The following is a 72,089-nucleotide window of genomic DNA, read 5'->3' as shown; positions in this document are numbered from 1 at the left end:
AGTGCCTAAGACACCAGATGAAGCCAAAAGGGAAGATGGAACCTGGACAATTAATCTTGGTCTGGGTAGTGAAAAATGGTGACGTAGACTCACTGGAGTCAGAAGAGGCAACCCCTTAAGATCAGCTTCTTTCCTCTGTAGGGAGTTACTAATAATTGTTGGCTTGTTTTTTGTTTGTTTTGAATTAACGTAAGATAAAGGATCATTCTGAAATTTCTAATTAGCCTGTGCTTACCTACCTTAACAAATCCATATTTGTAACTTAATCCCTTCCAATTATGTAGCAATTTGTTCTTCTCAAACTTTCATGGACTCTCTCATCTGTTCTGGCAATGGAGATAGATAGGATTGTTTGCCGCATTACCATGTAACAACACATCCCTTCCTTGCTCTAGGTCATCCAACCAATCAGTAGTAGAGTCCTACCTTTCAACCCCAGATCTAGGGGCTTCTCAGCAACAGTGCCTGAAATAATAAATGACTTATGAAAAGAAAGACTGAACAGTGTTGGCTCAATTATTCTATCTGGCTTCAGGAACATAGAGTCCACACACAAAACAGTGTAGAGATTCCAGAGCAACATGAGGGGAATAGAGGAAAGTCACAAAGACCAGAACTTAAAAATTAGTTACTTACTAACTGCAAGTTACCTAATGCTTTTAAGTCTCAGTTTTCTCATGGGCAAATTGGGAGTAACAAAATATTCTCCAAAAAGAATTAAAAGTAGTAGAAAGAAAGCATTTTAGCAGTGTATCTGGTAGTCAGTATGTAGAAAACCAATAGTTGCTATCACCAATATGACCATTATTCTGTACCAATTTATACCCTTTGTTCCAAAGGATAAGACTGAAACTCTTTCAGCAAATCTACAGAAAGCTTTGCCCTATATACACTTTAAAAGGTTTCAAAATATCAGAAGCTCACTTTGGGCTGCACAGTGATGCATCTGTGCCCTACGAGCACCCAGTAACTGGTTGGAATAATGTCCTAATGCCTCCATGAACTATTTTATTAATTTCCCTCTGTTTATCAAGACAGAAAGGATACAAATCAATGATCACCAGCAATTGTTTTCCCATGCTTAGGATATGATTCAATGGTCTGCAATGTTGAAAAAGGGATAATAAAGGGGAGAAAAGTGATAAAACAGATGTTGAATAAAAGATACAATTTCCCATTGAATAAAGTAGAAGTTGTGCCCAAGAGAATTAGCTATACAATACATTCTTCTCTCAAGGGTTAAAGAGGCATTCTGTTCCTGCTCACTTGCCCCCTGGAAAAAAAGAAAAACAAAAACAATCCCCTTAGGGAGTCATGAATTATTCTGTTTATTACCCTAGTCTATAATGTACTCTATATGTTTTCTCAAGCATGTAGACTTTAAGGTTAAAATTCAGTGCATTTCTTAATGCATATTTCCATGAAGGCATCTAACAAGCAGCATCACACCTTTTATGAACTTTGATGACAACTTTAGCAAGCTGGCTTGCCTTTGTGTTCAAAGAACCAAGAGTGAACTGTAATATCATCATGCAAATCTTTCTGTTGCTGTTGTTTCAAGGAAAAGTACCAAGTGCTCTTTTCATGTAGCTTTTTGCTAGAGACCTTCTATAGTCTAGAAACCAGAAGAGCAACACAGGGTTTGTCAACATTTCCTTCCTGGAGGTAAAAAACAAATAAAATCAAAGAGGAATGGAGGGATGAGTAGGTAAACCAAAGACCCAAAATAGCACTGTGTTATTCAAATGATCTGAAAAATTCTAAATTGAAAAAGAAGTGTAAATGCCACCCATGTGACCCAGAACCTAAAGAAGACACAGAACAATTTATTAGGTTGGTGCAAAAGTAATTGCAGTTTTTGTCATTACTTTTAATTTTTTTACTTTTGCACCAACCCAATATTTACCATTGGATTTCTGCTTAATATTTATAAGAAGATTTTAAACAGTTCCCTAATTACTCATCTATCCCCCAAAATACAAAGATGCTCCACCACCTAAGGTTATTGGGTTTTATTTTTAGGATTCTGCAGAAAAGGGTGTTAGGATATTGTTGGTAGAAAAGAGAACTATAAATGATTATTAGGAGAGAGAAAAAATTGGTAAGAAGAACCTTCACAAAACATTTTGTAAGAAGAACACAGTGCTATTTTGGGACTTTGGTTTTATTTTTGCCCACTCATCCTTCCACTCCCTTATCTACCTCGTACCAATTCTAAGTTAAGCTCTTTGTTGCCAGGAGTTAACATTCTGAAGTGCTTAGATTTCAATCACGTATTTTAAAAGTAATTTAAATTAAGCTATAGTTATCATCTATTTATCAAATATTTTGAGCTAACATCTGAGCATGTGGTAGGATTTTACTTCCAGGCACCCTTGTGTGATTTGGAGGTAGTGACTAGTTCTGACCAACAACTTCTAAGCAGAAGTGACGTATATCATTTCTGAGTTATGCATTTAATTAATGGAGTCAGGTGGTCCAGAGATTTTATTTTCTTTCTGCTATGATAACTGGCAATACCCCAGATGATTGCTCTGTCATCCTAGATCCAGAAATGAGGACAACAATGACAAGGAGCATCCTGCTAACTAGTGATGAGCATGTGGCATATGAGAGAAATAAAACTTTGTTGGTTTAGGCCACTGAAGTTTGGGGTTTTTGTTACAGCAGCATAGCCTAACCCAACCTGGTTAATACACTACTTTTTGTAACTATACAAGCTCTAACTCACTGAGGTAACTTTCCTCATTCATGGGCTTTTCACTCTTATACTCTCTCTCTTCCCTACTATTAATTCAGCCCCAGCATTAATTCAATTTAAAAGTCTTCCCTCCTGTTCTGTGGTTAACAAATTTGTTGTTGACAGAACACAATAATTTATGGCTAGTATCTTAATTTATTTATTGAGTACTTTATTAACCTATACTCTTTGCAGCCTGTGCATTTTTAATGGGTTTAGAGTAGGATTATTCATTTATCTGTGTGTATGAAATGGGGCCTTCATAATTCACCTGTGGCATTACCAGACATTAATTATCAGGATCAAGGTCTCACTAATTGTGAGACCACTAATTGTGAAAATAAAATACATTCTCTTGTACCTCTCAAAATCCCTTGCCATTTCTAATAGCAGTGGTAGCACATTTTATTAAATTTAGATTACTGAGTTTGAATCTAATTTAGATCACTAATTTGGCTAACATTTTACTGGTATTATAAGCATGGTATAGGAAAGAGAAATGTGATTATGGCTAAATAAATATTTTATTCCTCTCATCAATGAAATAATTTACTCAGTGTTCTAGAAAATTCCTTTAAAGCCTATTTAAAGCTCTTCCTGGATTATGTATATATCAGATTTCCTTGATTAAAAACAACAGAGTCCAGGTCTGGATAACAAGCAAAAATGGATGCTATTGTAATGACATGAAAAACTCACAGGATCTAAAAGAAGGCTGAGTAACACAGCTAAAAACATACAGAAATCAAGCAGTTCTAGAGGATCTTGGGGAAAAAAAATGGCTAGGCAGCCTCAGGAGGCACTTCTGCTGAAATGAAGGCATTTCCAGGATGTGTTGGGCATTTAGCTATTCTCTTCAAGTTTTAAAGTCCAAAGAGAAAATCTGGTTGCTAAGCTTAAGTCACATGTTCATACCAGGTTCATACCAGGTGGTAGAAGGAAGAATCTGAGGGAAAGAAACTCCAGAGTTTCCTTCAGCCTGCCAAGTGAAAGAGCAGGACCATCAATTTAGTAGCCTAACAAAACCACACTCAACAGAAGAAAACTTATTCCCAAAAGAAAATTAAAGTGCTCTTAACAGGGAAAGTGACTGCTGAGTAGTTAGCTAATAAAGAAACACCGAGTATCTATTATAATCTACATAAAAACTAAAGATGTCCATTAATTAACATTTGTTCCAAGGATTTTGTAGTCTATTTCATCCTGTAATGTATCAGTCTAAATCCAGTCAGTAAAAAGAAGTTATTCTGGGTGTTTCAAGCAGAAAGGAATTTAATTCTGAGAAACAGAGGCTTACTAAACCATGGGCACATAGAAAATCAGTACTGAATATGCAGGAAACTGCCAGCACAAATATCAGCAGCTTACAACACCAAAGTGGGTAATTTACAGGAGGACATCTGGAAGTCAATGGCAAAACCTCATGTCTGTCATCCGCCAAGGCCTGAGACCTACCTATTTCTGTCACAGGTGCAATGGTGGTTTCTGCATCTCTTCTGCCTTCCAAATTTCATACCTCCATTGATGAACTCTAACAGTGATTCTGAGAAAAGTAGTTCCCAGACTCTCATCCCCTGCAATTTAGGAAAGTGCACTAAATCAGGAAAGCAAAGCTGAGTTTCCAATGGACAATCCAACAAACTTAACAAATAATTATTTGATTTTTTTTTTCTTTCAGGAGCTGTCAGGTGCTGCAAAATAAATGTGAAATCGGGGATTAATTAATCTCACTCTTACTCTTCTAAGTAAGGCTACATAATTCAAGATTATTTTCTTCCATCTGTTTTTTTCTGTCATTCATTTAATAAATACTAGATATCTACCATGTGCCAGTCATTGAATTAATATAGGCATTGGTGATACAAGTCAAAAGGCATGACTCCTTTTTTTCAGTATCCTTACAGCGTAGACAAATGACAGAAGCAAATATAAATGTGTGTACAAGGTGCAATGAAAATGTAGGAAAAGAGGGGAGACTTTTCAGCGTAAATAAACTTTGAGCCAAAACTCGAAGGATGATTAGCCTATCTTTAGGCAGATAGCAGTGAAAAAGGAATTCCAGGCATTTCTCTTCTGTACAGGAGTTCTGACATCAGTATCTCGCTGTTTTGACTATTGTTATTTATATTTTAATATCTGGTAGGCAAGTTTTCCTTGATACTCTTCTTTTTCAAATGTTTCCTTATTTTTCCACTTTCATTTTTATAATACAAACACTGTAATTATTTCTATGACTTCCAAGAGGATTTTGATTAGGACTTGCTAATATATCTTATTAGACAGCAATTTATTCTCCAGGAACTCAAAAATTAAGCTATGAATTTAGCAGAACTATTAGATATCATCTAGCCAGCACTTATTTAATATATTTTATATATTTCCTTTTTGTTTTTTAAGCTTCATTTTTCATATGATTCTTTATTCCTGAATCGTGGTAAATTCACTATAATTTATTGGTTTGAAATATTCTGTATTGATTTTTTCTGGTACATACTGTGCTCTTTGGTATACTGACTTCAGTCTTCCTTTAGTTAAAGAAAGTTTTCTTCTACAATATCTTTAAATATGTTTTCTGTTCCATTTTTTCTGTCTCTTTAGGAATATCAGATATGTACATGTTGACTTTCCATTTATTATTTTCTCTGTAATTCATTTTCTACTTATTTCCTTTATAGCTAATTTTCTCAAGCCTATACATATTTTTACTCACTTTTTGGTCAATTTCATTCTACTTTATGTAGCATGTATTGTGATTTTCATTTCATAATTTTTTAATTTTTCTTTATGTTCTACTTTTATTATTTAGTTGTTTTTCTTTTTATCGCCTGTTGAAATGGCCCATGATCTTTTCTTGCAATCATTGTATCACTTCTCATAATTTACTTTTATAAAGAGATTATATTGTCTACAGTTTCTTTGAAATACAGAGAACTATTTCAAATCTTTATTTATTTTCTGTGAATGAATACTTATGTGGATATATACTCTTCATCTTCCTTTTGTGTTCCTTTTCTCATTTGCTTTTGCAAATTTTCACACATAGTTTCTATCTTTCTGCTTAGTTTTGAAGTCATTACCTACTTGAGAGTGTCACAGGATTGAATTGATGGAAGACACAGGACAAAACTAGAGAGTTCAGAATCCTCACTTAATGTTATGGTTGTATTACTGAGCTATTGCAGCATTAAAGCTCCTTAACAAGCTAACCCAAAACTCGGTAAGTTCGGTAAGTGTCTTACCGAACACTTGTTCATTAGTTTGTGGGTTGGCTAAGATAGCTCTGCTTTTACTAGGCTTGGATTAATGGTTCCCATAAGGCTAATGTCTTCTCCATCTCACTCTGGGGTCAGTTGAAAAGGAAGGAGATACCTGGGGTGTGCTCTTCTCATGCCAATCACAGGAACACAAAAGGGCTAGCCGAACTATGCAAGCATATCTCAAGACTGTCTGCATACCTGCTAACATCCCATTGGCCAAAGCAAGTCACAAAATCAAACCCAAATTCAAGGAATGGGAAGTAAACTGTGTCACTATTGATATGGTTTAGATGTTTTATCCTCTCCAAATCTCATGTTGAAATGTGATCTCCAATGTTGAAGGCGGGGCTTGTGGGAGGTATTTGGGTCATGGGGGCAGATCCTTCTTGAATGGCTTGGCACCATCCCCATGGTAAGGAGTGAGTTCTCACTCTGTGAGTTCATGTGAGATCTGGTTTCAAAGGGCCTGGCACCTCCCTTCTCTCTGTCTTACTCCCTCTCTTGCCATGTGATATGCCTGCTTCCTCTTCACCTTCCACCATGATTGTAAGCTTCCTAAGGACTCATTAGAAGGAGATACCAGCACCATGTTTCCTGTACAGTCTGCAGAACCCTAAGCCAAAAATAAACCTATTTTCTTTATAAATTACCTGCCTCAGATTTTTCTTTATAGCAATGCAAACGGACTAATGCAACCATTAAACATGAGTGTATAATTCCGTTAAAGGTGAAAGTACAGGCCAGGCATAGTGGCTCATGCCTGTAATCCCAGCACTTTGGGAGGCCAAGGCAGGCAGATTGCCTGAGGTCAGGAGTTGACCAGGCTGGCCAACATGATGAAACCCCATCTCTAATAAAAAATACAAAAATTATCTGGGCATGGTGGCACATGCCTGTAGTCCCAGCTACTTAGGAGGCTGAGGTAGGAGAATCACATGAACCTGGGAGGTGGAGGGTGCAGTGAGCCAAGATTATGCCACTGTACTCCAGCCTGAGTGACAGAACAAGACTCCATCTCAAAAATTAAAAATAAATAAAAATAAAAAAGTGAAGGTGAAAGTACAAAATACCATAGTTGCCTTTAACTAACCTGTGGTAAACTTTGTTGAAGAAATGTGTTATTTCTGCTGTCCTGGGGCCATTTCATTTCACTGTTTTGAGCTTCATAGTAAAACCATTAGATGACGATATCCCTGGGTTCTGACCAGGTAATTACTGTTTTCTTCTCTTATCTTCTCATTTTACCCTTCATCCTTCACATCTAACATTCTCTCTCTCAACAAACTGCATCATGGTAGACGGTAGAAAGAGCACGGTTTCCACTTGAAATCTACTTTCTCCACCTTTCAGTGATGTGAAATGAAGTCTTCCTAGGGACCTTTTCAACCTTTCCTTTGACCTGTCTTTGCCCCCAACAGTGCCATTGTTTATATCCATTAGACTTATGGGAATGAATCCTAACTATAGGATCTATATTTCCATGACCAGCAGGCTCCTATATCTCACATTTACCATGTGTACTTATTGCTTTGTCGCCTGGACTATATCATTTTTCTGGTTTCGTTGAATAAAGAGATTTTTGCTATATCTTTTCTCTTTTTTAAAAAAAAAGTTTTGTGGATTTTGAGGGTTAAAATGTTTTATTTTGCCATTTTAAATGAAAACCACAAGATTATATACTGAATGTACAATCAAATTAGAAACCCTGGGGTTTTTTTTGTGTCATGTCATCCGATACTATAGTTATACAGTTTTACTTCTAGACTTAAGAGCGTAATTCTAAATTTATCCCCGTTAAATAATGTCTTGTTAAATTCAGCCCTGTCTGAGATTTTGAAAGATCTTTTCCTGGCATCCAGTATATTTATCCAGCCCTTTCATCTTCACATCATTCATAAATTCAATCAGCTTACTGTTAATGTGCTCATCCAATCACTGCTAAAATTGTGAATGGGGTAGGGCTAAAGGCAGCCATTCCTTCCTCCCTCACAGTCTGTCACTCATTATAGTCCACTTAACCTACATTTATCCATCTTGTGTCCAGTGGAATTACACACTCATATACAAAAATATACATATTGTGTCCAAGATGGATAAATGTGGTAAATTTTTCCCAATGGTTACTGAAATTCAGATGCTTTATGTCTGCAGCATTCTTTGATCATCTAGGGTAGGAAGCTAATAGTTTTAGAAGATAATGAAGATGAAGATAAGGAAGAAGAAGATGAAGAGAATAAGAAGGACAAGGGGAGCAGGAAGAAGAAAGGAGGAGAACATAGGAATTTGGATAAAGACTAAATAAGAAAAATAGAGAATGGAGAAACTGATAATATAATGCAGCTGTAGAACAAAAGGGAACTGCAAAAATATGTGTTAATCCCATTTCCTACAATCAAAAAATTAAATACCTAAACCAGAGTTACCAAAACTATGTTCTGCAGATCAGAATATTTAGAAGTGTCATGCTATAGAATAGGTGTTTTAACTGCAGGACTTCTCAGTGCCTTTAACATGCTAATGTATACTGTTAATTCGCAAAATGGATATGGCATTCTGAATTGAACAGATGTATTTAATAAGTAACCCTTTTTACACAAACCATCTCTCAGGATCAGAGTTAAGGGCACTTCTGTGAAATGCTGGCATAAACCATCCATTTTATTGTTTGACCCACTATAGAGCACACGGAAATGATTGCCAAATTTAACTTGACTTTACAAACAGGAATTGCTTTCATTTGACTTTTGTCACTGGAAAAGAGGAAGGTAAAGTGCTCCTTTGTAATATTTAGCTCCCGAGAGTACAGTCAAAATGAAATTCAAATAGGAAACCAGACCTGAGTTAGAGAAAGTCAGTAGGAGAAAGAGGAAAAAGAATTAAAGGCATGTCAATGCTCTGCTACTTACTGACCATAGAACATTGTTCAAGCAAAGAATCTACCTCTTTCTGTTTCAATTTTCTCTCCTATAAAATGGGGATAATACTTATCCTGTCTACAGCACAGGGATGTTGTAGGTATCAAATGAGATAATGTCTACAAAAATATCTTGTAAATGTAAAGCACTTTACAGTTATAAATATGGATTAGTCATGAATGCTAACAACTGTAAGAAAATCTCAGTGGCCCAATTTATCAAACATCTACTTCATGCTTAAGTCACAGTCCTTTGCAGCAGGTCACTGAAACGTGTAGTTGTGTTGGTGTGCTGCACTTAGTCATTCAGTGTGCTGCTTCCATCCTGTGTGCTACTGTCTCCATCTGGTGACCTTCAATAGATTGTGGAACTGGAGAAGAGAATGGAGGAGTGCATAGACATTTTTTAATGAATCATCTCATCAGCCAGAACCCAATACCTGGGCCCAACATACCCACTGGGGCTAGCAAAGTAGGCAAGTTCCCAGGAAGAGAAGAGGAGCACATATATTGGCATTTTCTGACACAAGATATTGTTGGCAGTTGACTAAAAGTAGAAAGAAGGTTCTGTAGTGTGCCTTGAACCCTGGCAGCCCAGGGACTATTCTCTCTGAACCCATCTATGTCTATCATTTGACTTAACTAAGACCAACTAGTAGGAGGATTTTACATTTCAAATTGACAAAGTGTAATTTAAATCTATTCCCTCTAAATAAAAAGAATTTAAATACTGGAAAGTAGGCAAATGAAATGATCCTCATTAGAACTTTCTAATAATTAAGGAAAAGCTAATGCTCTCAGGAAAAAATCCCCTACCTTCCTCACAGCATGAGGTGAAGCATACCTTAAGGTACTATTTCGTTTATAGCGAAGCTAACTAAGAAGCCTATTAAATGTTTTTAATAACATTTTATCTTGTTATGGCATTAATAAATGTTCATTGTAGAAATGTTTAATATAGATAAGCCGCCATTACTCAACATTTTCCCTTAACTATTTCATATTATATGAAAGCTAAATCAAGGCCGCTTCTCCATTAAGAAAAATATGAATAAAAGGCACCTTTTCCTATCATTTACCTCTGCATAACTTAAATGTTTTCTCACTCTCTGGCAATTGTGAAGGAAGCCTATTCTCTACACGGCTCACTTCTACAGCAGTAATTCCACTTGGTCTATTGGTAATATAACACTGCATTAAAAAAACCATCTTAAAAAATAGCATCTTCAAGCAACAACAACCATTTCTTATTACTCACAATTGTGTGGATTGGGCAATTTTTCTGTTCCAGGTGGTGTGGGCTGTGGCTACAGTTTTATAGACTCAGGTGATCTGGATGGAGCATCTAAGTGGCTGAACTCACATGTTGGCACCTATTGTTGGACATCAGCTAGCTCAGTTTGGGCTCTTAATGGAGCCTCTTGATTCTCTTCCACAGAAGCCTCTCCACATGGTTTGAGCCTCTCACAGCGCAGAGGCTGAGCTCCAAGAGGGAGCTCTTTAAAGAGATGCAGGTGTGAGCTATAGATTTCTTAAGACCCACGCTCAGAAGTATCATTTTTGCCACATTCTTTTGATTAAAATAGATCACGCGTCAGCCTAGATTCAATGGAAGGAAAAATAGACAGTTGGCAATGTCACATCACCAAAGAACACAGATGGGATGACATTGCTGTAGTCATCTTTGTAAATTCACTTCACCATCTCAGTTTAGCAGGTATACCCTATAGTCAGTGCTTTTAAAGAACTCCCTCCCCACTTAGGCCTATGGCTACAAGCAACTATCAAAAATTACAGCTACCACCCCTTGTGCCAGAGACTTCCTGCAAGCCCTACATCCTACCTTCTATTTCAAGTCATCTCTCTCTTCAGCAAGGCTTTCCAGGCTGGTACCTAGATAATTCTTTTCCAGGTCCCTGTAATTAATTACTCATTATAGTAGCAGAGGCCATTTTAGCATATCTCCTCAAGAGGAGCTTGGAGACTGCAAACACAGTTGCAAAATCCAATAGTGTGTTGTTTGTACGTGGGCTGCAAGCTTATGTGGGTGATGGTAGGGGATGATACAGGTCACGAAGGAGTTAAAGTCACCCATGGTGCTGCCACTGTAGAACAATGTGTCAGGAAAAGTTGGAGGTGGAGGAAGGAAGCTTTTTCTCAAGGTACTGTATCTCCAAACGTGCAAACCTACACATATTCGCATATATATCCTCACAGAACCACACATTCACACTCATGAGCACATAACATTCACACAAATGTAAATACACATTCACACATACATTCACATAAACACACACTCATGAGCATATAACACACACTATCTGACACACTCACATACAAACACAGACCCACACATCCACACACTCACATAAACTCATGCCAGAAGTCCAATCTCTAGTCGCTCTGCAAATCTAGAAAGGAGCAAAGAGGTCAGTGATTTTGCTTGAACTCTTTCTCCAAAAGTGGTATATTTTCAACAATTTTCAGGTAATATGTGGCCATAGTGCTTACCGACTGTGATCCTGAGATGAAACAGTATGACAGAAACACAGTGAAGAGAATGTAAGCAGAGAAGGGCACTTTCTTTGTGCTTACTTCCACACCACCAAATAGGCACCCCCACCACATCCCCCAGTCCCACCTTCCTGCCGTTAGAACCTGGCTATGCTGCTGCTCAAAGCCCCACTTGTCTGGGGGTGGGTAGAGGCAGACCAGGGTTCCTGGAGACCATATCTGGTGGCAGCTTTCCCCACAGAGACATTGATCAACGATTACATCGAGCCCCACACGAGCCCCTGGGGACTGGATTCCAAGAAAAGATGCTGTAGCAGAGGGTTTTCCATTGTGTAGATGTCTATTGTGGGCTTCAGAAAGTGGAAGGAAGCCAATTCTGGGAAGTGTTTGCAGAGGTGAGAGGAAGAGGAGGTCAAGGTTACACCAGGGCAACAGGATGGAAAGGGAGTGGGAACTGATACCTTTTCTAAAAATTCGCCAGCCCCTACCATTTTTAATATTTCTTTAGTATTGTGAAAATAAAAGGGTCAAAGGGAGATAAAGGTGAGCTTTTATCCAATTGAAGATACATACTGTTTTTGTGCCTTTGCACATTCATTTCATTTTAGTGTCAAAGAGAAACCAGCAAGTCGAAATCCCATGAACACAGTTCATTTGTTTTATTGGGAAGGTTGAAGCAAAATCATTTGAAAAGACTACTACTTTATATCATGATGCATACGTCAACCTTTCAACTTCAAAAGTAGCCTCCAAAAAAAAAATCAAAGTTGATTTTTTTTTCTTTTTTGGCTAAGTGTACAATGACAAATGTACCAATTTTAGGCTCCAAAAGAAAACCTCAACCTCACACTGACTTCTCGTCATTGAAGGCTGGTAAATCAGAGACAAGGAAACTATGGGCAAAGAAAAGAAAGACAAGGAAACTGTACTGTCAAAAATCTGTTCAACCCAACAAATGTTTACTGAGTGTCTGTTATGCATCAGACACTATGCTGGATGCTGCAGATAATAAGGTGAATAGAAAAAGATCCCTGTCGTGACATGGTGTATAGCCTGGGAAGGCTGGCAGACAGGGAAAGATGATATTTTTTAATTGTCCAGGCATGCACAAGGTGCTATGAAACCTAGAGAAGGAGCACTGAACTCCACCCAGAGGAGATGGCATGAGAGCTGAGAGCTGCAGAATAAATAAAAATACTCAGGCAAATAAAGCAGCTGACAAGGGGACAATCCAGTGTCAGAATAGGCCAAGAGGCATGAAACAAGCAAAGTATGCACAGAACACAAACTCTAAACTATTCAAAGACTCCAGGATATTACATGTTAGTCAAGGAGCAGCAGGAGATGAAACTGGGGAGGTAGACAGGGAAGGAAAGACCTTGTGTGCTTGTAAGGAGCTTACACTTACCCGGAGGTGACAGAGAGGGGACTCAAGAGGTAAGATTTGCATTTTAAATAGTGTCCCTTGGTAGCAGGACAGAGAGGAGGAGGGTAAGACCTGAGGCAGGGGACCAGGTGGTAGGCTAGTGTGATAGTACCCGCAAGAGATGACAATGCCCAAGCAAGGGCAGTGTTTGCAGGGGTAGAGAAGAGGAAATGGATTCAGAAAATATTTAGGGTGAAAAATTGGCAGGATGTTTTTAATTAGGTGTGGGATGGGAAAAGAAAGAAAACAGTATCTCAGGGAGTTGTTGGAATTAATTTAGACAGGGCCATAGAAGGAGGAGCAAGACTTGGGGAAATTTGAAGAAGTTGGTTTGCAAAATATTGATGATAAGAAATCTGGGAGTTGCCAAGCAGACAAGCCCAAAGCTCAAAGTTCACAGCTGTGGAGTGAGGTCAGGAGGAGATAAAGGGTCTTAGGAATTAGAATTCCGGATGAACAAAAATTTCCCATGGTATAGGGTGAGAAAATCAGTGGGTGAGGCAGAAAACAGTATTTAAACCAGGAGCTTTGTTCAAGTAACACGGGTTACAATTGTGTGGTTGTTTTAGGATGTTGTCTATATTTAAAAACCTGGTACTGAACAGCTTGTGCTATTTATCGGGTAAAAGGAGAAAATTACATTCTAACCAGAGAAATTTTGGTGTCTCAGGTCAGACGGCAAATTCAATCTTACCATGCCTTTTCCTCCCAGTTGCCCTTCTCCCGTTCTCTGATCACCCTACAGATGATACAACAATGGCAGTTGAATTTTTTCGTTCTTTATGAAGCAATTACCATTGCCAGGCACTGGGGTGGGCTCTAAAGTTGCCAGATGAACAAAGGATGATCCCTGCCTGGGAGAACACTATGGTGTGGCCCAGCTTTCTCCTGTTGACTGTTGCTGTTCTGTCCCCTTGCTTACATGTTCCCTACAGCCGGGTTAGAAGTCCTTTATTTTCTTAACCCCTACAAACAAGTCATAATTTTGCCCAGCCTGCAGAATCAAGATGCCCTCTCATTTGGCTTCTTTATCCCAGATGTCTTGTGCTTTGTATTTGTGGCTTGGAAGTTTCTACAGGATGTTCAGAAGGGCCCTTTGAGAAGACTGTGGGGAGGTGAGACAGTGAGCTACAAGGCACTTTCTACTTAACGGCAGAACAAAGATATATTCTTAGCCCGCTCTTTAGCCTCTCTGTCTCCCTGCCTCAAAGCTGAGTTTTTATGGCTTCGTCTTCTCCTTTCTGCTCCCTCACCCTGCAAGTTACCCCTACCATCCCTTAAATGCAAAGGAGCTATAAAATTTCTATTTACATCCTATCTCGGACATCATTAGAGAGCATGGTAGCCCCCAAACTAGAAAGCTCTGTTCACCTTTATTCAGTCATTCAGCTAACACATACTGAGAGCCCACTATGTATCAGCATCTAGTTATATTGCAGGGGATATGGCAGTGAACAAGGCAGAAGGAAATTCCTGCCTTCATGGAGTTTATACTGTGGCAAACTCTAGTGCCAGCCCGGTAGAGTGACACTAATATAGGCACATACACTGGGACCCAATGGGACTCCAAGATCCACCTGCAACATTCACTTACTATCTACTCTGAGTGTGGTGACCTGTTGGCCATCATCCTGGCTCTCCCCATTCTTTCTAACACCAGACCTGACCTACAATCAGAGATAAGATTAGCCAAATGACCCATTGAACCACAAACAAGAAAGAAAAATATTTGTTGTTTAATCCACTGCGATTTCAAGGTTATTTTTAATACAACATCGTTGTAGCATAAGAAAACTGATACACAGTGTGAAGACACTTCATCATCAAAGGATTCTGGGGAGTATCTCATGAATATCAGTTTCCAGCATACATTCAAAGACAAAAGGCATTCACATTTTTGTTGACTTGCATGAGGCCCCCATGAGGGACATGCCAGAGCCTAGGGTCCTCCAGCTCTCTCATCCCATCACAGCCTTCATTCAGGTTTAATGAACTGCTCTTCTATTTGTCTAATGTCACTGTTTTCCCCAACTCGGCTATACAGTACCAGGACTGTCTAGAAAAACCCATTACCTCTATTAGTCTGCCAATAGCAAATCAGTAGAATTGCTTGTTCCTTAATTGATAGAATATACTCTCCTCCTCCTGATAGATTACCCTGGTCTAACAGCTCCAAGACCGATTCCCCAGTGTCCGACTACCATCCAATCCAGAGCTATTGGTTTATACTTTCAGTAATAAATCCTAACCTATCAATATATAATAGCTCTTCATCATCAACATCCACAGATTTTGTCTGGACTCAGAAGCAACCACCAGCCATTTTTTACATGCCTAAAATTAGCAGTGGCCAGATGATGTTTGTGTAGCTTAGCATAACACTCCTTCCCCATCCAATAATGATAACACTTTTTATATAAATTCAAGCTGATTTAATTCTCTTGTCAGAGTATGGGGACATAAATATATTTAGGCATGTGTAATAGTCTGTAAATCAAAATAGTTCAGCTGACCTGAGTACTGTGGTAAGAGAATCCCATTCTACCTCTCCAGGAGACTGACTATGGGCTGGTGCAAAAGAACTGTCTCAAACAGATCAGCAAAGATAGTTAGCTAGAAGAGGTCATGCACTTCATTTATTAAGGGTTTGTTGATCTAAGTAGATTTTGCAAGGTTATGATGATCTCAACTTGATCTAAGAGCAACCAGTCTTAGGCCAAAATGTACATTCTCAATGTTATCGTTAGTTAGGAAGAATAAGTTCTGGTGTTCTACTGCACCAGGGTGACTATAGTTAACAATAACAGACTGTATATTTCCAATAGCTGGAAGAGAGGATTTTGAATGTTCTCAACACAAAGAAATGATATATAGTTAAGGTGGTGGGTGTGCTAGTTACCCTGATTTGATCATTACAAAATGTATGCATGTATGAAAATACTACATTTTACCCCATAAATATATAAACTATTTGTCAATCAAAGATAAAATAAAACTTTTAAAAAGGTACAGACTTCTGATGTTTAACACCAAAGGGTACTAATGTACAGATAGCCTTTGGGGGAGGGGGAGAATTTACATTAAGGGTGAATGGCGGGGAGGAGGAACGAGCACAACCAAATTCACATTTCTTAAATGCCCCTAGCAGGCAAGTTCACCAGCCATGAGGAAAAGAGGGACAAGAATGTCCCCTTGCTTCTTATAAATTAAACATCACAAAAGAAAGCCGGTGAGAAGAAGGGAAGAAAAAGTGCCCTAAACAAGGTAATAAAACTATAAACTTAATGAGGGCCAGTTTACAGTTTTGCAGTCTCTCTACTTTATAACATGCCCTTATGAGCCAGCCTGTCAGGATAATGTAATTGAGAACTTGCTATAAAACATAAGTTTAATGGAGCCAGGGGCCAAAGAAAACACTGTGTCATTGTAATAAGCAGCCTGGTAAGTAAAATGATATCTTTTAAAGGTTTAAATAGAGTTGCTTTCAGAACTGGGCCAGTCTTCTTCTTCAAATATTGCTTCACTAATGATTTCTTCATTTCACTTACAAAATGCATCTCTGAGGAGATTTGTTACAAATGTGATCCCTGCCTGGGAAGTAAACTGCTCACCATACAGAAGGCTCCGGCATTTATTCTCCAGTTTTATATAACTTGGAGAATGATGTTAAAATTGGCAAATGCATCTGAGGCACACCAGGCAACAGGATTTTTTTTTTAATCCACTCATTGTCCGATGCAGTTCAACTTGAAAGAGATACAACAGAGAAAAGATTGATCCTTTGTGGCCTATTCTCTTTCCAGAAGGTAAAAGCAATTCTCATCAACAGAGCCCAGTGCTCCGTGGGGTCATCTCCATTCTGCTCTGGGGAATTCGTTGCTCATAAGGGCATGAATATTTTTTAAAAAATAAGAAAGAAAAGGAGAAAAATGAAAACTGATTCTGGGATCTGGAAGGCCCCACCTGTTCAAGGCCCGTCCCTGGTCTAAACCTAATACTTGCTGACTGACCTCTAAGATCCTTCTTTGGAGGAACTAAGAGATGAGCTTCCTCAATAATAACCTTTGAGACTGGTGCTTCTTAGGCCTTGAGGTTGGCATTTTAAACAACGCTCCAATCCACCCATTCTGCCCAATTCTACTTGCTCTTGTTTGCTGTTGTATGTGGAGGTGGGGGTCTGGTAAACTGCACAACTGGTTAGAGGAGCAGCCTAACCCCTGCTGAGAAGACTCTGGGAGGCAGAATGGTTCCCCTTAGAGCGGCTGGTGCTCTCTGCGTGATGCTGGGTGTCTCACATCACCTCTCTGGACCTCAGTTAAAGCACCTGTGAGAAACGGGGCTTGTAAAAGTGGTACCACAGGAGTGAATTGACCCTCCAGATCTCTGAGTCACTTCCAGTTTTAATAAACTATGACTAAATAGAATGACAAAATTATATGCCAGCGAAACCACTAAATGGCAGTATCTACCCTCCCTTTTCTTTCATCCTAGTAAAAACTCCTGAGTTTTGGAAGAGCACATAGCCGAACAGAATAAAGACTACATTTCCCAGTCTTTCTTGCAGTTAAGTGAGGGTATGTTACCAAGTTCTGACCAATGAAATAGATGCAGAGGTTTCATATGTCAACTTCCCCAGGAACCTTCCTTAAAAGGCAGTTCTCACATAATCTTTCCCACTTGATCTATCATGCTGCCTGAAAGATAGATGCAATAGCTAGAGCTCTTGCTACTATCTTGGACCATAAGGATGAGAGCTACACCTAGGGATAGTGGACCAAGGAGCTGAAAGAGTTCCTGTACCCTGAGTTCTTCATCTAGCTGAACCTCCATATCAGTCCTGGATTGCCCACTTACACTACTTTGAACAAGATAGTTTAGAAGTGAAGCATCTTATTTAAGTCATGTTATTTGGCCCTCTGTTACTTGAAGATTATGCATTATATGCAACATGTAACTATAACTAAATTATTCATTCCACAAATATTGACAATGCATATGTATAGTTGTCATTCAGCAAAGTGATCTTTTGAAAACACAAAACACATTCTATCACTTCATGCTTAAAAGCCTTCAGCAGCTCCCATTACCTATAAGGGATAAAATCCAAATACCTTCTATGCCCTCAAGGCCCTCCTTCACCAGGCCTCTGTCTGACCACATCCTGCACCTTTCTTCATCATGACCAGTGCTGCCCAAAGCAGACATGTCTTCTTTCCACTTCGGTGAACTGTCACGCTCATTCTGGCTTTGGGGCTTTTATAGTTGCTGTTTGCGCTTCCTGAAACACTCTTGCCCACTTCTTTCTTTGCATGGCTGATTTGCTCTAATCATTATTGCCCAAAGTTACCCCTCAGAGAAGTCTTTCTTCACCAACCTGTTTAAAGTAACTACAACACAGACGCGCGCGCACGCACACACACACACACACACACACGTATACCATACAAACTGATTTCCCATCAGTTTATCTTCTTCAAAACCCTGATATGATCTTATTCCTTTACCTAGTGTCTTCTCCCAGTGTAGTATAAAGCGCATGAGAACAAAGACCACGTTTTTCTTCACTGTTTCTGAGAGGCCAGAATGGCATCTGACAAATAAGTGAGCATTCAGTAAATATCGATTAAATGAACAAGTGGTTCAAAGCACTGTGCTCGAAATGGGGGAGGGAAGGATGGATAAAAAAGAAGTAAAAGAGTCCTTCTGGTCCAAACAAGAACACAGATATGGTTATACAGGTACACAAACTCTTGGATATAGATTACTTTGGAATTTAGAATTTTTCAAATTTTAGAAAGATAAATTAGTGCCTATACCACATATCATATAGCACCTTAAGTAGGGTTTGAGATAGTACCCCACAAGAAAGCATGTTAATATTTTTCCAGAAAACATGAAATATTCACACTAACTATTATAAAGACTGGAAATAGCCTTTTGCTAGTTCATGACAGGTTTAGCAGTCAAATGCAGGTCATAGCTTCCAGCCAACAAGTATAGAGAAAAAAAAGTTTTAATTTTCAGAGCTTTTTGAATTTCAGAATTGCAAATAAGGAACTTTGGACCTGTACTTAAAGCATCACTGGAGAGGTCATCTAGAAAACCTTGATACATCACCAGTGATGCCTGGATACCCTTTGAACATAAATATTATAAATGCATAGCAATCTTTCATTTGTCTTACTTAATCCAACCTAATGATTACTTTGTCTTCAAATAATACATTTTAATATTCCTCCAATCCAAACATATTTGGAAAAGAAAATATTTGTGTAACTGGTGATTTGGTGATCATGGAAGCACCCAAAGTGTTTTGGGGATCAGGATAAACAAGTGACTAAGATAGTAGTAGCTCACATTTATTGAACATTTACCATATGCCAGCCCTGTTCTAAGCACTGCTTTTGTGTTTACTCACTCAATCTGCATATCAATGCTATGAGTAGGCACTACTATTATTTTCACTTTACAAATGAGGACTCTGAGGCCAGGTGGATTAAACAGATCATCCAAGGTTACAGAGGTAATAAGAGGCAGGGTCAGAACACAAACCAGAGAAATCTGGCACCAGAACCTGCGACCTGATTACCTCCCCAAACAGTTTTACTGGTGAGTGAGTTTGTTCAGGAATCATGAATTAAACACAAAAGTGAGTGCACAATTAGTTACTTCTCCTTCTGCAGCCCTGTTGTATCTATCTCTTTGTACCTTATATCCTACCCAAACATGCAACTGAAAAGGACAACACTGGGCATCATCCGTTTGGAGACGGCTAGGTAGAAAATGAAGGGATGAGTAATCAGACCCTGGGGAGACGCAAACAAAGAGACGGGGCAGGGCAAAAAGCGAATCATAATCCAAAAGGAAAACAGAAGGATCCCAGAGGCAAAAGAAGTAGAGCCAAGAAAAATGAGACCAAAAGTTGGAGGGGCAGCCAGGAGAAGCAAAGGGCAGGGCTTCCAGAAGCTGTTTTCTGGCAGTCTGGGAGATGCGCAGCCCTTCTGTCATACTGGCCTGGGCTGCCATGATCTTGCTGGCTGTTTGTTGTTACCAGCTTAGCCGACAGACCCACTGTCTTCTAACACCTAATTGTATGATTCTTTCCCTATATGAGGGGAGCAACTGCTCAGCCTCACAATCTGTGTGGAACATTGAACCATTGTTTATTAACTATCTGCTGAGCTGTGCTGGCACTAAAGATACAAAAATGAAGCAAGACAGTTCTCACCCTACAAGATCTAACAGTCTCCCATGGAGAACAGAGCTGTACATACATAAAACAATAATTTAACAGCAAAAATATTTATTGAGTGAATGTTATCTTCCATACACTCAACAAATATTTATTGACCATCTACTCTCTGCCATGCGTTAGGCACAGAGCAGAACCGGGAGTAGAAAAGTCACATAAGGACAGAAGTCAAGCAGAATGAGCTCACCTTCCCAAAGGACCAGGTATGCTTATTGAAGGAATTGGGTTGGAGAGAGGAGCACTGTGACAACCTGGAAAGGCATTGTCTTGTAAAGGGCCAATGCTACTCAGGTCCTTGCGATGGCTTTATCCGGGAATGCAGGCCCAACCTCACCAGATCATCTGAGTTTGCAGAGGTATCCAAACACCAGAAATTTTCTGTGAAGTCTTCCAATGTTTAAATGTTGGCACACATTCAAAATAGTTTTAACATCATACAGCCTAATGAAGCAGGTCTACTGGCCACCTTGTTGTGACCTTCTGAAAATATTCATAACACAGAAGCCCACTAAGTGCAACTGACACTCTCACTCATTGCAACAACATTCCCTCAGTCCACAGGAAAGTCCACCTCTTCCTTCACTTTCCACTCTCAGCCCTTTGTCCCCGCCCCCCCGGCCCCTCCCCAGCAGTTTTTCCCAGTCCAGTGGTGTCTTTCTCCCGACCACCTACACGCTTCTCCCTCTTTCACTCCCCATCCTTTACTCCTAGCCAGCCTGTCTGTTTCCTTCCAAAGAACACGGTCCAAAGGCCTTAACCATGGCCCCTTATAAATCCTTCCTGCATTTCATCATGCCAGCCATTTTCATAACTGTTCTCTCACTCAGAAGAGGGAAGCAAAGAACTAATTTTGCACAACTCACACCAGCTGGTTAGGAAGAAACGAAACCATACAATCCATAGACTAGTCCTTCTTAAGATGGGGCCTGTGGCTTTTGGTATGTGTTCCTCTCTTCCCACCAGCAACTTTATTGCCCCATGGAGCCAGATCTATTCTTCTCACAAAAATTTATGGATATTTTGAGTTTTTAACTGTTTTCTTCCATACATTGAATCCCTTATTCCTTTGAAGTCAGGAGACTCTGAATCAGACTTCTTTCGAGGACTGGGATACATTACAAGCTAAAAGGTTAGTGATCATTTGTAAGCAATAGGAAAATATATATTATAAATTCTATATACATATATATGTATATATTCTAAGTGTTACTTCTAAAAAAGATCTGTGGGGAAGAATAACTTCCATAGGTTTGTGATCAAAATCTCAAAAGATGTTTTCATTTTTAAAAAAAACCTTGAGCTTTTCTTGCAAAGATATGAAACATCATAAAAACGATTGCAGGTGACTAGCCAGTCTTTTGTTATATCTCTAAACATAAGACAAACAATAAAGTGGGGTTTTCTTCTTAAAAGAAAAAAAAACCCTCAATATTAGTCACAGTGAACCTCAACATATGGGAATAGGTGCAGGGCGGGGAAGGGGGAGGGGAACCCACCCATAGTTTTTTGAACCTTTAAAACTGAAAAAATATGTATCCCTGCTTTCTGTATATGCACATAATGTAAAATTTCATCAACCACAATATTTTAAAAGACAGAAATCATGAGATATATCACATCTAAATGGAAATATCATCTAAGGAAGCACCATTTATCAACATCACTTTGAAATGCAGTGGAGGATGTGATGGCATTATGTAGATCTCAAATATCTATGGGTGAATGAAATTGGGTAACCTTAGCAACCCCAGGTACATCCATGCAGCTATAAATCAAATGTCAGCACTCTGAGCTATGCACAAAATAAAGAAATAATTCTTTGAAATATTCATAACACTATGCAGTGTATTATTTTGTAAGTCTGTCCTCATTATGCATTTTTGAATCTAGCTAAAAAAAAAATATAGACATAACATTTGCATAATGTACCACCCCCATCCACCCACCCACCAACCAACAGACATTCTCACGAGCTTCTGGAAACAGGCAGACCTGCACTATATACTAATGGCCACTGCAGAACTCTGGTTCTTATGTGTGAGAAGGAAAGGGAATTTTATACACAGGCAGCTAGTCTAACAGCCACCGAAATGTTTTCATATTGATTACTCCATTAAAAAAAATAACAACTAAATATGATATGAGAATTTTGGTAAAAGTGTCATGATATAGGTACATTTTTGTGTGTGTGAAAGTAATATATTCAATATTTCTCTCTGAAACTGGAAGAGATTTGCTTTAAAAACAAATTCTTGCTGGCAAGAAAATATATTAGTCAAATCAGGAGTATCTTGTCAATATAGAGTTTGTAGCATGTAACTCAAAATAAAGACTTTTATTTCATTTATACTTCAGATTTTTGTCTTTGATAATTTAGCTTGTTTGGAGGGTATTTTATAAAAACACACTTATTAGCACATTTTAAAAATTCTGTCCCTACATCCATTCCTGGAACTGACAGTACAGGTACCTGAATATCCTAATGCCTGTGATGGATTCCGAATTCCGTGAAATGATAAGAGCTCTGACATAAGGCTCAGTACAATTCTAAATCACACACACACACGTATATATGCTGAGACTACATAAAGAAGACCAAAATACCCATAGGTTGACTAATTGCTTTGCTGTAAAAGTTTTATAAGCATGTTCAGGTTAAAATATCCAATACAGCTAACCAATTGAGTCATCTTGATACATTTAAGTGGCTGCTGTAGGAAATAGTGCTGCTTTTCATATACAATTATTATAACTGTGACTTTAAACACTTGGAAAGTAGTACCAAATGGACAAGGGGTTTAAGCCAGGAATTAAACAAGCCCTTCTAAGGGAAATCATCCCGTTTATCCTCAACCTATTTTTTCTAAGTTACCATCCTCTTCAAGCTGTATTAATTGTTCTGGACCTATAGCACATGCTTCAATGAAAATAAATTACTTTATTTCTATTACACCACTAATGGCTGTGTGACTTAATTTCATTAGCTCGAACCTGTTGAGAGTATTCAGATTTCCATAGCAGGACGCACTTAAAATGAAAAGATTCTTTCGATTCTCAATTAACGGAATCGTTCTCTTTCAACTGAAATGAATGTTATTGAAACCAATTAGCATAGACTGGAAAATCTCTCACTAATGAGGGGAGTGTGGGTGAGTAAACAGCAATGAAAAGATGAAATTAGAGGAGAGCCTCTTCTCGTTGGCCTGAATAATTACATGCTTAGTTGCCTAATTGTCTGGTGAAAAGCGCCGCGGTGATAGTAACAGATTGCCATGTTCATTAGGCGGCAAAAGGCCACCTGCTGCTAAGCTTCATTTTCCTGCAGTCGATATACACGTGTTTATCCCTGGGGATTGATATTTGGACACAACAGTAGCTGGGAAAAGCAAATGAGCTTGCCAATATGCTGCAATATTGTGTCCTTTATGCCAAGATACAGAAGCTTAATATGTCAAATAGAATGAATAAAACCAAGAGTGATAACGAAGTTTATGAGCAACCTGACCTTAGAACAGGCTTGGTGTAGAACTCTAAACTGTGTCGAGTTCAACCTTTCAGTACAGATGTTCCTTTCTGGCCTGAACGGCACCAAATTATATAGTACAAAAGATAAATTACAACGGTTAGGGCCTCAGCGATATTTTAGACAATGGTGTAATGAAAGCATGCGATGTAACTGTTAAAATTGAAAACAAATGTTCAGTCCTAAAGGCAGAAATGTGTATGAGAGAAACAGCATTGTTCTGATTGCCTGGCTTCGGACAGAAGATCAAAGAGAAGCCCTTTTGTTCACCAGCAAGCCTCCTTCGAATCCCCTTCATTTCTTCAGATTTCACGTCTCCAGTTGTTTTCACGTGTCCTCCAGCCAGCCGATATTATCTATTACACACTTTCCACTTTCCCTTTACTGTCATACCAGCTCAGATAGGCTATGTGTCTAAGAAGATAAGAGAGCACAGACTGGTTTTCTAATGTCAAGCTTCTTTTGTAGGTATTATCATTTTCATCCTTGAAAGAAGCTTCAATATCCTAAATCTTGCTTTTGCTAAAATTTGCATTTTCCTAAAAATGAATTCAGGGAAATTGATCAGGAGTCTCTCCGTGCTTACATAGCAGCAACCCCTGTCCAATGAGTAGAATAATTGAGCAGTAAGACACCTGGACTGCCTGAAGTCCAGAAATGCAAACCTCCAGCCCTCACACTGGATGGGGCTTGCAGACATGTTTGCTTTCTAGTGTTTTGAACATCTGTTTATGCTACTTGCCAACATTTAAAAATCAGGAGACTCAAACAGCTACATATTGGGCTTTTCTTAACCTTCCTGAGGACCTGAAACCACTGACCTCCATTCCAGTGTGGTAATAATTAACAGGACAGCACTGGTAATGAGCTTTCAATATGCCACAGTCCCCACCATGCGCTATGTATCCAATGCTGAGGCAGAGTGCTAGTTGCCATGTATTAGTTTTTCTGCACTATTTTTTTCTTATAAAAATACTCATTCTTAATACTCTTATTTTCCTAAAACGTGGGGAAAATTGGTCAGGAAGACCATAAATCTTCCAAGAAAAATGTATCGTATAGCTGGCCTGATTTACTCATTGGTATTACCTACCTGGCTTCTGCAGCCTTTCAGTTTGTGATTCTGAATGCAGTCCTACTCATTTTTCAAAAAAAGAAAGAATGAATGACATTGAGGCCCAGAGAGGTAAGGTGAGCGAAGACTAGAATTCAGGGCCTCCAACAATGATTGTCCCTCTGTACAAGGTTACTTCTGTCATACAAGAATACAGAATCCTGAGAAGTAAAAGATGTGACTCCTACACTCTAGGAGGCTCAGGATGCACACATTGAAAAATACAAAAGAATCACAAGACAACTCAATGTATGCATATACCATTGATAGATAGTTTGTTGTAATTATATACACACTATAGGCATCAAGAGAGGTGTGAAAACTAGCAAGAGAGAGAAGGGAGACAGAGAGCTAAGAGAGTTCAGAGTGCAACTGGGGATTTTCCCTTACCCTTTTGATTTGAGAGTGGAAGGAAAATTAAAACTTTGGTATTGGCTGAAATGCCAATCATTCTGACAGAAGTAAGAGCTTCTCAGTGGCCACGTGCAGAGACCAAACACACCATGCATCTCAGGAAAAGATAACATTAGGGACCCAGGCCTAAGGAGATACTCTTGTGATAAAAGCATCACGGCCCAGGTCCTGGATGAAGCTCAGCTTCGCCATGGAAAGACACAGAAATGCTTGCAAAGATGAAATCCTGTGCTATATAGTCCCCAGGATCTTAGATTTTTAAAACCCATTAGATCCATCAATCAACACTTGCTTTGCATTTCCAAATGTTGATACATGTGAGCCTGTGTTGGCGAAAGCAAACCAAGGTAATGAGCTAGAAACAAAATTCACATTTTCATCAGCAACAGGAATGTCCAAGCTCAGTAACTTCTTCACTCTGTGTTGTCACCAACTTATGTCAAGGAGTACTGAGAAATCTTCATGATTAATTTTCCTTTCTAAAAACCATTTAAGACAACATTTTGCGTTTTTGTTCCAGATTTTCATTTATATGTAGGGCTTGCTTGTGAGTTTTTCTTTCTGACAAAGGTAAATCTAATGATATAGAATTTTAAAAGTTGCCTGATTGATCCTGCCAGTAGCATAAAAAAGAAAAATTTTTAACTTTTATTTAATAATTGTATTATTCACTACACAAGCAATACATGTATACTTTTGAAAATTAGTACAGATAAACAAAGGAAAAACTTATAAGTCATTTGTTATCACTATCCAAAAGTAAACGCTATTAAGAATTTGATGTATAATGTTCCAGACTTTTCATTTGTGTGTGTGCATGTATTCAAACATAGATTTTACTTACTTCCTTTCCAATATTATTTCTTAATATAACAATATAATGATTTTTGAGTACATGGGTTGTATAAAATAGAGAAAGAATTTTAAAATCATTTGTAATCCTACTACCTTACTATAACCACTTTTATTATTTTGGAATGTTTCTTCTTTTTATAACTTTTACTTTAAGTTCAGCTGTACATGTGCAGGTTTGTTATATAGGTAAACTTGTGTCATGGGGGTTTGTTGTATAGATTATTTTGCCACCCAGTTATTAAGTCCACTACTCATTAGTTATTTTTTCTAATCCTCTCCCTCCTTCTACTCTCTGCCCTCTGGTAGGACCCAGTTTGTGTTGTTCCCTTCTATGTGTCCATGTGTTCTCATTATTTAGCTCCCAATTACAAGTGAGAACATGTGATATTTGATTTTCTGTTCCTGCATTAGTTTACTAAGGATAATGAACTCCAGCTCCATCCATGTTCCTGCAAAGGACATGATCTCGTTCTTTTTTATAGCTACATAGTATTCCATGGTGTAGACGTATTGATAGCATATTTTCTTCATATACTCTCACATTGATGGGCATTTAAGCTAATTCCATGTCTTTGCTATTGTGAATAGTGCTTCAATGAACATATTCGTGCATGTGTCTTTATGATAGAATGATCTGTCTTCCTTCTAGTACATGCCCAGTAATGGGATTGCTGGGTTTGAATGGTAATTCTGTTTTTAGGTATTTTAGAAACTTCCACATTGCTTTCTACAATGGTTGGACTAATTTACACTGCCATCAACAGTATATAAGCGTTTCCTTTTTCTCTGCAATGTCTCCAGCAATTGTCATTTTTTGACTTTTTCATAATAGTCATTCAGACTGGAGTGAGATGATATCTCATTTTGGTTTTGATTTGCATTTCTGCAATGATTAGTCATGTTCAGTTTTTTTTCATATGCTTGTTGGCTGCATGTATGTCTTCTTTAGAAAAGTGTTCATGTCCTTTGCGCACTGTTTAATGAGGTTGTTTTTGTCTTATAAATTTGTTCAAGTTCCTTATGGATGCTGGATATTAGACCTTTGTCAGATGCATAGTTTGTATATATTTTCTCCCATTTGGTAGGTTGTCTGTTTATTCTGTTGATAGTTTCTTTTGCTGTGCAGAAGCTCTTTAGTTTAATTAGATCCCAATTGTCAATTTTTGCTTTCGTTGCAATTGCTTTTGGCATCTTCATCACGAAATCTTTGCCTGTTTCTATGTCCAGAATGGTATTGTCTAGGTTGTGTCCCAGGGTTTTTATAGTTTTGGGTTTTACATTTAAGTCCTTGATCCATCATGAGTTGATTTTTGTATAAGGTGTAAGGAAGGGGTCCAGTTTCAATCTTTCAATAGATTGCATATGGCTAGCCATTTATCCCAGCACTCTTTATTGAATAGAAAGTCCTTTTCCCAATGATTGTTTTTGCCAGCTTTGTCGAAAATCAGATGGTCATAGGTGTGTGACCTTATTTCTAGGCTCTCTATCCTGTTTCATTGATCTATGTGTCTGTTTTTGTACCAGTACCATGCTGTTTTGGTTACTGTAGCCCTGTAGTGTCATTTGAAGTGTGGTAACGTGATGTCTCGGGCTTTGTTCTTTGTGCTCAGGATAGACCTGGCTTTTTGGGCTCTTTTTTGGTTACAGTAAATTTTAAAATAGTTTTTTCTAGTTCTGTGAAAACTATCTTTGGCAATTTGATAAGAATAGCATTGAATCTGTACATTGCTTTGGGCAGTATGACCATTTTAATGATATTGATTCTTCCTATCCATGAGCATGGAATGTTTTTCCATTTGTTTGTGTCATCTCTGATTTCTTTGAGCAGTGTTTTGTAGTTCTCATTGCAGAGATCTTTCACCTTCCTGGTTAGCTGTATTCCTAGGTATTTTACTCATTTTGTGGCAACTGTGAATGGGAGTGCATTCCTGACTTGGCCTCAGTTTGATGGTTGTTGGGTACAGGAATGCTAGTGATTTTGTTACCAGTTGAGGGTCTTGACTATGAGTTGCCTAGGTTCTTGGTGTGCTGAACAAATATTGGATGAAACGTATGAACAAAGCAATGGAAGGTGAAAGCATCGATGTATTGAAGCAAAAATACACTACACAGGGTGGGAGTGGGCTTGAGCAAGTGACTCAAGAGCTCTGGTTGCAAAATCTTCTGGGGTTTAAGCACCACTTAGAGGTTTCCTATTGGTTATACCTTATGTAAATGAAGACTTGGCCCACGACAAATCGGAGGTTGAAATGAAGGCTTAACCTGTGACCAATCAGAGGCTGAAGTTACACCCTATGCAAATGAAGACTTGGCCCATGACGGATCAGAGGCTGACGTCTCCCTGTCTCCAGATCCTATTCTCCTGCCTCAATTTTTGTATGGCGATTTTGTATCCTGATACTTCACTGAAGTTGTTTATCAGCTTATAGAGATTTTGGGCTGAGACTATGGGATTTTCTAGGTATAGGATCATGTCATCTGCCAATAGGGATAGTTTGACTTCCTGTCTTCCTATTTGGATGCCCTTTATTTCTGTGTCTGGCCTGATTGCTCCGGCCAGGACTTCCAATACTGTGTTGAATAGGAGTGGTGAGAGAGCATCTTTGTCTTGTACCAGTTTTCAAGGGGAATGCTTCCAGCTTTTGCCTTTTCAGCATGATGTTGGTTGTAGGTTTGTCACAGATAGACTGTTACTTCTAACTTACTACATTTACTGTTATACTTTTTTATTTTTTAAATAAATTTAATTGTGATATTTATGTTATGGAGTTCATACAAACAGTAAAATGGTTACAATAGTGAAGCAAATTAACAAAGCCATTATCTCATATAGTTACCCCTTTTGTGAGTGTGTGGCAAAAGCAGCTAAAATCTACTCATTTAGCAGGAATCCCAAATACAGTACAACTGTATTAACTATAGTCCTCAAGTTCTACATTAGATCTCCAGACTTGTTCATGCGATGTAACTGCTGCTTTGTATTCTCTGACTTACATCTTCCCATTTTCTACCACAATGATATCCACCCACCATATCATCCCTGGTAACCACTGTTTTATTCTCTATTCTATATATTTGACCTTTTTTTAGATTTCACATACAGGTGAAATTATGCAATATTTTTCTTTTGGTGTCTAACTTATTTCACTTAGCATAATGTCCTCCAGGATCGTCTATGGTATAGAAAATGGAAGAATCTCTTTTTTTAAGGTGAAATAATATTCTGTTGTATACACACAAATACCGTTTATCCATTTATCCATGAACAGATACTGAGGTTATTATGTCTTGGCTATTGGAACATGGACGTACAGATACCTTTACGAGGTAGTGATTTCATTTCCTTCGGGTATATGCCCAGCAAAGGGATTGTTGGGTCATACAGTAATTCTATTTTTAATTTCCCTAGAAATCGCCATACTGTTTTCCATAATTGCTGTGCCAATCTACATTCCCACTAACAGTAAACAAGAGTTCCCTTTGTGTCCGGAATTGGTTCCTTCTGGTGGGTTCTTGGTCTCGCTGACTTCAAGAATGGAGCTGCAGACCCTCCTGGTGAGTGTTACAGTTCTTAAAGATGGTGTGTCCAGAGTTTGTTCCTTCAGATGTTCAGATGTGTCTAGAGTTTCTTCCTTCTGGTGGGTTCGTGGTCTCGCTGACTTCAGGAGTGAAGCTGCAGACCTTGGCAGTGAATGTTACGGCTCTTAAAGGTGGCGCATCTGGAATTGTTTGTTCCTCCCGGTGGGATCGTGGTCTCACTAACTTCAGGAATGAAGCTACAGACCCTCGTGGTGAGTGTTACAGCTCATAAAGGTAGTGTGGACCCAAAGAGTGAGCAGCAGCAAGATTTATTGTGAAGAGCAAAAGAACAAAGCTTCCACAGCACGAAAGGGGACACAACTGGGTTGCGCTGCTGGCCTGGGTGGCCAGCTTTTATTCCCTTATTTGGCCCTGCCCACTTCCTGCTGATTGGTCCATTTTATGGAGTGCTGATTAGTCCGTTTTTACAGAGGGCTAACTGGTGCGTTTACAAACGTTTAACTAGACACAGAGCCCTGATTGGTGTGTTTTTACAGAGTGCTGATTGGTGCATTTACAAACCTTTAGCTAGACACAGAGCACTGATTGGTGTGTTTACAATCCTTTAACTAGAAGAAAAAGTTCTCCAAGTCCCCACCCCACCTAGAAGCCCAGCCGGCTTCACCTCTCACCTTTCTTCCATACCCTCGCTAACATTTGTAATCTTTTGACTTTATGGTGATAGCAAGACTTCTATTTTTATTTTAAAATGCTGAAAACTCAGAAAAGGAAAAATTATCCCTAATCTAATTTCACCCCCAGGAGTAATCCCTGTTCATAATTAGATTCTTATTCTTCCCAACTTCTTTCCAAGTTTATACAAATCTATTTTTTACAAAAAATAATGGTATCATACTTTATGTATTGTGTAACATTTGCTTATTTTTTGCTCAATAATAATATCTCGATTCAATAAATATATAGCCACATTAACATTCTTAAATGTTTGCAGAGTATTCCATTGTAAGACTGCAGCAATCCCCTATCCCCTTGTATTGCCAAGCATTTAAGCTGTTTTCAATTGATCACTATGACTTTTTTAAATCCAAAATAAACATGTTTATACATACATTGCACACATATCCAATTGTTTTCTTTAAGGTACATTTCTAAAAAATAGATCTACCAAACAAAAGGTATGGCCTCCAATAATTTGGGTCTGATAATGCCTTTTTCCCTATTCCTTGGTTATACTGGCCATTGTCAATTCCACAATAGAATATGATTTGTTTTGTTTTTAATTTGTATTACTTTCTTTAGAAGTAATAATGAAGCATTTTAAAATTGTTTATTGGCCATTTTATTGCTTTATTGAATTTCCTGCCCTAGCAAATTTTTCTGTAGGAGAGATAATCATTCTATCATTTACTTGAAAGAGCTCTTCTCTTTACATTTTGTCATATGTAGCAACACTTGTCGCAGCTGATGGTGTTTTACCTTGGTTTATGCTCTATTTTTCCATGCCTCAGTTTTAAATATACCAATATCCACCTTTCCTTCATGGTTTCTGCCTTCAGTCATGCTCCAAAAGTTCTTCTTCACCCTGAGATTTCATGGTTTTCACCTATAATTTCCTCTAAATGTTTTGAACATTTTTTCTTTTACTTTTAAGTCTTTAATACACATGGAATTTATTTTTATATAAAATATGAGTTAGGAATATAACTTTATGTTTTGCAAAAAGAGTAAGTCGATTTTCCCAACACATTTATTTAGTAATATATTCTCCCACTGACTTGAGACAATATCCGTTCTGTCATATTATTAGACATAACTGAGTCTGTTTTTAAACTTTCTAATCTATCCCATTGTCTGTTTGCTATTGTGCCAAGACCCTTCAGTTTTTTGCTTTTTGTTTTTGTTTTTGTTTTTGAGAAGGAGTCTTGCTCTGCCCCGCAGGGTGGAGTGCAGTGGCTCGATCTCGGCTCACTGCAAGCTCCGCCTCCCGGGTTCATGTCATTCTCTTGCCTCAGCCTCCCGAGTAGCTGGGACTACAGGCGCCCGCCAACACGCCCAGCTAATTTTTTGTATTTTTGGTAGAGACTAGAGACGGGGTTTCAGCACATTAGCCAGGATGGTCGCGATTTCCTGACGGCGTGATCCACCCGCCTCAGCCTCCCAAAGTGCTGGGATTACAGGCGTGAGCCACAGCGCCTGGCCGACCCTTCAGTTTTAATTTACTGAGATATTATAATTTATAGTGATTCCAGATTAGTACCCTGTTCTTTTCTTAAACAATTTTTCCTATTTTGGCTTTTTTTTTTTTTTTTCTCAGAAGAACCTCAGAATGATTTTTCAATTCGGTGCCTTTTTTTAAAAGCCCCATTTAGGTTTTGACATAAATTACAGTAAATGTATAAATTAATTTAGGAATGCAAACTCATTTTTAAAATTAAAATGCATCCCAGCAAAACTTCTAGAAGAAATTGAGATGTTAAAGGAAAAACAAAAGAACTGTGCATTTTATCAGAGATTTCAAGAATTTGAAGGCTTGTGTTATTAGTTTAGTCAAGTATGATATGGCTGAGAAAACCTAATACACAATGGCATTGTTATGATTCTACTATTACAGGTGAGGAAACTGAGTCCAAATAAAGCAGCAACCACCACCACCAGAAGATCAACTAACAGCTGAGGAGCATTCATCATATTGCGGCCCCGAGTGTTTTACACACATTGTCTCATTTTTTCCTTTTATTTGAAAAGAGGAAGACTTGATTCCCTTTACCTTCAAAATTGCTGAAAGTAATTTATGGGACAGCAGATAGATACCAACTTTATTGAGGGGTTCTTGCCAGATCAAAACCAAGAGCAATTTAGGCCCATTTCAAATTTTAAATCAAACTTTTTTTTTTAAGAGGAAATGCATTCTTTATCTCTGTTGGTTTAAGATTATGTAAACAGAATTTATGTGCTCAGTGACCCCACTTCATTGATTTCACAGGGGTAATTCCTATGTAAGAATGAGCTATTTCTCTAATGTATTGAGTAAATGCTTCCATGACAGCATATTTTCTCCATTCCTTTAATTAAATGGGCAATGAATTGAAATGCAAAGGACTTTCTTTGAAATAGATGATCCATCCTCAACTCTCCATGTATCTTATTTGAAAAAAAAAAAGAGAGAGAGAAAGAGAGCGCAACAGTAGAGGAGCAAGTTAAAAGTATCAATCCTAAAACTCCCCTAAAAGTTTGCCTGAGTGATATTGGAGGAGAGGTAGGTGACCTGCAGAGAGAGACCCAGTAAGCACCTTCCCGCAGTGTTCATGTCAACACTTTGGAAGGCATTGCAGGGTCACAGAAAAGCCCTGTCTTGAAGCCTCACTGAGCAGTGTTCACATTGCCTGGACTTACAGAGGATGAATGCTCCTTTAACGGGGTTATGCCATTCCTGTTGTATGAGCCTGAGACTTGAAGGCTGACGTAGACAGAGGTGAGGGAGAAAGAAGACACCGGGCCACCACATCAGTCTAATGGGCTCTGGCAATCAATGGGGTGGCAGGGTCACAGCCAGGTCACCCTCACATTCAACTCCCTAGGCAAGTCCCTCCTTGACTTAAAGGTTAGCCCCATGCTTACTTAATTGATGAGAAGCCAGAGAAGGCAGTGGATGTGCATAAGGGCTTGGGAATCAGCCAGCCAGCTTGAGTCCTGGGTGCCCTACTTAACTTCTCCAAACTTCCATTTATTCATCAGAGCAGCAAAGATAATACCCCTCTCTCATAGGGCTATTGAAAGATTCAGAGAAAAAAAACATTTATGCTAAATACCTGGCACATAGTAAGTACTCAATAAATGGTAGCTATTACTGTGTTTCTCAAGTAAGATTTGTCTTAATCATTTTCATGAAAAAGTAAATCTCTATTGCTCTTAAGTCTGTTTCTAAAGGAATGATAGGATCTCAGAATTGAAAGGGCCTTAAGAATTATTTAGTCTTTCTTTTATGCTATGTCCTCAAAACTTTAACGTAGAACTATAGTTTTCACAGATAACAAGCAAGCAGCCCGGATACAGGGAGCTCAAGAGAGGCCTCATTTTATGCTGCACAAAAATCAAAAGGCTAATCACTTTGTGTTTAAACTCTGTGTCAACTCTGACCAATTCTAACAAAATGTTCAGGTTTAATACCAGTAAACTTTTTGTGATTTTTTTTTTATCTTTATATTACTGCCTTCGGTATGTAAGCCCCACCACATATAATATTGTAAAAAAAAGAAGTCCACTTTTAGAAGACACATCTGCCAAAGAAAAAGAGGGAAAGAAAATCTCACACCACACCAAAACAGTGGTTAAATTGGTTATGTAAAGGTACATGTGAGTGGAGGCACTGTGGATGCACTCAAGAGCACCTATGTAATTTTGAGAGTACAGTGCAAAATGAAAATGCAGATCTCCTTGTTCAAAACTTATTACAAATTTCAAAACAACAAAAGACCATTATGCCAAACTCAGAGCCCTGTGCAACTGTATAGGCCGCACGTCCTTGAAACCAGCCCTGGATGCACACTCACACGTGGCCCTGAGCCTCGCGGTGGGCCTGCACATCGAAAGACGGTTCGTGCTGCAGACCAGTAGGAGGATGCAGCAAGTGGAACACATTCTCCTATTGTCAACTGCTAAAGCACTAACAATAAACTAGAAACATTGCCTTTGGCCACAGTGAAACTGGCTTTAGTTCAGAATTAAATCAAGCTAAGATTAATTGAAATTGTCTCATCCTAATTTCTACCTAGACAGGAATTCTAATGCTTTCAGTCTCAGAATAAAATGATATATGAGTATAGCAAATACCATTTTACCTATTTAGGAAAACACTATAAAACTGACACACACACAAAAAAAGTCACTGAAGGAATTTCATGACTTTAGCCAAAATGAATATCCAAAATACCTGTAAGACTGAAGTTAAGGCCCAAGTGATTTAAGGCCCAATTAGCAAAATGACTACATCAATTATCAAGATTTTATTATAATTGGTGAGTAGGTGATTAGGTATACAGTATTCCTAATAGTCTAATCTAACTTATGGGAGATGTGACTATTAATGTTTGCTTTGAGGAGATATATGCAAAATTCACATTCAGTGAAATTCCCCAGTCAACATACAGGAAGATGCTGAAAAATTAGTAAAAGCGAGCTGAATTTAAATCTTAAATAAAGTTATTCTGAGTCATGAAAACAAGTGATATATACAAATGACAAAAACGTGCATTATATGAAATCTAAACTGATTCAAGAGCAAATATCTTTACCTGATTTGTTTGAAGAACTTTTATTTCCAATATGGTTATTCTGAAAATGGAGATGTTCTACTAAATTAAGGAGAGGTAAATTACATAAGTTCAGTATAATAAAGTAAAGGAATAGGAAATAATACCTTCTATGTAAGTTCTGTTCGATGTTTGTACAACATGCCAAGAATAATAATTTACCATGTGTTTAACTCCTAATGCCTTCAGACTAGGAAATGCTGATACCCTTGGCCAAGGCTGCCTCATGAAGTCCTTGTATAAGGGTACTTAAAACCAATCTCAAAGAGTTTTCTCTCTCTGGCTGCAATTCCTCAAACTTTAGACTTTAAATGTAAAACCTACCACTTACTTTATCCTAAGACCATGGCACCTGGTCTTTTTCTGAAAGTTCTGAGATCTAAACTGAGTCCCTGAATTTTGAGATGAAGTTGTAAACCGTGCTTGATTTTGGCAGGTGATGGGACGCCGAAGATTAAGTCCAAACCTAGAAACACTCCCCAATTGTACAGACATTATGAGCCCTAAAAAGACATCTGTGTATCACCTTTAAATGTCCACCGTCTGGATCAAACAGCTTGCATGGGTAGCCAGGGTGTGCCCATCATTCAATGGGCAAGACCATGAGTGCAGGGTCTTTGGCTTGTTCAGCTGTGAAAAAAAAAAAAAAAAAAAAAATTGTTGAATGAAAGCATTAACAAAGACAAAGCATTTATTGGGTCCCTGCTCTAGGTCAAATCTATGTGATGTACTTTTCAGATACCTTCTTACATTTAATGCTTACTACCCTCCTGCAGAATAGATTTGAGATATTTTGGATGATTAAGGGAAGCATGACTAAGTAGTTTGTCCAAGGACACAATTGGTGATCAAGCTGGAACTGAAGCCAAAGTCTTCTATCCCCAAGACCATGCTCTTTTGATGATGCCACAGAAGAAATTTCTGAACTGGTTTTGTCTTTTGATGTATTATAACATCTCATTCGACTTCAGAGTTTTTGAAGTGCAATCTCTCCAATAATACTGGTAATATAAAACACATACTTTCAATTATGAAATCTGTTGGGATGGGTTTCCAACCCCTATTTTCCTACCACATTTAGCAATTAACAGTCAAAGATCAAGGTGAAAAAAAAAATGAGATCGAAGTTTTTTGACAGCTTCCTTCTACTGAGGAGTATAACTAGTTGAATGACCAATAAACAATTATGATCAAGCAAACTAAGCGAAATTCCTCCTGCCCCCCCACCAAAAAAAATTGAGGACTTCAAATTTGGAAGTCTAATTTTATAGTTTTAATAACAAACTATAAAAGCACACATGTAATAACACCTGTCCAAAGCTAAGTGTTCAAGAAACACTTATGTGAAAAGAAGTTACATTCTGATTTTCCCGAAAGGGAAAAATTGTCACCCCCTTAAATAGCTATCCAATCATTTAGCCAAAGACAGTCCCAAAACCAATGGCAAGGTGACTGCCTACCTATGCCTACATTTTCACACAAGTACACTCAGCCAATGAGAATCAGAGAGAAGATAATGACAATCTTTCTTCACATTCTTCTTGTTGCTTAAATAATGTTTTCCTTTTAAGAGTGGTAAATCACTCTCTTCTGAGAAATGGGTTGTTAATTTGAGTAAGCTGCATTTCCTTCTCCCTGCTTCATTGTGTGTGTGTATGTATACACATACATACATACAGATATATACACATATTCTTTCTAATCATTTGAGAGTAAGTTGTATACATAATTCTTCTTGTTAAAACTTCAGTGTATATTTTACACAAACGAGAATGTTATCATACATAACCACAGTAAAATTTTCAAAATTGGGAACATTGATACAATACTATTGTCTTCGTGCCATATTCCAGTTTCACCAATTGTCTGAATAACGTCTTTTATAGTAATTTTCTCCCTTTTCTTCAGGATCCAAACCAGGATCACACGTTGCATTTAGTTGTCATGTATCTTTAGTCTCATTTAATCCAAATCGGTCACTCAGCCTTTCTTTGTCTTTCCCTGATCTTGACATTTTTACAAAATAACAGGCCAATTATGTTGTAGTATACCCCTCAACTTGGATTTGTCTGGTGTTTTCTAGTAAGCAGATTAAATTCAGGTTATACATTTTCTTAGCAGGAAAGGCATAAAAATGATACTGTGCCCTTCCCATGAGACCATATCAGGAGGCTTATAATATTGGTTATCCCATGAATGGTGATGCTTACTTTGATCACTTGGTAAAGGTGGCATCTGCCAGGTGTTTCAGTGTAATGTTATCATTTTTCTTTAACTAATTGATAAATAATTTGGGGAGATATTTTGAAACTATCCTTTGAAACTTTGAAAACTGTTCCTTATCAAATTTTTACCCACTACTTTTAGCATCTATTAATGATCCTTTCCTGGTGATTACAAAATGGTGATTTTTTTTTTTTTTTGACTTCATCAGTCCTCATTTTGTCTACATTTATTAGTTTGATTTCTTCTGTAAGAAAGAGCTTTCTCCTCCTCCCCTCATTTATTTGTTTGTTTATTTATTATTAATATAGACTGATGAATTTTTGTTTTGTTCAATGTGTTACTATCCATTAATGTTTTGTTTTTTGATGATCAAATCCACAAATACTTTAAATATGGTGGTAGAAACAAGGACCATGTCTCAAATGTGAAAAAACTTCGACAGTTTTGAATGTAAAATAAATTGCCAAGAAATCAAACAAATTTGTTCTTTATTTCCTACCTTCCTAAAAGAGTCAGATGTTAAAAAAAGAAAGCTTAGTGGAAATGTTAAAAAATAAGAAAATAAAAATTCATCATAAAATTGGATATTGATATGAAAGGGGCAAGCCTTGAAATTATAGTCAAGTGGCCATGACTGCCTTCATAAAAACTTTCACATCTTTTGCCTTTCATCTTTCTGGGCCTTGTTTCAAGGAGGCTTAGGGTGCATACACAGACTTTTTATCAGATCAATCAATCTCCCACAGACCAGGTGCTATGTACATTTACTGAATTGCTGTTTGAGATCACGTAGTTATAATCACTGTTGGTTAGTTTAATTTAATACAGAAAGACATTTTAGATGATCAAAAGCCTTCCCTTCATGAATAAAAAAGAAATCAAATGTAGTCTTTTTAAAAAGTATTTCCTTTTAATGAACATAGTATAGCTTAGGGTTCTATCCCTTACTTCTAGATCAGATGTTCTCTACCTTATGAATTTGCAGCCCTCTGATTTTGTTTCAATGTTATCATATGTTCAGTGCTTGAACTTAACATGGAGATATTGCTATTTTTATTTCTCAAAAGTAGCACCAAAATGCTTACCACTATCAACTAAAGAGCTAGCATTTACTGAGCACTTACTATTTCCCAGTCACACCGCAAAGCATTTGCATTCATTATTTCACTTAGTTCTTAAACCGCACAAGGAAATAAATTCAGATGAGGATGTTGAGGTGTAAAGGGCTGAGGCACCTGTCCAGTGTCTGACAGGTGTCTGATATGTTTTGGACAAGTAATTGTGAGAAAGCTCCAGCCAGTCTCTCCAGAGTCTCCCATGTGCTGTAATGCCCCTGCCAGAGGTGAAGAAGGAGGGGTTCTTCGTCTGAGAACAAAACCAGAATCCTTGATCCCAGTCCGCCACACGATGTTATACCTCTTGAGCCATACTCAAGAAAACTCACTCCCGAGGATTGGTTCCCCTGGAATATCCTTCCCCAGGATGGGGATCTAAGCTGGACTGCCTGAACTGCTCAGGTTCTCAACCTCAATTTTATCTTGGACTCCTCTTTCTCCCTCTCTTTCCCTTCCTCCTCACCATATCCAATTAGGTGTCAAATCCTAGCAAGTCTGCCTCCAAACAGTCAGATCCATTCTCTCCTTTCCACTGACCCGCTGCTAGTTACCCCACTCACTATTCACCTCCCTGCTGGGCTCTCTATTTCCTCTTTGGTCCTCCCCTTCAATCTTTATACTTGCAACAGCAAAGTTGTCTCAAACAGCCTGGATCATGACGTTCACCTTCTCCGAAACACAAAAAGACTTGCTTGCAACATGATTTCTTGTCAGCGTGGCATTCGGAGATGCCTGACATTTGGTCCTTACCTGCCTCACCAGTTTACTAGTCCCCACTCCAGGCCCTCCACCTTCACTCCATATGCACTGCCATACTTGCAATTTCCTAAGCCATCCCTCCACATTCCAACTGTCCCTCTACCTGGAACATCCTTCTTCTTCCACTCTTCCCTTCAGTCCACAATCCTCACTCCTGCTGTTGGTCTCATTTCTTCCTGTCAAAGACCTACATGCATAGTGAGGGCAAGGCCAGGCTTAAAAGAGTCAAAACCAGGCTACAAATTATCTATTATGTAAGAAATACTTCAAAACTCCTTGTTCAAAAAGGGGCTGCCTTAGTCAGGTTTAATCTCTCTTTCCTAGATAAGCCTGTTTCATTCTCTTTATGATTCTGTAGCTGTGCTTATCAAATTCTGCCACGCGTGAAAGCTAACTGTGCACACCTCCAACTCTCCCACTAGATTGTGAATGCTTGAGAAGTGATAGCCATCTTAAACACCTTTGTTTCCTTACAGGCAGATGTTGAACCGAGTCTCCAGTTATTGGTAGGAAAGTTTGTGGTTATAGGAAGATGATCTTTTATTTGTCTGTAATAGGTAAAAGTTATGAGATAGACAGATATATATCTTAATTACATATATTTGCTATAAATATATATATGCAGTTATATATAGTTACATATGTATATATAACTATGACTAATAGTAAAAACTAATAAATGTCTATCAATTAAATAAACTAAAGGTGTTGAACATAAATAGCTAATTATAAAATTTTATAAACCACACTTTCATACTCGAGATTTGGCATCCACCCATCATTATGTAATGAGATAGTTATAGAACTTACATGGTTCTCTTCAATTACAAAATGAATACATTTAGAATGTGAAATGAAGTGTATATCTTTTAATATATAAAGAGCTGTTACAAATAGGAAGGAAAGTGCTAATTGCACAAAACAATAAAACAGGCAAACGGTGCTAACAGCCACTTTTCAAAAAGTGAATATAAATGACTAATAGACATTAAAATTGCTTACTAGTAATCACAAACTGCAAGTTAAAATAATGGTGCATCTTTAAATCTATCAACTTGGCTAAATTTTTCAAAGCTCATGACCATTCTCTCTTCTAAATTGTTATAAACTCTCTAGAATGTATTTTGGTGATATGTATCAAGAGATTTAAAAGATTCTTACTATTTGGCCCAATAACTGCTCTCCTGGAAATCTATCAAGAGAAAATAATCAGAAATGTAGGTAAAGATTTCTGTTAAAAAATTATCATCACAGAGTTATTCATAACAATAAAAAATGGAAAATCTAAATTATTAAATAATAAGAAATAAATTATATAACATCTATACAGTGGAATATTTTGCAATCATTAAAAATAACATTTTCAAAACCTATTTAATAATGTGTGAAATGACCAAAAGTAACAGGATAAAATAATTATACATTATGATCCTATTTTTGTTAAAATTGTTTGGTGAGATAACAGGTAATTTTTTTCTTTATACACATCTACTTTGTCCAAGTTTTTACACAGACAAAATAGTTTTTATTCTTTAAACCCAAAATGAAAATAAAAAGCGATACTTAATTGTCTTATTCCCAGTAGGAACCAAAACTCGAAGACCAAACAAGTCGGTTTTTTATTTCCTCAGAGAGTGAAAACAACCAACTTCAAGAAACTGCCAGAATGCTGCTGTAAGCTCCCATTTCAAAGAAATGGTATGGTGTTTGTAATGGATAAATTTGAAGAGACAGCCAGTATTATTCTCATCTGTGATATATCATTTCTGCCTCTGATATAATCTTTAAAAAGAAAAAAAATCCACTTCCACTTCCCTTTAACTCCGTTCAACTGTACAGACTCCACTTGGTAATAAAAACAGCCTTAAAACTATGTGCCTCATTATTTCACAGCTACTAACCATAAATAACAGTCTCATACTTTGGGGATTATAAATTATTCACATGAAAGTAATGCCAAATTATTAAAAGCCATTTGGATGAATCTGTGACCTCCTTTGACAGCCACCGTTTTGAGTGACAGCCTGCAAGTCGGTGTGGTCAAAGCCGGTATGGACTAGCCAAGACAAGCTCTTCCTCTTACTCACCAAGTGACTTTGGTTTGAAGCCAGATGAACTACGATTCTGAGAAGAGAAAAAGTATTTTTCCATTCTGGAGCTCTGTTTGGGGTGATAAGTGTACCTTGGGAAATAGGAATACTCTTAATTCATAATAGTTAACAAATCACTTTCACATTATTAAACCTAAACACTTGCCTTTTTTTTAAGAATTGCTGAGATATCTGGATTTTTTTGGTGATACAAAATAGCTTCTGGTATAAATGCAAGAACGAAGAACATTTATTTACAATGTAGTATGAGAAAGAACTATTCATTTTGTCATACTTTTGTAGTGAATAGCATTTTGCTAAATGATACATATAGCAGAGCATAAAACCGAAAACACATACTTTTTTGTTTGTTTGTTTGTTTCTTGAGATGGAGTCTCGCTCTGTCCCCCAGGCTGGAGTGCAGTGGTGCGATCTCGGCTCACTGCAGCCTCCGCCTCCCAGATTCAAGTGATTCTCCTGCCTCAGCCTCCCAAGTAGCTGGGACTACAGGTGCGTGCCACCATGCCAGGCTAATTTTTTGTGTTTTTGGTAGAGACGGGGTTTCACCGTGTTAGCCAGGATGGTCTTGATCTCCCGACTTCATGATCTGCCCACCTTGGCCTCCCAAATGCTGAGATTACAAGTATGAGCCACCACGCCTGGCCATAATCAGAACTTGACTCTCATATGATCACTTCCATGTAGTAACAGGTGACCGAGCTCAGAATTCTGTAAGTACATCCTATCAGCATTGCCTTCCCTTTGGAAAGCCATATCTTTGCTCAGCTTGTAGTAAAAGATGCTAATTTGATCACACTGATTCCTTTTAATGCAAAGACTGAATTGTTTTTAGACCACTGGTGATTAATGTGGGTATTGATTAGCTGATCAATAAAGCCACAGTGTCTAATTATTGATAATCCCTCTCCAAATGAAAGATCGAGTGTAAGGAGTCCCAGTTACAGAGTTCAAAGTACAAAGTGATTCAATGTGATGCTCGGTAATTGAAAGTCAAACTAATCCCATAAATTAAATCACAACAATCCATAACATTTACCTGATAAATCCTTCGGAAGCTGTATTTAATTTTTACTATCCTGGACTTGTTTCCCCCTCTGAATGTCTTAAAGCACACAACTTGTTGAGGGAGGTAAAAATTATTCTAAAGTGATTTGTCTTTATGAAGTAAGGGATCTAATGGCACCATCACTGATGGTTACATGTTTGGAAATAATGGTTTCAACTCCATATCACATCACAGGATGAAGAATAAAGAAAACTTACCGTGAGTGCTCAAGAGAATGAAGACTATCTCTAATACTTAGACTCACAGACCTGAAGATTATGAGATTATGAACTCTCCCTCTTGCTCTCCTATAGTTTAAAAGACTTATGATTGTCATACAGCTAGCCAGAGGGCAGGACTGGCTTGGGGATCTCGGTCTGTTGCAACTGCTGCTCTTTCTTGTCATGTAAAGAGTAGGTAAGCATTATTTTGAAGTAGGGTCAAAAACGTACTCATATAGTCAATGGCCATGATATGCAATAAAAATAAAATTTCTTTTATATTCTTAGACAGTTCTCAGTTTGCTCCAACATCCCTGCAATTTCCACTGGCAATGTGGGGGCAAGGTGAGGAGACCTTGCCAATGAAAGAAAGATCTCCGTTTGAGGTTACCTTAGTCTCTTTTAGGTACACGCTTGATTTGGAAAATCTTTGGAAAATCATTTCTTCCTCCTCTCTTGCTCCCCGTCGAGACTGCATGAGGGACTTATGAGTGGCTTATGCGACCCCATGGGAGTGAGACAGGAGAGATTTGGATCTGTGTGGGCTTTTGCCTGTCTACTGAAATTCACTAAAGTCTGCCGGGGGTGGCGGATCTGATTCCTTGGAGCTCTGTACTGTTCACTACTAAGGCACAGCTCCCCCTGCCTAGTACTTTTTCTTTTGCAAATTTTATTTGGGCACATTTGATATCTGCAAAATAATCAGCATAATATATATATGAGTTAGAAAGTATAATAATAAACACTCATGAATCCACCACCAACATAAGAAATAATCAGTGCCACTGAAATATCCTATCAGTCTCTTCCCAGTCCCCCCAATCTGCTTCCACCCAGGTGTAATCACTCTTCTTAAGTTTTCTGTTTATCATTCCTTTCCCTTATCTCTACAAATTTATAATATGGACTTACGTGCTCAAAAAGTATAGCTTTTTGTTTTGCTTGTCTTTGAATATCATACTGTGGTTCATAGTGTACGCATGCTTTATGGCTTACTCTCTTTTACTCAAGATTCTCAGATTCATCTATTCTTATCTCTGTGAATTCTTAAGCCAAAGTCCAAGTTGATGAGAACAGAGTCTCCAAGGAACCCACATTGCATTTTCATCTTGCCTTTGCTCCTCAAAAACATTCCCCTTCCTCCCACTGTGCTGAGGTTTCCACATCCTCCTCCTATCTGGTGAGAACATCTCTTTCATCATATTCTGTCCTCTCTGCACAATTATTTAGAGTAAAACTCTATTATATATCCATTAATCAAACCAGGCTGTTTGTATGCAAATGGAAACTTTATAAAATTATAAATTTAGGAAATCTCACTCTTTTCCAAGAAAGCTTAGCTTTTGGACTTCTATTTCCAGATAAGGCAGTTTACCTTGCATCAATCCAACCTTCACATCAAAACATCTTAAAAACTGTATATAGTGCTTTGTTGTTGTTGTTAAGAAGGTACTTGAAGCCATCAAAAAGCAACCAAAGCATCCCAGACTTGAGGAGCCAAGATCTCAGAGAACAGTGAAAGATACTGAGAGTGAGCTTGACTTTCTCCGCCTTCTCTCCTCATAAAGCATTTGCCAATTTGTAAGAGGTTCAGATAAGAGGCTTTAAAGAAAGTGGCAGCTCAGCACTCGTGTCAATAAATACAGAGGGGTGAATTAAGTATCCATATGGAGAAAAAAATTAATCTTGACCCTCTACCTTGTACAAATACACAGAAATTAACTCCAGATAGATTGTAGACATATATGGGAAAAGTAAAACATCAAAGCTTTTAGGGGATGACATAGGAGAATGTCCTCATGACCTATAGGTGGGCAAGGATTTCTCAGACAAAATACAAAAGCTTTAAAATCAATCATAAAGGAAAAGATTGATAAATAAGACCACTTTAAAATTAAAAATGCTTTTTATGAAAAGACACCTTTAAAAGCATAAAAAGGTAAGCTAATAGTGGAAGAAGGTATATTTCCGACAAAAAATTTATTTACAAAGGTATAGAGATCTATAAGTCAACAAGAAAAAACTGCCAAAACAATTTTAATGAGAAAAATAAACAAACCAAAAAGACCACTTGAATAAGCATCTTACAAAAGAAGACAGATAAATGGCCAGTAAAATATGAAAAGGTGGTCAAAATAATTAGCCACTAGGAAAATACAGTTTAAAACCACCATGAGATCCTACCACACACACAAAAAATAGTTAAAATAGGGCAGACAAGTCACAGTAGCAAGTATTGGCACCCAGAATTTTCACTTACTGTACTGAAAAATAAATTGTGGTATGGTCATAAAATGAAATACTATACATCAGTGAAACTGAAGAAACTAGTCCGCACACAACAGTATGGCTAAATCTCACAAACCTAATTTTGAGAGAAAGAATTCAGATAAAAATTACCAAATACTGGATGAGTCATTTTAAACAAAGTTCAAATATAGGCAAAACAAAACTATGGTGATAGAAGTTAGATCAGTGGTTACTTCGCTGGGACATAACGAGAGGGAGGGAGCAGAGAAACTTCTGGACCACTGGTAAAACTCTTTATCTTGATGTGAATAGTGGTTACCCAAGTGCATTCACTTTGCAGAAATTCATCAAGCTGGACACTCATGATTTGTGCACTTTTTGTCACTATGTTTTATTCAATTGAAAAGTTTACTTTAAAATAAAAAGAGCCTATCTTTTGAGACAATTATCTTAGTGCAGATCAGAAGTTCTATTTCATCATTGAATCTTTCTCTCTTCTTATTCTGCCTCTGGCTGGATAGAAGAATCATGTAAAAGGAAGTACAAAAAGGAAAAGAATGTTAATATAATTCAAAAATATTATCCCTGTTACACTTTTCATAAAGCCTAGAATCAAAAGAACAGAAACAGGTGCAAATTAAAACTGTAATATAATTCTTCAAGATAATGGCAAAAATATCTTTGAGAGGATATGCTTTGTGGTAATGAGGATGTTTGAATATAGACATTCTATATAGTATTGGTACATGCATTCTGGAGGACAATTTGGAAAAGAAAAAAAAAAAACTTGAAAATGCATACTATTTGACCTAACAATGGCCTTCCTGGGAATCTGACTTAAAGGAAAGAAGATCTGTGCAGGGATTTACTCACAAAGCTTTCTTTGCAATATTCTTTTTAAAATATAAAGAAATGTAGGAAAAAAATCTGTTCAAGAGTAAAAAAATTATGCCGCATTTATATATAAAATTGTAGAAAAATCTCTATTGAGAAAGCATGATGTTCATATGTATTTTTCATTATTTTTACTTGACAAGTAGTTGTTTATATTAATGGAGTATTATGTGATAGCTCGATATATGTACACATTATGGAATGGTTATATTAAGCCAATTAACATATCTATCACCTCACATACCATTTTTTAGTAAGAAAATTTAAAATCTATTTTTAAAACAATTTTGAAGTGTACCATACATTATTATTAACTATGGTCACGTTGCTGTGCAATAAGTCTTCAAACTATATTCCCCCTGTGTAACTGGAACTTTGCAGTCTTTGGTCAACTTCTTCTCGTTGCCCATCTCCCCACTCCCAGCCTCTGGTAACCATTATTCTACTCTCTACTTTTTCTAAATTCAACTTTTTATAGATTCCATGTATAAGTGAAATCACATGGTCTTTTTCTTTCTGTGCTTAGCTTATTTCACTTAGCATAATGCCCTCCAAGTTTGTTCATGTTGCCACAAATGAAAATTTCCTCCTTTTTTAACACTGAGTGGTATTCCATTGTGTATATACACCACGTATTCTTTATCCATTCATTCATTGATGGACACTTTAGGTTGATTCTATATCTTGGATACCATGAATAAAGCTACAATGTTCATACTTTGTTATGCGTGAGAAAAAGCAAGTCATTAAACATAAGTAGACAAGACAGGATTTCACTTTGTTAATATGCACTGAAGAAAAGTCCAGAAGAGCACACTTTAAAGAGGAAGAATTACCTGTGAATGGCAGAGCCATTTGCTCATTAATTAACTAAACATTTACTCTATACACCAGGCCCGATGTTTGAGAACACATGTATCAAGATAGGCACATACTCTGCCAATACAGAGGTTAAAGCCTGGAAGAAGTCAGAAAACATCACCGATCACCTGGGCATGGTGGCTCAGCCTGTAATCCCAGCACTTTGGGAGGCCAAGGTGGGAGGATCATTTGAAGCCAGGAGTTCAATACCAGCCTGGGTAACATAGTGAGACCGCCCCCCCCCCACCCCCCTCACCCTGATCTCTACAAAAATTTTTTTTTAATTAGCCAGGCATGGTGGTGCACACATGTAATCTTAGCTACCTGGGAGGCTAAGGCAGGAGGATCTCTTGAGTCCAAGAATTCAAGGCTGCAATGAGCTATGATAAGGCCACTGCACTCCAGCCTGGGCAACAAAGCTAGACCTTGTCTCTTTAAAAAACAAAAACAAAAACAAAAAAAACACCCATCTGACCCCATTACAAGCCTCCTGAACAAAAGCACCTAAACCATTGCAGGCATTAAAGTTGTTCAAAGCATTCATAGGCAAGAAATGAAGGCTTTTTAACCTGAAGTTTCCCAGCTACAATTTAAGGACATTTCCTCTGGCTGTTTGCTCAGAAAAGGTGAGAAAGAGCTGGTCACCTACTGTCTCCAGTTGCTCCACACTAGAAATGGAAATCAATTTAAAATTATTAAATTATTTCTAAGAGCCAAGAGGGTCATGGTGTCATTTTTGTTTGAGTTCAAGTTTGTCTTGAATGCTAAGGCCAGCCTCAAAATATAAAAAGAGCAGAGCAGAGGCATAATTAAAATGAGTGAGATTCATGTTTTCTCATTTTATTTATTCTTGATCTGGGCACCCATGGAATAATAGTTCTATACCTTTAGGCGCATAATAATTATAACCTAGTGGTTGAAAGCAGAGATATTGGAGCCAGGCTTACTGGATTCAAATCCTGTGTCTGACATTTCTAAGGACAAGTTACTTAAGGTCTCTGAGCCTTAGTTTCCTTATCCATAAATGCAGGTAATAATAGCAAATACAGTATGCTGTTGTGAGGATTAAACGTGATGATATAAAGTTCTTGAGACAGAGCCTGCCTGGTGAAAAGTTCTCAAAATTTGTTTATTATTATTGCATTCTCAATATAAAGTGACTCCCCTCTTTAATGGAAACATAAAGGATTTCTGCAAATACTTAAGTTGCAACACACCCAAATCAAGAATTCACATGGAAGAGGCCGGGTGCATTGGCTTACACCTGTAATCACAGCACTTTGGAAGGCTGAGATGGGTGGATCACTTGAGGTCAGGAGTTTGAAACCAGCCTGCTCACATGGCAAAACCCCGTCTCTACTAAAAAGGCAAAAATTAGCCAGGTGTGATGGTGCACACCTATAGTTCCAGTAACTTGGGAAGCTGAGGCAGGATAATTACTTGAACAAGGGAGTTGGAGGTTGCAGTGAGCCAAGATCGTGCCACTGCACTCCAGCCTGGGCAACAGAACAAGACTCTGTCAAAGGAAAGGAAAGGAAAGGAAAGGAAAGGAAAGGAAAGGAAAGGAAAGGAAGAAGGAAGAAGGAAGAAGGAAGAAGGAAGAAGGAAGAAGGAAGAAGGAAGAAGGAAGAAGGAAGGAAGGAAGGAAGGAAGGAAGGAAGGAAGGAAGGAAGGAAGGAAGGAAGGAAGGAAGGAAGGAAGGGAAAGAAAGAAAGAGAAAGAGAGAATAATAGAAGAAGAAAAGAAAAAAGAAATAAAAAGAAAAGAAAGAAGGAGTTCACATGGAAGAAAAAGAGATAGCTCGCAGCACAAGCTATCAGATTATATCTGAAATTTGAAAATTGAGTAATTAATTATCTGGCTAATTTGTTCAATTTAAATAACCAAGAAGAATTGTTAAATCTTTTTTTTTACAAACAAATCTTTGTTTTTATTTTAAAATTTGTCATCTGTTCTTCATTTCATATTTGCCACTAGAGTGTCAATTTCCTATATTCCATGCTGCTCAGCACCCACCTAAGCCCATACTCTCCTGGAAACTCCTGTCTCATTGTGGCTTCAGAGGAGCAGGATGGTGCAAGGACTGCTTGGAAGTGATGTAGACACCGAAGAGGTCATGTTTGACAATTATTTTTGCCCTGCCAGTCTCCAAGCTCATGGATTATTTACATAGTGCTTTACAATTGCTGAATCAGATCATATAATTCTCTCTCTAGGTGTCATGGTTGGTTAGATAACTCTAGTTATAGCCTCATTCACTTAAGTCATAATAATTTCATATGTACAATAAGCATGGAGCCATGTGAGGCTGGGGAGATTTAGGGATTGCTCTGCCTAAAATCCATAATCTTTGCATTCAGTGTAATCAAGATCTCATCCTCTTTTTCTTACAGTATGAGAAGAGGGGGAGGGAGGAAAGCAAAAAGGGGAGAAGAGAGGGAGAGAGGAATCATGGAATCTCATGATTCCATACCCCCTGCTCTAGTTCTTCATTTCTTTGTTTTCCTTTTATAGGAAACTAAGAAATGGAGGAAACTCCTCCATACAGGTTACGCCATGGCCTTTCTTCCCGTTCCCTCTTAAACAGAGTTTCACATCTACCATACTACCAAAGCTTCTCCCTCCATACTGTTAAAAGCCATAATCAATTCTCATCTACTCTAACCTCTCTGTTACACTTGATGCAATTGATCACTCCCTCTTTCTTTCAATGCTGTCTTCACAATCATACTATCTGGTTTCCCTACAGTCTAGCTGCCTACTTGTTCTCAGCCTCCTTTTTTGTCTCCTCCTCCCCTTCCCAACACCTAAGTATCAGAATGCCCCAGGCTCCTGCCTGAGTGAACTCCTCTGGTGCTGTGGCTTTAAACAACCATCTGTAAGCTGATGATTCCCAGATGTGTGTCTCCAGCCCTGATTTCTCATCAGAACTTCAACTACCTAGTTAACATCTTCACTTGATTTCCACCACCCCTCAAGCTGGTTCTTTTGTCATGCTTCTTCATTTCAGTATATGGAATATACCAGGTCTTAAAATCTTGACATCATCTTGACCTCCCTTACTCTCAAACCTCTCATCCAATTTATCACTAAACTCTCTCCTTTGTTCTTTCAAAATATACCCCATATCAGATCAGTCTCTACAGTCACCACTAGTCTAGGCTACCATCATTTCTCTCATGGATTATTCCACACACCCAGCTGGTATGTTGGCCTCCACTCCCGTCCCTCTGAGGTCCATTCTCCACACAATGTGATCAATTTCAGATGGCAATCAAATTTAGATATTTCTCTGCTTAGAATACGACAAAAGTTTTCAATTTCACCCAAGATAACGCAGAATGCCTCACTATAATCAATAAAGATTCTACATTTTCTTATAGACACTACCCCCTTACCAACTTTACTCTGCATGGGCTCTCTCATTTCTTCCAACATGCCAAGCCCATTTTTACCTCAAGGTCTTTGCACTTACTGTTCCCTTTTCCTTGGATGGTCTATTCTATTATCTATGTGGCTGACTTCTAGACATTTAGGCCTGAAATCAAATGTCACCCACTGGCCCTCAAGAAGGCCTTCCAAATTACCCCTCACTGCCTACACTGACCAACATCACTATCACCATGCTCAGTTTTATTTTCTTGTTCTCACCACTATATAATTCAGATATTTGCTTACATTTCCTTGCCTGACTCCCCATTAAAACATTAGGTTTCTTGTTTGTTTCTCTATCCTTGCATCTAGAGCAATGCCTGCAACATAAACTTGTTCAGTAGGTGAATATTAAATATTTTCCTTGATGAACCACAAAATGTCCTGGTGGGGGCTGAAAATTAATTTGAGAGGTGATTCTTTGCCTCACTTCACTTGGGAATGTGTTGGGGATGTGAAGGTTTGTCTGGGAGACATGGCTGATATCCCATCGACCTGTGCTGGCTTCAGATGTTGCACAGTCAGCTCAGACCAGTATTCAACATGCTCTTAAACAGGCTTCTTTCCCTGGTACAACTCTGGGACCTTTTGAATACACCACCACCTCTTTCTCTTGTCCTTCCTCAAGATTTCTGTCCCTCTTCCTCTAATTGCCTAACATTATTGGCTCAATATCAGTAAAATTTCTACTCACTTGGAACAGTGGATGACTTCTGGACCTTTTGCTCCTCCTGAACCGCAAAAAAAGTGAGTCTGGAACCTTGAGAAAAAGAATCATCCTATATATAAACCCATTTTTCAATCAGTGGTAAATCAGCACCTTCTTGGTCCTTTATCTCCCACAAATATAAAAAGTCTGGTTTGAAAGCAATCAAGAAGTAAAAAATTTCTAAGAAATCAGTGCAGAGAAAGTTCACCTTCTATTGCCTCAACCACTAGTTGTGGGTAAATCTAGGTGATCTTTACTAAATTGAAGTGAGAATCTGAATGATTAGCAAAGATTGTTGAGAGTGATGAGAGACAGAAGTCTGCCGTTCACATAGTTCCTCCCCTCCTCCTCTCACCAATGTTTACAGGATAAATATGTCAGGAAGAAAAGCTAGAATGAAAAAAGAAAGAAATTATTTATTGCAATTCCTCTGAATATGTTCCGTTTTCTCTTTCTTCATCATTTCAACATAGCATGAGCTAGTAAAATTGTTAAATTTCTAGATGAAAAGAAGGATGTAGCATCTTATAAAGATAACTAACTTTCCCAACAAATCCCCCCACTTGTGATCATGTACATTAATGATTTTAGGTAAATTTGTACATATTAGTTTGTACTCAGTAGATGTTCAATAAATATATAAATGGGTGCATAAAAATTAGTGAGGTTGACAGAAGCTCTTTTGTCAAAGTGGAATAACAAAATCAGATCTTAGAGAACATCTTTGCAAGGTGAAGAATTTTTAATAGATAAACTCACTAAACCAAATGAAAGCCAGCAGTCATTAACCAGTGTCTCTTTTAAATGGCTAATTCATTTCAACAACATTTTATTGTAGTCTACTGTGCAATAACTGTATTAGTCACATTTTAAGCATTAGAACCAGACACTTTTATGTTTATTTTCTGTATATATGTATGTATGTATGTATGTGTTTATTTTAGAAGCAGAGATTCACCATATTGCCCATGCTGGCCTCAAACTCCTAGGCTCAAGTGATCCTCCCACCTTCGTCTCACAGAGTTCTGGGGATACAGGCATGAGCTACCATGCCTGGCCACGAAAATCTTTTAAAGACAAAAAGTGAGAGACAAGAAGATGTAGCTTCTACTAAGGCCCAGCAGTTGTGAAACTCCGAAGCTGCATCTGAAGCAGTCATCATCAATCTAAGCCAAAAGCTAAATACGAGCTTAAATTCCAAACTTGTACTTTCATTACCATATTTCAACTCATTCTACTTTAGAATGGAAACCCTTCTTCTGGTGGTTATTCACTGATAAATTATTAGAAATAACTGAAGTCAGAAGTTTCGGGACAGGACATGCATGGTGGCTTATGCCTGTAATCCCAGCACTTTTGGAGACAAAGACAGGAGAATCGTTAAGCCCAGGAGTTTGAGACCAGCCTGGGCAACAAAGCAAGACCCTGTCTCTACAAAAATTTTGAAAATAAAAATAAAATGAAAAAAGAAGTTCAGGACAAATTTTAAAGAGGGTTGCTTTACATTCTTATAGAAAAACTCATAGAACTTGCCACACCTGCAGAAAGTATCACCTGAAAATATTAGGTTGAATAGGGATTTTGATTTAGTTATAGATTGGGGGATAAACCCCTAAACTTTTGAAACTAATGTCGTAGAGGTTTCTATTAAACAACTCTTCGTGTCATAAAGTCCTAAACTAAGTTTGAATCCAGGAAAACAATTTTTATAAATTATATTTCATGAAAAATAATTGCATCTTTAATAAGGATTCGAAAAATCTCCTCTAATGGAACTGAGTAAATTTAAAGTTGCTACATAACATTTTCTTCCTTCATTTCACAAACATTTATTATATTCCTCTTCTGTGTTAGGCAGCATGCTTGGCTTTGTATAAGGTTTTATAATGCCTACAAATGCATCGTCTCCCTTGATCCTCCTAACAGCCCTTTGGGACTACAATTATTATTATTTCCATTTTACAGTCAAATAAATGGAGGTTTACAGAATTTAAGTGCCTGAGATCAGTAAATAAGAAATGGAGCTCATTCTTAACCCACAGTTTTCCCATGGAATTGGATATCTTGCTTAAAACTATGTTAACTACTATGTCCCAAAATAAAATCTTCACCAGATTTTAAGTCACAATAATTTAGATTTTCCATGTTTCTTTCAACCAATCAAAGCCTGAAAGGTTCCATAACAAAACCACAACCCTTTATATCATGGTTTTGTGAGTTGTCCATTTCTAAGTGAGACATGTTATTTTGGGCAGTCTCATGTGATGAAAGAGATAATGGGCTCTTTGGGCAGTAATAAAAACAAAATTACTGCTCTAACAGTAAGTAAAATAGAAATCGAAACTTAAAAAAATAGGATTTTCTGATTTCACAGATAAGCCATCAAGAAGCTTTGGGTTTTACATCTCAGTGTTATTTTTCCTGTCTCTTAAAATAATAACATGCCAATGTATGTTTTCTGGGCTCATTTTAACGTGTAAATGAACAGTTCATATTCTGTCTTGAAAACATAGGCTTTCACATACAGGATGAACTACAGGGAAATATGGGAAGGAGGTGCACTAAGAGCTATGCTGGCCAGGCCTCCCTGCAGCCTTCCCTGCTCTGCAGCACAAGGCAGCACAGGGCAGCAGGTCAGGGAGGGACGAAGGGCCAGCATTGCCCTCAGGAGCTCCCAGGGGAGCTGAAGCTTCATGGTCACATACAGTCAGGAAAGCCTGGGTGTTTGAGGCAGAATGTCCCTGAGACAGTACATTTTTGTTGTTTTGTGTTTTTTGTTTTGAGGGCGAAGATCCAGGTGGCATTTAACCAACCAACAAAGCCCAAAAGTGGAAATCTGAGGGAGAAGAGATCACACGCAATAGTTCTTTCAGTCAGAAAAGTCTGTTTTGGCAAAAGTAGCAAATGAATGAGGAGTAAAATGAAACAGACAGCACAGGGAAACCACTAGCAATTCTTGAGCAAAAAGAATTTTAAAAAGTGAAAGAGTACAGATTTCATCCTATTTTCAAGCTAGGAAATTAGTCTGCCACAGCTTTATGGATGCTGGCAGAAGACACGAGACTCCTAGGTCAGAAACAAAAGACTTTATATGCAGAGCACAGCAAGCAACATTAGCATCAGCATATTTACATCAATTTATCTTGCTTCCAAGTTCCCAGGGGCAATGTAGATAGACCCTCAGAAGTGTCTGCACATGCATGAGTTACATTATGGGAAGGGAAATCTGAGCTTAGGGAACATGAATCTCTTATAATGGGCTGCAAGCTTGCTGGCTCTTTGCTCTGGAGGAAGACACTATCTTTGTCTTCCAAGGATGGTCACCATACAAATATGTTGAAAAGATAGGAACAAAAGACAATCAGTGTCTTTCTTGCAAGATATATACAAATGCAAGAGAGAATTGTGTCTGGCAACAAAGACCTGCCTCCTGGGTGGTTCTACAACCATTCTTCAGCTGTGGTCACTTAAAAGAACAACTGTGACCCAATCATAGTGTACTTTCTGAAAAGCTAGACAAGAAGGAAAGAATCTGTCTTACATTGGGCTCCCTGAAAATAGACGTTAAGATGAAGATTCACATGCAAATAATAACTTATTAATGAAATTATCCCAGCACAATCCTGAAAGAAACTGCTATAAGTGAGTCCCTAAAGCTGAACTATAAACTCATAGACACTTCCAGTCTTTTGAGCTGGCAAACAAAATGACTCTAGTAGTCGAGGGGCAGACTTTCAATGAGTCACAGGTTCAAGTCATCAGATGCAAAAGCACATTGAAGTCAGGGAGAAATACAGGCAAATAATAAAAGAGAGCTAAGAGGGTGTGGGCCAGAGGCCAACAGTATTTGCTATGAAACAAGAAAGCTCCAGGCAAGTTACTGCTTCAAAAAGTTTATAATTTTCTATCTTTTGCTCATTCAGTAATGAGTTCATTCAGTGCTAGGTGCTAATGACACAGAGATAAATAACACACAGTCCATTTACCTAAAGCATTCACAATTCAGTGCGAGAGACAGACAAGTAAACCAACATGTGATATTTTGTTGAGAAGGACAAAAGGGAAGCAAAGAGTGACTGAGAGTCAAAGAAGGCATCACAGAGGGGTTGGCTTCTTAACTAGGTCTGAAAGATGAGTAAGAGTTCACGAGCCAGATTATTCTCTCCAGGAGCAGATAAGAGAGGGAAAGAAATGCCATCCAAATCCATCTAAAATCCAAAGCACACACGTGGCATCTTTTGGAAGCATGGACAGATAGGTGTGCAGTATAATGGTTAATACTGTAGCATACCCTCAACTTCTAATGGGAACACAGGTCTCAGTTCATCCTCAGTTCAGCCATGCAAAAGAGAAAGGCAGCATGAGTTAAGGTCAAGGGTACTTTGGGGCCCTGATAGTAGGGGACAAAGCACTCAGTGGAATGTGGAAAGAGATTAAATGCTGTTATTGAATTTAATTCTGTTTAAAATAGTAATAATAATGCCATTGTGGGAATCTATCTCTTGGTCATTTCTTTTCTTAAAGTTCTTCCCTGTATTATATTGCTTTTTCCTCCTTCCTTCTTCTTTCTCTTCTTCCTTGAGCTCTGGTGATAACATAGAGACCTCCAAACCTTAAGGTAAAGTGGGAATCAGGAGAACCACGAAAAGGTAAACCCCAATACTTCTCTATTGCCCCCAAATAGGAAAGAGCTAGACTGGAACATATGGAAATTGCAAAGATTCTTTCTCCTGCTCTGGTTCGTGGTTTAAACTAAAATCGGTCTCCTTTGAGTTCTTTCTTTAACTATTGAACTCTCCCTAATCTTAGTTTATTAGTTCACACCCTGTGTCAGCCAGGATTCCAGCTGAAAGCAGACAGCACACAGATATGGTATGTCTTCAGAGATTTGGGGGCAAACAAGGCATCTGTGCCTTTACCCATAATAGATACCAAATTCCAAACAACACGTTATTCAGGCTGTCCCTCAGCAAGTATAAAAGTCACAAAGAAAAATGTCAGAGCCAAAAACCACACACTGCCTAGACACCAAAGGCCCCACCACATGGCAAAATTTCAGGAGTACAGAAAAATACCTTCTCTGTGACCACAAACTGTACCCTGAATTTCACAATTCCTCCATCCACTGATGCACAACTTGAAGTGTACGCCTCAACACAAAGGGTCTTATTAAATATGAATGAACAGATGTTTACAGTCAACATTTTCAACAAACATTTATTGATAACCTGCTATTTTCTCTGTGCTAATTATTTAATATTTAGTGGTCAACAAAAGAGGTATATTACCTGCCCTCAAGGACTTTAGACAAGAGACAAAAAATAGACAAACATATAAAGATATGATAACAAATTGATTCATGTTATGCAGAAAAAGTACAGAATGTTATGAGTGATATTAATCATGGTTAAAAAGAAGTAGTCTGCTTCAGATTTAGTGGTCAGGGAAGACCTTCCTAGCCAAGGCCTGACAAGTCAGTAAGAACCTTCCAGACATTAAGCTAGGAGAAGGGCTTGATGCAGAATGAATAGCATATGCAAAGCATAAACAAAAAAGAGCTTAGGGTGTAATAGGAATGAATAAAGACCAACATGGCCAAGGCATTGTAACAAGAAAAAGACAGCCTAGGTCATATCAGCTGTGATAAAGAGTCAGGGTTTATTCTGATTGTGATGTTTTAAGAGAATGGTGATAATTTAATTTGGGTGTGTTTTTAAAAATATATTTCTGATTTTGGGGCACAGAAGATATTTGAAAGGTGGGAAGAGTAGTATCTTAGTCCATTTTGTATTGCTATAAAGGGATACCTGAGGCTGGGTAATTTATAAAGAAAAGAGGTTTATTTGGCTCATGGTTCTGCAGGCTGTAGAAGAAGCATGGCATCAGCATTTGCTTCTGGTAAGGGTGTCAGACTCATGATGAAGTGAGAGGGAGCAGACACGTACAGAGATCACATAGAGAGAGAAGCAAGAAAGAGGGAAGAGGTGCCAGACTTTTTAACCACCAGCTCTTGAGGAAACTAATCGAGTAAGAACTCATGCACTCCCCACCAGGGAAGGTATTAATCTGTTCATGAGGGGAACCACCCCATGACCCAAACATCTCCCATTAGGTCCCACCTCCAACACTGGGAATCAAATTTCAACATCAGATTTTGAAGGGACAAACATCCAAACTGTAGCAAGTAGGCATGAGAGAAGTGGGCTTGAGGGGAAGATAACTCCACCGTATACCCCTCTACACATACACACACACACACACACACACACACACTGCACTACCATCCAAGTCTAGAGCCATCAAAGACAATTTATCCCTGCTTCATTCATTTGCCTGAGGTTGGTCACACTTGAAGGAGTGTGAGTAAGACCAGAGGTAGCCCCTTATTTGTTGTTATTTCTAAGGGTATACTTGGAATCAAACTTGGAGTTAAACACAGAATGCAATGCCAAAGCCACCCATTTAGAAACGAATGAATGAGAGCTGACCAAACAGATACTCCTTTATTATCCGCAAATTAATCTCTGAATATATTTGTGTTGGCTGTTGGAGGGAGAGGAAGGGCTATAAATGCACACAGAATTGGGAAATGGTTTTGACTTTAGCAATTGCCCCATACTCGGTACAACATAAATCATCAATAAAGTGTTTTTCTACTGGGAGATTGTGTTTTACATATACAAAACTCATAATTTGTGTTTATAGAAAACATTTAGACATTGGAATGTTATTTATGTTTTTAATTTGTCTACATCAGTAAATAACATCCCACTTAGCAAGCAGTAACTGGGCAGAGCATTTACTTCTGAAATACAGGGTCCACACCTGTTCTGGCCACCTCCATGCTTGGTGCTGCTGATCCATAAAACCATAAGCAATGGGTTTAATAAATATTTATAGACTCCACGGGGGAATGAGTAAATCCTTATAATCTTTCTATTTACCAGAAGAATCAACCCAATACAGAACTTGCTTCACTGTCTGTTATGCTATTTAATTAACACCATTGGTACCCCTTTGTATTTCATAACTTTTATTTTATGGTAACTATGCACCAATTTGTCATCTTTAATATCATTGTACACTCAATATGGCATTTTTCATATCACAGCTTTTAATTTATAAATTGTATTTTATTATATATACATCAACATTCACTTAGGAAGCCCCTTGGAAAACTGGCTGACACTGATTTCATTTCAAAACCTTTATTTGTGCAAAGCCTGAAAATGTGCAAAATACATTTGAAGCCCTGAGGAGAGCTCTAAGAGTGAACAAGGTTGGAGACCTATTTTCAAAGGCCTTTAAACTGGGAGACAACCCAGTTGGCAACTAAACCCTGTTGAATCTATCCATTAGTACTTCTCCAAACCATCTCCATAGCTACTGACCCAATTCAGACCCTCACCATTACTTAACTGGACTATTGCAATAGTCTCCTGTCACTTTAAAAAGAAAGTTGTCTTTTCTTTCCTCTTGCCTTCACTTAAGACTAAAATATACTTTGAGAAAAGACAATATCATCAATCCAGGGCATAGAGATTTTAATAAATGGGCTTTTGACATGTTACATCATAAATGAACCTTCCAACTTTGTAAGTGGTCCTTTGACAGGATGCATCATGTCAATCTATAGCTCAGAACCTTTACTGATTTAATCCATAATTCATATAGTAATGGATCCTGAAAATTCCATTGCTTCCTCTCCTCTATCAAGGGCAGCTCTGCTAGTACAATTTGAGATTGATCAGTTGGTGCTATGTGGCTCAAACTGCGCGGTGTCCTCTGAATGGACAAACCAGTGGACCCTCACCCAGTGTTTCTCAAACTTAGGTCATTATTGGACAACTTTACTACTTTGGCTATATCCACTTACCTTTTGTACTATTTTCTTCTTAATTTGAAAAAAAAATCAAACAATTTCTTAGCTTACTTGTAAAGGTAATTTTATACTATGAGCACAAACAGAAAACCAATTTCAATTGTCCTTTAGAGAAGCTTCTACAATACCATAAAGAACAGAGTTCATTCATGTGGCAACAGCAGAAAGTCTTTCCCACAATTTGAGAAAGACTGAACTAGAAACTCCATCACCTACACCAATCAGGAAGGGAGCTGGGGAATAATAATAGGACATTATAGTTAATTCAACATTGGCTTGACTTAGCATAAATAAAATTAAAATGGACCCGTATATCACGAGGGTCTTCCATGAGTCCCGTGGTAGCTATGCCGGCCAGATCTCCCAGCCGAGGATGGGCTTGAAAGTATTTGTTTCATTGTCTGCTTTTTAATAGAATCAGATGGCTTTCTTGAAAAATTGAAATCCTAAGAGGATCAGGGGATGAATAAGGAGAGAAAAAATGATTTTTGGTGAATAATATTAAAGACATGGGAAAAGAAGGAAAACACGAAGACATGGCAAGGAATCACATAAGTGGAGCATACACAGCCCGAAGACAACTTGGTAGCTCTCCCAGAACAATTTTGGCTTATTATACATGCATTAACCTGGAAATATTAATACTGTTTATACAGAATAAAGGATATAAAAATCTTCTGCAATGTTAACTGTTCTTTAACTGTGTACATCTAAATAAGAACAGAAAAGCACTTTTTTTAAAGAGATAGATATTCTTTTGCTTGGAATGTCTGGGCAGAATCAGATTAAATTTCAGATGCTATGAATTTTGTTTACTTTTGGTGCTACCGAATTATGTTAAAAGAGGATGTCAATGGTGATAGTAACAAAGATAATAACAATTTCTGGCAGTATATAACTTTACATAACTCCAATTCCTTTTATTGATGTACATTAGACCACTCAACAGAATCTCTAATTTAACCCATATCTCCTCAGCTAGAATAATTTCATTCATGTTTCCTTCTTTTTTTCATTCATTCTTCCATCCATTATATGTTTTGCCCCTCAACTATATTTCCTGTTGGGAATATAGCAGACAAATGCATTCACACACTTCACCTGCCACTCCTCCTGCCAAATGACCTGGAGCATTACGTGCCTGAAGCCAGGGTCTTCTTCCAGACACCCACGCTTCCTTCAGACAAATCCATCTACAGTAGAAAAGAAGGGAGGAGTTAGAAGGTGTCACGCTCTGTTCTCCAATCCAATATGGGTACAAGAATGGCTGGACCCTGCCAAACTTAGGACTGGGAACCCAGCTATAGCCTTCTTGTTATTTCTGTCATTTCTGAGCTACACGGTTCACAAAACCAGCACCACGCTATTCATCTTCTTGCTTTCAATTCTCATTGAATTGAATGAGAAGAATCCCAGAGCCCATATAACCACTGCCAGTTCCTTGGCCCCTTCCCATCACTGAAGTCTGTTTGGAGGACATTTTTCAACATAACTCAGAATGACCTTCTAGAAAATAGTGTCTATTGGTAGTAACAAGTTCATTTAAAATGAGGGTGACTTATAGAGCTTAGTTTTGGATTAGCAGTTAAAATGTCTCATAACACGGTTCATGCTTTTAACTATAGGCCTTGTTTTACCTATAAGGTTGGGGAAAATTTTACAGGAAGCAACTCCAATAATGACATCTAAACAAAAAGAGATATTTTGCATCCTTGTTTCAACCTAAGGAAATGTATTGTCCTGGGATTTCACTTAAGAATATTAATAGTAAAGTGAGTCAATTTTCAGTTATTCCGAAATTGTATATATTTTCAGTCAAATCAAATCAGTGCATGTTTGAGTGCCTACTTCTGGAAGGTACTCAGCTGAGGCAGTGGAAATAACAGTAAGATATATACTAATATATGGTGCCTGCCCTCAGGCTGTTGATAAACAAAATATAGGATGCCAAGTTAAACTTGAATTTCAGATAAGCAATGAATCATTTTTACTATATCTCTTTAGTATAAGTATGTCCTATACAATATCTGGGACATACTTATACTTTAAACGTTGTTCATCATTTAAATGAAATCCAAATTTAACTGAACATCTTGTATTTTTATTTTCTAAATCTGAAAACTCTTCCTAGAGCAGAAGAATCATTTAACAAATAGTTACTAAGTGCCAACTGTGTACTAGTGACACTGTTCTTGAATCAGAAAGGTTAATAAGACAGACAAAAATCTCTGCTTTAATGGAATTTGAGTCTAATAATAAATACGAAAATAAAGAGGTAATCATAAATACATGATACGTATTACAAAATTATACTATGGAAAGGGAGCTGTATGGTGAATACTAATGGAGTTGTGAACATCAATACTGTACAACGTGGTCACCTGCGAGATGAAAATTTGCTAGCCAGGAGAGGATTGGAAATAAAGACTTCCAGGCAGCCAACTTCATGCATGAGGGCTGTGATGTAGAATAAGGCTCACTGTACCAAAATTCAGTGTCATACAATCTGCATTTGTTTCCTGTACATTGCAGGACTGCCCTGTACATTATAGCACCTCCGAGTCACTGAGACAGCAAAAAATTTTCCCATATGCTTTCAACTGCAATCACTCACCAGGCCAGGGCTCCCAACCTTCCCCTCTTCCCACAGCGTTAAAGATCACTGCATAGGGGCAAACAAGGCCCCACCACACCAAGCACTGTGGGCCATGCGATGAGTGCTTTAAATGAGTGGCTAAACAAACTCCTCTCAGTAAGTAAGAGAGAAGACTCATAAGAGGAATGAGACTACCTCAGCCCTGATTATTGGCCAAGTTTGTATTGGGGGCAGCAAATGCTCTGAGGCCAGAAGCAGAAGAGCTCACTGTTGACCCCCTGGCTTGGAAAGGTTGTCCCAGAGGATGAGAACTCAAGACTTGAAGGGTACGTCCAGGCAAAAAAGATAAGCAGAGAAAACAGAGACCGCTCCCAGTCAGAGGAAATGGTGTGAGCCCAGTCTCATTGGCCCAAAAGAAGAGTGATCTCCCACTTTTCTGGGCTAAACACACCCAAAAAACCTTCTACTCAACACAAAACCATGGCTCAGCATTTAGGTTGACAAGAGTCTTGTTCCCAATAGATACCCAAAGTGAAGAGAGAAAAGTAGAGCCACCTATCCCCGCTCCCCAACAATCTGCCCTTACCCACATGAAGCTGGGAAGCAGACCCTCCATTGCACTACTCTATGAGATGTAAATGGAGAGGTGCCACAAGTCTACTTTAGCAAGTCCAGCGTTAAAAACCCAGATGTATCGAACAGATAAATAGGAAAGAGGGATCTGATTTAGTTTAGATAATGAGCCTAAGAATTTCCAACAGTTTTACTGACACTAGAGAATGGGGCACTCAAGCACCCAGATGACGTCCTCCCTTTATCCCTGCTGTACCCTGCATACCCTGGCCAGCTCACATCACTTCCTACCATCCCAAACACATCTTACACCTTACTCATGCTGCTCGCTAGGCCTCGAAGTCCATTTCCCACATGTCTGCCTGGAAGACTCCTATTCATCCTTCAAAGCTCAACTCAGATATTCCCTTCTCTGTGAAGTCTTCTTTGCTGCTTGAGCACCACCTACTAACACACTATCTGCTGTGACCTGACATGTACACAAGTACACTCCATGGCCTCTTCCTTAGGGCCCAGTATAGTATTTTACACATTTTATACTGAAACATTTACCATACTGTATTACCCAGTTAGCTACTTATTTTCTTCTTCCCTCACTTAACTGTGAGTTCCTTACAGATTAAGACAATTTATCCTTGATCCTGCCTTAATACAAACAAGACATATAGTATGTACTCAACACATACAGGAAGAACGGAAGATGGAATGGAAGAAAAGAAGGAGAAAATGAAAATGAGGGAAGAATAACTTTCCGATTGAATTTAACATATTATTAAACATTCCAAAATTACTATTGAAGCATAACTTTTACAGACATGCCTGTTGTTCAAAGGAATGTATAAGTGTATGAATATTATTTTTAATATGCAAGAAATGTATTGTCAATGATTATTCACAAGTCAGGGATTCTCCACTGAGAAATGAGTCTCAATCAGGAGCTCTGCCATAGATAAGACTATAGAAGGAAAGAGGAAAGTTTCTCTTCCACATGAATTTGGGGAACACATGCACATCTCAACACGCAAAAGAATTGATAAGTCTCTTGAACAAATTCAAATAAAATTAATATTTATGTGTTTAGCAAAATAATTATAACAAATTGTTAAAATTCACAAACTTTATTTTAAATCATTAGGTAGCTGTTTCTGTGATCAATACTGTTTTTAACCTATTTCTGATTTTGTTTTTCCCAGCTAGCTATGATCTACTACTATCAAGACAAGGACATAAAAAAAAAAGTAGGCCAGACACTGTGGCTCATGTCTATAATTCCAACACTTCGGGAGGCTGAGGTGGGCAGATTGCTTCCAGCCACAAGTTCGAGACCAGCCTGGGCAACAAAGCGAGACCCTGTCTCTACAAAAAAAAAAAAAATTAAAATTAGCCAGGCACAGTAGTATGTGCCCGCAGTCCCAGCTACTCAGGAGGCTGAGGTGGGAGGATCACTTGATAGCCCAGGAGTTCAAGGCTGCAGTGAGCTATGATCACTCCACTGCAGTCCAACCTGGGCAACAGAGCAGGACCCTGTCTCTAAACAAATTAAAATTTTAGAAAAAGAAAGAAAACCACAGAAAATGCAGTATAAAATAACTGGCAAAATTTATTTTTTTTTTACCAACTAAATCTTGGGCAGTGCTACAGAAGATAACATAGGGTACACTTCATGAATATAACTACAAAAATAATAATTTCACTTTTTTATGTAGAACAATCAGAAGACGTAAATGATGAGGTAAAAAACGAAGTAACCTAGTGAGGGTGCAGTTTAGGGGGTCTTATTAGTGGCTCCGTATTACAATCTAGAAACATCTTTATGTAGCCTAATCATATTGCAGGTCCAGAGGAGATTTACAATCTGATTTGCCACAGAGAAGTCCATGTAATCTTCATCGAGGACTGACACCATTTTATCTTTGCACGATTCCCTGTTTCTCACACAAGTAATTCCGTCCTTTCTACATTGTCAGCTCTGACAGGCTGATTTAATCTGCAGGATTCTGAATGCCTCTGACCACTGCAGCGAGTCATTAACCTTGACTCGCATAATTGAATTCAAGGTTGATTGCCTGTGACCCTCTGCGCTGAGGTCTTCTAAATGTACATATTCATTACGGGCAGCCTCGCTAAACGGATTGCACAGGGAAAGCTGTAGCAGTCGGCCTGTTTGGTATGCAGGGGGCGAAGAGGGCACTAATTGCATGTTAGAGCTGAGGATTAGATTATGAAACGAGTGAGAAAATGAAGATAGATCCTCTGACACTGTCAGATTAGGGGCAGCAATGTGAGGGAATATGACATTGAAATTTACAGTGACATTAACAGAAGGAAAATTAGAAACAAATAGACATTGGACATTTTTTGAAAATCTTCATATTTTCTACCATCACCTAATAAGTAAGAGATGGAGCTAATGCCTGTATCTGTTTTCATTTGCATAATCAGAGCCAAACAATGGAATTATTTTAAGTAGCTTTTTTGAAGACTAGGAAATCACATTATGGTCATCATAATACCACACATTATGCAATATCTAGGCCATGTTTAAATAATTGGCTTTACACACGAGATGCCATTTTGAGTTGCCAAGAAAAGATATTCATACAACTTCAGTAAGCCCTAAGAATATTCAAATGTTTGTGTTCAAAATTATTGTAAACAATTCTGCCAACCAATACTATAGGATGCAATTTTGGTGAACCAGCTTATAAAATTATCAGCTTTTCTACTTTTTTATTGATTTTGTGTCAGTTCATTGTTAAAACAAGTGCTTACTTTTCACATCAGGCAAGTATTCCAGCACAAGCAGATGCTCAAGTTAATAGCAAACAGTTCTACTACAAATCACTTCCATTTTCTAAAAGGAAATGTCCACACTGCTACAAATGCAACAACAAATGACTTGACCAGAAGTGAGGTTGTGTATAAATTTCAGGGACCTTTTTCTTTCCCATTTAGGAGTGGGATACTACTTGAGCAACCTTTTCTTGTACTTTTGCCAATTGTGTTATGATTTACTTTAAAGGAAAATGACAGCCTATCTTTCTGACAACGAAAAACATACAAAATTTAATGACATAGGATGTTTAAAAACAAAACACTAATGCCCCTGGTGTTCAGTGACAGCTAGAAATGAGTGTTACATTGGTTAAAAGTTAGGCTGTATTTCTAGAGAAAGCAAGTTCAGTTTTATTTTGTTTTGCTTTTGCTTGGTTTTTAAAACAAGCCCATAGAATGGTTCCTGTGGTACTACAAGATAACACTCCAGAAATGTTCCATGGCATTTTTATAATAAATGGTTAACTTGGCTTGCATTGATCTTTAAGAACAAAATTTATTTTTGCTACTTTAAAAAGCTCTAAATGGAAGAAGTAACTTCCTAAGAATTATGCCTTGCTGAGAAATCTCTATTCTGTGTAAGAAATAAACTCATGAATCAAGATTTACAACAAAAAGAAAGAATTGTGGATGACTTCAGTGCCTGAGGACATTCATGCTTTTGAGAGACTGCATAGACAGTCTCCAATTCACCTTCCTGAGACATTTAAATGATTACCAATAGTTGTATTTATACCCGTCATCCAAATCTATTATGTACATAATTAAGTTAACTTTGAAATGAACCAACATTATGTTTTCCTTTAATCAAAGGAAATAAGGAGCACTGGAGTTCATGCTAGACAAATGTCAAGATCTAAGTTCCAATACCAACTCTGTTATTTTTTAGCTGTGTATCGCTGGGCCAATCACTTGCCATTTCAGATTGGTCTACCTGACAAGGTTTTTATGAAAATAGCTGTAAAATATTACATAATTTGGTACTATTAGGATTACCAAAACTGCTTCAGTGATCTCTTGTTGCCTAACAAGCAACCCCAAAATGCAGTGGCTTAACACCACAATGATTTGTCACCATGCAGGATTCTGCAAGGTGGCGGTTTGAGCATTTCTCCTGCTGATCTTGCCTGGGATCATTCCTGAGGCTACTATCATCTCTCTGATGGCTTGACTGAGATAGGGGGTCTAAGATGGCCCTATTTACATGTCTGGCAGTTAGTGCCAACTGTTAACAAGGACTCTAGTCTATTCCTCAGTTTTTCTGACAACAAAAAATATGCAAAACTTAATGGCATCAGATGATTAAAAACAAAAACACAAAAGCTGTTGGTGTTCAATGACAACCAGTCTAGTCTCTCATCCTCTAATAAGCCAAAATGGACTTCTTTGCATCATCTCAGGGTTTCAAGATGGTGAGAACAGATACCAAAACTCTGCTTATGGCCTAAACTCTGGAGCACACAACATACATCACTTCCACCATACTCTATTGGTCAAAGAAAGGCCCAAAGCCAGCCCAGATTCAAGGGAGTAGAGAAATAGATTCCACATCATGGTGACAGAAGTGTCAAAGTTCCATAGGAAAGGGGCATAGACCCAGGGAGGCCTGATTCATTGAGAACTGTAATTATAACAATCTATCCACTAAAATATGTATAGTAAGGATTAATGTAAAACAAAACACACTAATTCACTGATATTTAATTTGTGCTTTTTGGTACTGCCAAAATGGAAATTCCTTGCCATCTTCCTCTTCCTCTGATGACTCATTTAGTGTGTGAATGGTTGGCCTGCAGTTGTGACCCACAGGGCTTGATCCTAGTTCTGATTCTGACAGGTGTCTATGGAAGCCAATATAAATGCCTCTCCAACAGATTTGCCACCAGCATTTGGCACTACACAGTGGCACAATAATTAAGCATACTTAGCTCTATTTAAGTCTCAAAGCATGGATTTAAATCCCAACTCTGTCAATTACTAGCTAGATAGCTTTGATTAAGTTACTTACTCTCTCTAACCTCAGTATCCCCATTTGTAAAAGGGAACCAATAATAGTAACTACCTCATAGAGTTGTGGTACAGATTAAATTAACATAATTCTTGTAAAGCACCTAGTGTCATGCCCAACACACTACATGCTATGCATGATAGTTGTTATTTGCAGTATTTATCTGTATCTGAACTCAGGATGGAGCATCATGCTGAAGAACCAGGCTTGTCAGTTCATTATCCAAGGATCTGAGATACAACCTGAGTTATTTATGTCATAATTAAAAATATTTTTTACCTGTCTCTTAATACTAATCAGTTAATAACAATGATATAAAAACAGAGCTCTCTCATCTCTGAGTCTGCCCTAAAGCCAAAGGTGTTGAAAGACAGCTGACCCCCCGTTTTTGTTTCTGACCACATCAGACACAGTGGGCAGCTTTTGTTCTCCTTTCTTTCAATTAGGAAATGTGCATGTGTCCCAATGGAAAAATAATATTAGCTCTGTACTTGTCCAACTAACAGTTTAGACCATCCACATTCTCTTCTGTCCTGCTTGGAGAGTTGCATCTTCACCATATTGATCACCCATCATGATTGTTTGCTATTCAACTTCGTGCCAAGGCAGAATAAAAAATGAGAAAGTGTTTTACAAATTCTAAAGCACTGTATACACATAAGGCATGTTACTATTATTATTTTTATTGTTATTACTATATATGATTTAAGACAGCCTCATCTTCTTAAACAGGGCAAAATCCTGGGTTACCATTTTACCCACATGGCCACAATATCCACCACACTATGTTTGGAAAAATAAGTCATCCTTAATGCCAATGTCAACAAGTCTCATGAATATAAAGGAACCAGAAAAATACTTATGAAAAGCAATTTGGAAGATTTTTAAGTTCTAAAGTTAATTGAAGTGACCATATATGGATCATGTGTTAGTTTTCCCTTAACAGCCATAGTACAGCTACTGAGATTCAATAAATGTTAATGGCATTTAAGGCAGCAAACAAAGAAGGTCTGATGTCTATCTGGATTAAATAATGCCAAATAATGACTTATCCAGCACCTACTGTGAACTCAAAGAAACCCAGAGCACCTTATAATATGTGTTCAGGACCGGGTCCCCCACAACTAGCCTCAACCACTAGCCTGGGATGTCTTGGAGAATAAAATATTTATGTGCACTCTCTCTCCAAAGAAGTCCTCTGTTTTCTTCTGTGGCTACCCACAACCGTACCTCCACACCAATCCTTGTTGCCTGAAGAAAAGTCAACTTGAGGTAGATCCCCCTACAGCACTGAAATATTCTGGCTGGTATAGTTGTTGTTGTTCCTATTTGCTTTTCGTTTGTTTATTTACATTGCTTGGGAGACAAGAAGGGTGAGGCAGAAGCCAGAAGTTAAACAGGTAATGGCCAAGTATATGGAGGGTTAAATTCAACAAAAAGAAAAACAACTAGTTTTTATGCCTTTGACCATAAATGACTTCTCCCCTCCATATCTCTTCCAAGGAAGTTTGCATTTGGGAAAATTAAGGGAAAACAGGACTTTTCTCAGAATCATTTCATTACCATGTCAGCCAGGGAGTGATAAGTTATGAGCTAGAGTACAAGGTCCCTGCCCCTCAGTAATTTACATTCTTTCAGAAAAGCAGGACATCAAGGATTAAATAGTCCCTAGGGTGGCATGCGATGAGGGCCAATGGGTGGGACAGACAGCAAATGCTACAGGCGACCTGTGGAAGGATAGCAGCATTATCTAGGAAGTGGTGGGAAAGCTAAGTAGATGGGTCTTGAACCAGGCTTTGAAACAAGGGCAGGACATGGGTGACCCCAGAGGAGGAGTGGGCTTCCCACACACACAAAAATAAACTGCATATGTTTATATTTGCAAAACTGTGAGGTTAGTTGCCCTAGAACAGAATTTTTAGGGAATAATAATAGGATGTGAGATACTTGTTAGTCATACTGAGGTATAATTGATACATTTTTAAATTTCAAACATTTAGTGTATACATTTTGATGAGTTTGAGTATACTCGTATGCCTGTGACACCACTACAACCAAGGTACTACACATGAGATGTCATTTTTTAAAAGCATCTTACATTTGTGCTTTTCTAAGGTGTTTAAATCATATTATGTCATTTGATCCTCATGACCCTTTGCAACAGATAAGAGATAACACTAAGAGAACAGATGATGTGTGCAAAGTTACCAGCTAGCAAAAAGCAGAGACAGAACAAGAATCCAGATTTTTGCCTCCCTTGGTCATAAGGATGACGTGAGGATTAAATGGGATAATATGTAAGGAGCTAAGAACAGTTCCTGGCACATAGTAAGACCTCAATGAATGTGAATGTTAGCTATTATTACTACTTTAATCATCATCATTATTATTACATTGAAGAGTTTGGACTCTGCCCTCTAAGCCCATGTTTCCTAAACTTCATTTTGTCTTGCCTTCTTCACTTTGTCCCTCTGCCTTATTAGGATGCTTTCAACTGCAAGTAGCAGAAAACAAACCAAAAAAAGGGCATTTGTGCCCTCAAGTATCTGAAAATTTCAAAGCAATGGTTTGAGCTGGCCCCTGACTCCCTTTGTCTGCTGTTGTCCAGGTTCTGACTTCCTTGGTATGTCTACTTCATCCTGAGGACAGCTTTTCTGTTTTGTGGGGAAAAACAAAAACAGCTCCCTCTCTCCAAAGACTTCCTATCCACACACAAAACTGTCCAGAAGGAACAAGAGGGTTGCTTCCTTCTATCACTGAGTAAAGTCCAGATTTTTACTCTGATTGGACCATCTTAGGTTCTGTGCCCATACCTGGGCCAATCACTGTGGCAAGGGGTTGGCAGCCCACTAATGGGCTTAGGTCATTCAGGATTCTTTTCTGGCCTGCCTCATCAGCATGGCTGCTGCAGGATGGGAGAGGTGGAAGAGTGCTAGGGATACACAGCAAAATTCCTCCACACTATGGAACCACTTATGATATCACTTAATTAATTTTTTTCTTTAAAAGAACTCCCTTTTTAAAATTATTCCCTCATTCTAAGCCTTAATAGCTGTCAAATCACAGGTGTGTGTAACAGCTGTTTTTTGTTTAAAATAAATGCATAAGTATAAAAATGTAAAAATTGTTGATCCACTGCAAATATCATCCCACTTATATCACTGCTGAAGGCTTCTATTCTGAGTTCAGTATTTAGATTTCCATTCCAGAACTCTCTAATCTTTAGGTCATATTAATATCCGTAGCCAGTTTTTTTTCCATTCTTTTCAAGTAACATTGTCTATGCCCTGTCTGACTGCAATGGAAAAAATTAAAACCCCATCACACTGCAAAGCCAGCATAACTGTTGCCTGGTTGACTTTGCAAAACAAAGGGAACAAAACAAAATAAAACACCCATTACATCATGAAGCCAACATAACTGTTTCCTGGTTGACTTTGCATCCAGAGAGGCCTATGGCTGGAAAGGGCTGGAGTCACTGGCAGAACCTCAAACCTCAGCCTGCAAACACCATGTCCTGTAAAAAGGCAGTCTTGGCTGGTGTTGGCTTATGGTTCCAGTCTTCTAATGCAAGCATTTCATTGGAAATGACTGCTGGTGAAGATGACTTCAGGAAAGACGGGGGGGAAAATTGAAATATCCGGGCCTGAGGAAATTCTAAAACCAGTACACCCATGTCATAAACTCTCCTATCAAAAAGCTATAATTTCATAAATAATCATAAGAGCCCAAGATAAGAATAAGGAGCCCAGGAATTAAATTTACATCATTCATCTAGGTAATGGAATCTCTAGTTAGCCCCTCTTTCTCTTAGTAGCTGCCAGTTTTCTACTGGCATGAGTTTTCCAAACCCAAGCAGGCAGCCACAGCCCCACACAGACAGTACTTTTTTTGGACCACTAAGAAATGCTTTTTTGCTAAGGATACGAGCTGTTAAATCTATATCAAAGGGATAAGATTGTCAAACCCAGCCCTTACACCCCAGGAAAGGGCAGATATGCCAGCCTTACCCTAGAGGAAAAGCTTGCTTGGTTTTCTTAGTGAACCAAACTCTAGTCTTAGAATCAAGAAGGAGTATCCTGGCTCTGCTGCTTATGGGTCATTGGTATTTCAGCTTGCCTATGGGAGGTTCACAGGTTCTGTTTGTCAAACAGGATTTGGTATCTTCTCAGTGAATGCAGTTTAAATTGAGCTATCAATGAAGAATCTTAAATAGATGATGAGGCAGGTTCATTTTATTGTTGAAGACTAAAACCAAAAGTTTTTGCAGAAATGTGTGAAAAGATTTCTTAACAAAACAATCCAAAAGCTGGCAATTTGAAAAGATGGCAATATATTAAACCACCTCCCTGTTGTGTGCACATACATGTGCCAGTTGCCAATTCCTCTCTCATAACCACCCACATATCCTGGTCAGGAACGACCCTCACCAACAACCCCCTGGGATAGCAGTCAGGGCATCTTCCTTGTCTCCCAACCTCTGGTTCCACTCCACCCCATGCCAGCCTCCCTACTGCTTTCAATGGAATCTTTCTAAAGTGTAAATATGATATAGTCCCTACCCTGCTTAAAACCCTAAGTGAGTCCAATAGCTTCCAGAGAATGTGCAAATTTCTTTGCCTGACACCAACCCTTTTGTGATGTCAATTGCTGGTCACCACTCATCTCCCACCACTTACCTGCCCCTGACTCAATCATGCTTCCTTTTTGCCACAAGAACTGCATAAAGTGATATTATATTTTTAGGTATACATCCTCTGCACCTGCTATCCTCTGCCAACTAATTCCTATTTGTGTTTTAAAACTTAACTTCAAGAAACCATCACATACACACACACAAGGCTGGTTTGGATTCCTCTTCTTAGTGACTTCTCACACCTTCTGCATGTTTGATCTTGGTACCTACCATAATGTCCCGTAATCGTTGACATATTCTCCTTATTTTTTGTTAAACTGTGAGCTCTTTGAAGGAAGACATTTTGCTCCATTTGACTTAGAAGCTTAGTATCTGGCCTACCCCACCAGTATCTTGCATCTAGGTATTCAATAGATGTGGCTCCTGATTTAACCAGTATTTTATAGAGTGCTGGTTCAAGGAACTTGATTGCTGATTTAAATATATTATTTAGTAAGAGTTTGCTACTGCTTCCTAAATATGAGGTGCCATTTTTATCAGCCATTCCTCACTTTTTAAAAAGTGGGAAACATTTATTCCATATTGAAAGACAAAAATCTTACTGTAACATCCACATACGGTGGAGTTTTACCCTTAATAGAAATCCAAAAAATGCCTAAGACGGCCATAAATATTTACCTCTAAGCCTGAGGACTTATAAAGTGACAGTTAATGTCACATAAATTAGAAGAAGACATTTTAGTGACTTCTTGGGGCTCACAATTAGGACAAACACTGGATATAAAATACAACTCACAGCGCTTGAAACTGCTCGGATTAGTCTCTTCAGATCCAAAGCTTTTTGTTCAAAAAAATGCTAGGATAAAGCACTTTGAGCTCTTAGGATGAAAAGAACTTTAGAACTGCAAAGCATTGTTTGGAGTCTCCTGTAGTTTTGTTATGCTATTGCTGCCATATGATTCCACTTTGGACTAGTATCTGTCCCATCTTTCACGAATCTGGCATTGCTCCTTTTCTAGCCTCCAGTCCTTGGAGAGGCTCTGAGGTCTCCCCAGCGGGCCTCCTTCTGGAGCCA

The sequence above is a fragment of the Papio anubis genome, chromosome 2 (genome assembly GCF_008728515.1).
Source record: "Papio anubis isolate 15944 chromosome 2, Panubis1.0, whole genome shotgun sequence".
Taxonomy (NCBI): domain Eukaryota; kingdom Metazoa; phylum Chordata; class Mammalia; order Primates; family Cercopithecidae; genus Papio; species Papio anubis.
The sequence above is the reverse complement of the archived record's forward strand: the minus strand, read 5'-3'. Positions refer to the sequence as shown.